The sequence below is a fragment of the Triticum urartu genome, chromosome 2A (genome assembly GCF_056163025.1).
Source record: "Triticum urartu cultivar PI428250 chromosome 2A, HENAU_Tu73, whole genome shotgun sequence".
Lineage (NCBI taxonomy): Eukaryota > Viridiplantae > Streptophyta > Magnoliopsida > Poales > Poaceae > Triticum > Triticum urartu.
In genome coordinates, this window is record NC_141874.1 from 706,461,395 (window position 1) to 706,533,483 (window position 72,089).

At 44.9% G+C, this 72,089-nt stretch overlaps 2 protein-coding genes across 3 annotated transcripts; both read left to right on the plus strand.

Annotated features, from left to right (window-relative positions):
- Window positions 1-11,144: 11,144 nt before the first annotated feature.
- On the plus strand, window positions 11,145-17,709 carry MP (Transcriptional factor B3 family protein / auxin-responsive factor AUX/IAA-like protein). Its single transcript, XM_048695024.2, has 14 exons — window positions 11,145-11,615; window positions 12,382-12,769; window positions 12,874-12,972; window positions 13,078-13,134; window positions 13,263-13,418; window positions 13,513-13,597; window positions 13,713-13,803; window positions 14,305-14,469; window positions 14,563-14,682; window positions 15,022-15,097; window positions 15,179-15,314; window positions 15,430-16,790; window positions 16,910-17,100; window positions 17,243-17,709. The coding sequence occupies exons 2-14, from the start codon at window positions 12,551-12,553 to the stop codon at window positions 17,352-17,354; spliced, it is 2,868 nt and encodes a 955-aa protein (XP_048550981.2). The 5' UTR covers window positions 11,145-11,615; window positions 12,382-12,550; the 3' UTR covers window positions 17,355-17,709.
- A 284-nt stretch (window positions 17,710-17,993) lies between these two features.
- On the plus strand, window positions 17,994-20,811 carry LOC147986997 (peptidyl-prolyl cis-trans isomerase Pin1-like). 2 transcript variants are annotated; one of them, XM_087545044.1, is made up of 2 exons: window positions 17,994-18,565; window positions 19,512-20,460. In XM_087545044.1, exons 1-2 carry the CDS (start codon window positions 18,115-18,117, stop codon window positions 19,550-19,552), a joined length of 492 nt encoding a protein of 163 aa, XP_087401170.1. In that variant the 5' UTR covers window positions 17,994-18,114; the 3' UTR covers window positions 19,553-20,460. The 2 variants fall into 2 exon arrangements, with proteins under 2 accessions (XP_087401170.1, XP_087401169.1); XM_087545043.1 differs by lacking the exon at window positions 19,512-20,460 and adding an exon at window positions 20,467-20,811 and having other exon boundaries at window positions 18,003-18,565.
- Window positions 20,812-72,089: the final 51,278 nt, after the last annotated feature.

A 72,089-nucleotide genomic window follows, 5' to 3' on the forward strand; every position in this document is an offset into this window, starting at 1 on the left:
CGACCCAGGAGGTGAGTCACGTGGGAGCGCCGGAGTTGAATTCAGCAGCGGTAGGCCAGGTGACGTCACGGGGTTCTGTGATGTATAACCATTGTTTCTGCCATTCCTTGACAGTCTCCACGAAAATGCCTTTCGGCCAGGAGACATTAGTCAGCTTGCTCACCATGGCACCTCCGCACTCCGCGTGCTGGCCATCCACCACCTTCGGCTTCACTTTGAAGACCTTGAACCACAGCCCGAAGTGGGGTTGGATGCGGAGGAAGGCCTCGCACACGTTGATGAACGCCGAGATGTTGAGTAAAGAATTCGGGGATAGATCATGGAAGTCTATCCCGTAATAGTACATCAGCCCGCGGACGAAGGGGTGGAGTGGAAACCCTAGCCCGCGGAGGAAATGAGGGATGAATACCACCCTCTCGTTGGGCTTCGACGTGGGGACGACTTGCCCCTGGGCTGGAAGACGGTGGGCGGTTTCCTTCGCCAAGTACCCGACCGCTCGAAGCTCAGTAATGTCCTTCTCCTTGACGGAGGAGACCATCCACTTGCTTTGGCCTCCGGATCCGGACATGGTTGAGTGCTAGTTTGAGTGGGAAGAAGATGAGAACTTGGGTGCTGGAGCTCAAGAGTGGAAGGGCAGAGGAAGAGAGAAGGCGTGGGAGAAGAAGGGGGAATGCTTATCCCCTTATAAAGGCAGTGAATATCGAATGCCTCCCCACTCGCCCTAAAACTCGCCTATTCCCAAGGGCTGTGTAAACGACATGGTTGGGTTACCCACGCCCGCATTGATGAAAATCCCGCAATAAGGGGACACTCTGCTTTGACAAGACGTGCCGATGGAAACCGCATCTCGAAACGCGCAACGGCGGACAAAAACGGTTCGATATAGTGGTCGAACAAATGTGATGTCATCTTACAAAGAATTGTCAGCAGATGGGACTCGGAAAATACTATATTCCTTGCGGTTGTGTGTGGTACTTATGTTGCAGATCTGGACACCTTCGTTTCATCCGAAGACTATCCTAGAGTATTTAGAAAGTAGAACCCGCCTTGCAATGTCGAAAACAATCTCCGGACACATCATCATTGAAGCCTGATTCAGGGGCTACCGAGGGAGTCCTGGACTAAGGGGTCCTCGGGTGTCTGGTCTATTGATATGGGCCGGACTGATCGGCCGTAAGGATACGAAGACCGAAGACTCCACCCATGTCCGGATAGGACTCTCCTTGGCGTGGAAGGCAAGCTTGGCGACCAATTATGAAGATTCCTTTCTTTGTAACCGACCTTGTGTAACCCTAGATCCCTCCTATGTCTATATAAACCGGAGGGCTAGGTCCGTAGATAGGCCGAATCCTCATAATCATAGCCAGACTAGACTTTTAGGGTTTGGTCATTACGATCTCGTGGTAGATCAACTCTTGTAATACTCATATTCATCAAGATCAATCAAGCAGGACGTAGGTATTACCTCCATAGAGAGGGCCCGAACCTGGGTAAAACATTGTGCCCCCTATCTCCTATTACCATCGATCCTAGACGCACAGTTCGGGACCCCCTACCCGAGATCCGCCGGTTTTGACATCGACAAGGGACGTCACCGAGCTGAACGTGTGCAGACCGCGGAGGTGCCGTGCGTTCGGTACTTGATCGGTTGGATCGCGAAGACATTCGACTACATCAACCGCGTTGCTAAACGCTTTCGCTTTCAGTCTACGAGGGTACATAGACACACTCTCCCCTCTCATTGCTATGCATCTCCTAGATAGATCTTGAGTGATCGTAGGAATTTTTTTGAAATACTGTGTTGTCCAACATATAAATCCTACCTTTAGCTCCTCCTTGGGTTCGACACTCTTATTTATCAAAAAATCTACAATTGATCCACTATACTTGTGGGTTATGAGGTAACTTGCCCTGATCCGATCCATGGTGAAAGATCGTGGATGTCGCCTAGAGGGGGGGGGGGTGAATAGGCGTTTTAAAATAATTACGGTTTAGGCTTGAACAAATGCAGAAAAAACCTAGCGGTTAATTTGCCAAGCACAAAGCCTAAAACAACTAGGCTCACCTATGTGCACCAACAACTTATGCTAAGAAAGATAAGCAACTATGTGATAGCAAGATATATGACAAGAAACAATATGGCTATCACAAAGTAAAGTGCATAAGTAAAGGGCTCGGGTAAGAGATAACCGAGGCACGAGGAGACGATGATGTATCCCGAAGTTCACACCCTTGCGGATGCTAATCTCCGTTTGGAGCGGTGTGGAGGCACAATGCTCCCCAAGAAGCCACTAGGGCCACCGTAATCTCCTCACGCTCTCGCACAATGCAAGATGCCGTGATTCCACTAAGGGACCCTTGAGGGCGGTCACCGAACCCGTACAAATGGCGACCCTTGGGGGCGGTCACCGAACCCGTACACTTTGGCAACCCTTGGGGGCGGTCACCGGTACCCGTCAAATTGCTCGGGGCGATCTCCACAACCTAATTGGAGACCCCGACGCTTGCCTGGAGCTTTGCACCACAATGATTGAGCTCCGAACACCAACAACCGTCTAGGGCGCCCAAGCACCCAAGAGGAATAAGCTCAAGGGTACCAAGCACCCAAGAGTAGTAAGCTTCTCAACTTGTAACTTCCACGTATCACGTGGAGAACTCAAACCGATGCACCGAATGCAATGGCAAGGGAACACGGAGTGCCCAAGTCCTTCTCTCTCAAATCCCACCGAAGCAACTAATGCTAGGGAGGAAGGTGAGAGGAAGAACAAGAAAGAGAACACCAAGAACTCCAAGATCTAGATCCAAGGGGTTCCCCTCACATAGAGGAGAAAGTGATTGGTGGAAATGTGGATCTACATCTCCTCTCTCTTTTCCCTCAAAAACTAGCAAGAATCCATGGAGGGATTGAGAGTTAGCAAGCTCGAAGAAGGTCAACAATGGGGGAAGAGCACGAGCTTAAAAGGATAAGGTTCAAAGGGGAAGAAGACCCCCTTTTATACGAGGGGGAAAATCCAACCGTTATCCCCCACTCAGCCCCGCAGAGAGCGGTACTACCGCGGAGGCAGGGCGGTACTACCGCTCATAAGCGGTACTACCGCTCCCCTTCAGCGGTACTGCCGCGCCAGAAGAAAAGGGGCTGGGGCTGGGACCCAGAGCGATACTACCGTGGAGGCAGGGCGGTACTACCGCTAATAAGCGCTACTACCGCCACTACTACCACAGCAAGTGCCGCAAAACCCGACACGAGAAAAAGCACACTCGAGTCGAGGCGGTAGGAGCACGGAGCCGCAACGGTACTACTGCTGAGACCATCAAGCGGTACTACCGCTCCGAGGAGCGGTACTACCGCTGTGGCCTGCGGTACTACCGCTGCGGAGCGGTACTGCCGCTTGTGACTCCTCAGCGGTACTACCGCTGGGTACCACGGTACTACCGTTGGGACCCTGACAAAAACCACACTCAAGAAAATCAGAACTGCCATAACTTCTGCATATGAGCTCCGAATTGAGCAAACTCAAGCTTGTTGAAACAAGACGACGAGTAGCATCAAAACATCGACTGGTTATAGTAAGAAGAGGCAGGGGAGGAATGCCAACAAATAGAGGAGTGAAACCTCCAACCGAGAAGAACCGGCAAAACCTCCAACATCGAAAACATCATAGAAGAAGCATGCGAACTCCATTTTCGATGAACTCAAGCTTGTCATCAAGATGACCATAAGCTCTAAGACTCACAAAGAGAACCAAACAAGAACCAAGAAAGATGATGCAAGGATGCAATGGTTTGAGCTCTCTACGAACGATACGATCAAGCTACTCATCGAGAGCCCCCCTTGATAGTACGGCAATCGATCCTATAACCCGGTCTCCCAACTACCATCATGAGACCGGTAAAATAGAAAACCTATCAAGGGCAAACCTTTGCCTTGCACATGGTCCACTTGAGCTAGATGATGACGATCTTGACTTCCTCAAGTTGGACCACCTTTCTTGATTGTGTTGGCACGATGAAGACTAGATGATTGCTCCCCCATAGACCACTATGGGTGAGCCACTCTTCGGCACATCTTCACAAGTCCATTGTCACCACAATGGCCGGCAAGCTTCAAGAACTTGATCTCTTCGCGATGATCCACTTGAACTTGCACACGGCAATCTTGATGACGATCACCACTTGATGTCATCCTCTCCATGGGTTGAGAGATATCTTCCTCTTGACACAAGCCCATGAACATGTACCTAACCCCACGTAGAACTCTCACATAGACCATGGGTTAGTACACAAAGCACAATGGACAATGCTTACCAAACCATGGGATCACTTGATCCCTCTCGGTACATCTTCTATGCTTTGTGAGTTGATCAACTTGATTCACTCTTGACTTAGTCTTGATCAACCTTGAATCTTTCCAACTCTCTTCGTTTGGATGATGTCTTGAAGGTAAAACATGAATGATCACACAATCTTCTTCTTCAAGACATGCTTGCAATAAGCTCAACTCTCAAATGACCAATCTTTGGGTAATTCCTTGAATAGCACCTTGGTCGACACAAACTTTTCTTGAAACCAACACATGTACTCCAAGAAAAGCCTATGGACAAAACCTTCAAATATAACTCAAGGCAACCATTAGTCCATAGAGATTGTCATCAATTTCCAAAACCAAACATGGGGGCACCGCATGTTCTTTCACATGGCACGGAGCAAATGGGCACAACATGTTGGAACAACATTCACATTTGGTTCCAGGAACACAAGATTTCACCTCCTACTCCAACACGGTCATCCGTAAGCGTGAATCAAAGTCCCTCCACCATCGATGGTACACCATCCAAGACGTGTTCAAGTATTGCGTGCACTGGAAGCATCTGATGGCACGGTGGCCTAGCAGTTCACATATTGCCGAGCAATTAAGTTGTCCACTAGATGGACATACTTAGTTTGTTGCTCACTAGCCAGGCATGCTTAGTTTTGTTGCTCACTAGCCGGATATGCATTGTTGACATTGTTTCACTTTGTAACCCTCTCGTGCTTGTTTGGTGTACATGAAGTTGGAGAAGAAAAACTTTACTATCGTGCATTGTTGGCTGAAGTTGAATGGGCACCCAAAGTAGAACCTTTTCATAGCCAAGACTGCCGCCCAAGCCACTGAGGAAGAAACCGTTGCCCCTACCGACCCAACCCAAGAACCGCCGAAGAAGGTGCAAATTTTTTTACGGGGGAAGAAATGGGAGGAGAAGAGGGCGAAGCGAGAAGGTGGGAATTTTTTTACGGGGGAAGAAGTGGGAGGAGGAGAGGGCGAAGCAAGATGTGACAGCCAAGCTGGCGGAGAGGTTCAAGGACATATTGTCGAAGAAGGAGGAGGCATGCGTGAAGCGCTCAGACCTCAAGGAGGAGAAAAAGTTTGCACACGTCGGTAGTAGGTACTAGTGTTTTGTACACCCTTTAGGCCCTGTTCGTTTAATCCCCTCGCCACAGGGATTGAAGGGGATTGGGGAGTCTTGAGGGGTTTTTTGACTTGCAAGAGATTTAATCCCCTTCAATCCCTTTTAAACCTCTCCAAACCTTGCCAAAACGAACAAGGCCCTAGGGCTTTATTCACGTGATTATGTTTGAGTAGTATATATCCGGGGTCTGTCTATGTTGCATCTAGATGTGAGATAATATCTCACATCTAACTATGACATGATCCCACGTCAGCAGGTAAACAAGCCCACACCCTGTCCATTGTTTGTTTGTATCAAGTTTGTTTGTTTGTACCAATTTCATGTATTTCTCGTCAGCGGTACCGCCCCGCCCAGTTAGCGCCACGAGTCTGGGCTGTCGTGCGTCTTCGTTTTTTTGCGGGTGATCGTGCGTCTCCGTTGGCCCTTTTTCTTCTAGCGCGTGTACGTGTGTAAAGAAGTTAGCACTTGCAGGCCCAACGTGTAAGCCGGTGTTGTGATGGAGCCTGTCACATCACGTAGAAAAGAACCCTGCTGATGTGAAACCCCTCTCTCTCTCTATCCCCTGTCACTTTCACCTTTATGCTTTCTTCCCTTTTTTAGCACGTGAAAAAGCAGCATGCATGCATCAATCAAGTTTGGTTTGGCAAAAAAATAAAATTTGAAAAAAATGACATACTCGAATTTCTTTTATGGACGAGATGATTTTTTAAAATACACGTTGAACATCTTACAAACACATGACGAGATGAATTTATTTTTTAAACATGAAGAATATTTTAAAAGTCACACGTGGAGAAAAAACCAAAAATAATCAAATTTACATATATATAGGATGAACGCGCAACTGGCTCGATTGAGTTTTGTTTCATAGGTGAAAATGCACATGCGCCCAGTTGCAAGTGAATGTGTGCTTGCAACTGTGATGAAAAATAAAAATAAAATGCATGCTCCAGTTGCGAGTCGAGGGTGGGTTTGCAACTAGTATGAAACAAAACACATGTTTAGTTGGCAGTCGAGTGTTAAGTTGCAACTGGGACAACTACGAGCCCATTTACTAGTTGAGGGTGGACTTGCAACTATGAAAAATACCAAACTATGAGCCTAGTTGCGAGTCAAGGGTTCGATTGCAACTATGATGAAACAAACTATGTGTCCAGTTGCGAGTCAAGGGTGAGCTAGCAACTGTGATGAAAAATAAAAACACATACTCTAGTTGCGAGTCAAAGGTGGGCATGCAACTGGGACAACTACGAGCCCGGTTGCGAGTCGAGAGCGGACTTGCAACTAGGACAAATACAAAACTATGAGCCCATTTACAAGTCAAGGGTCGACTTGCAACTGGGATAAAACAAACTACAGACCGAGTTGCCAGTTAAGGGTGGACCTGCAACTGGGATGAAAAACAATACACGGGCCAAGTTGCGAGTGAAGGTTAGACTTGCAACTAGGATGAAATAAACTACGAGCCTAGTTGCGAATCAAGCATGGACTTGCAACCCTGACAACTACACAAAACTACAAATACCATTTGCGAGTCGAGAGTGAATTTGCAACTAGGACAACGACAAACTATGACTGCAGTTGCAAGTCGAGGGTGGGCTTGCAACTGGGATGGAAAAAAACACATGCCCAGTTGCCAGTCGAGTGTGGTGTTGCAACTAGGACAACTACGAGCCAATTAGCCAGTCGAGGGTGGACTTGCAACTGTGAAAACTATGAAACTATAAGCCTAGTTGCGAGTCCATGATCCGACTTGCAACTGGGATGAAATGATTATGTGCCCAATTGCGAGTCAAGGGGTGAGCTTGCAACCGTGATGAAAAAACTAAAACAAATACTCTAGTTACGAGTCGAAGGTGGGCTTGCAACTAGGAAAGTTATGAGCCGAGTTGCAAGTTGAGGGCGGACTTGCAACTGGGACAAATACAAAACTACAAACTCACTTTTTTTGACAGAAAGACTGTAAGGAAACCCCCTACAGTATAATTGGTGCAACAAACCCAAATTGCAAGTACCATGCCTTGAACCTGGGTGGGTGGGAAGGCATCAGCCCCTTCCCACCACTAGGCTATGCCTTAGTCTGCAAACTACAAGCCCAATTACTAGTTAAGGGTGGACCTACAGGTAGGATGGAAAACAAAACATGGGCCGAGTTGCGAGTGAAGGTTGGACTTGCAACTGGGGCAACTACACAAAACTATGATACGAGTTGCGAGTCGACGGTGGACTTGCAACTGAGACAACAACAAAACTATGGGCCTAGTTGCGAGTTGAGGGTGACTTGCAATTGGGACAACTATGAACCTACAAGCCCAATTTGCGAGTCAAGGGCGGACTGGCAATTGGGATGAAACAAACTACTGACCTAGTTGCGAATCAAGGACAGACTTGCAACCCTGACAACTACACAAAACTATGATATCATTCGCGATTCAAGAGTGAATTTTCAACTAGGACAATGACAAACTGCGAGTTGCGAGTCGAGGATGGGCTTGCAACTGGGGAGAAAACGAAAACACATGCCAGTTGCTAGTCGAGTGTGGTGTTGCAACTAGGACAACTACAAGCCAATTAGACAAACGAGAGTGGACTGACAACTTTGAAAACTAGGAAACCATAAGCCTAGTTGCGAGTTAAGGGTCTGGCTTGAAACTGGGATGAAACAAATTATGTGCCAAGTTGTGAGTCGAAGGTGGGCTTGCAACCGGGATAGCAACGAGCCTGGTTACGAGTCGATGGCAGACTTACAACTGATACAAATACAAAACTACGAGCCCAGTCGCGAGTCAAGAGTCAACCTGCAACTGGGATACAACAAACTACAAGCCCAATTGCGAGTTAAGGATGGACCTGCAACTAGGATGGAAAACAAAACACGGGTCGAGTTGCGAGTGAAGGTTGGACTTGCAATTGAGAAGAAACAAACTACGGCCTAGGTGTGAGTCAACAGTGAATTTGCAACTGTGACAACTACACAAAACTATGAGACGAGTTACAAGTCGAAGGTGGACCCGCAACTGAGACGACAACAGCAAAACTATGGGTCTAGTTGCCAGTCGAGGGTGGACTTGCAACTGGGACAACTATGGAACTACAAGCCCAGTTGCGAGTCAATGGTGTACTTGCAACTAGGATGAAACAAACTACGAGCCTTGTTGCAAATGAAGGATGGACTTGCAACCATGACAACTACACAAAACTACGATACCATTTGTGAGTCGGGAGTGAACTTGCAACTGGGACAATGACAAACGAGAAGCCTAGTTGTGAGTCGAGCATGCGCTTACAACTGGGATGGAAAACAAAACACATGCCCAGTTGCAACTAGGAAAAACGTGGACCCGGTTGCATGTTGAGGATGGAGTTGCAACTGGGACAAAAATGATTACCCTCCGCCCCCACAAATGAAGATTGCGATTCAAGGGCGGACTTGCAAGATAGTTGTTTGTCAAGTGAAACACAAAAGGCGGACCAGTTGCATGTCAGGATGGAGTTGCACCTAGGAAAAGAAGTCTATGAATGAAAATCACAAAAATCACAAAATCCCTAGATGAAAACACAATGCAAAAAGGCAAAAAAAAAGTATCCAAGGTCACATCACAGTCATCATTGATTGCCATCTTCTTTCATCGTGTGGACAAAGATTGAACCCCTTAGTCGTCTTCCTCCTTCCTACTCGCATCGGCTCTACTCCAAGGCAAATGGGGATGGGAGGGAGACAATGATGATGGAACTGAGGAAGCAGTGACCAACTCATGTCTTCAACTTATAAAATGCATGCCAAAAAGAAAAACGGGTCTCGAGATTGCATTACGAAGTTGGCCCAACAAAAGACACACACGTGAACGGGATGACAAGTGGACACTGGACGTACACGAGACATGGAAGTATAAGACGCGCATGAAAAAATAATCCATGATCAAGATTTGCACAAACATTTTAAAAGCGAACAGGTCGAGCGATCAGAAACCTAGATGAGACATTGCTAAATGTGTTGAAAAAAAGTTCATGAACTTGAAACAAATAAATAAACAAAGACAAAAAAATGCTAATCATGGATATAAATATGTTTCTGGTGCATTCAAAAATATTGAGTGTATATTGAAATAAGTTGACATGTGCTAAAAAAACCGAGTAAGATCGACAAAGAAACAAAGAAAAATGCAGAAACCACCAAAATAGAAAAAAGAAATAGAAAACCCAAAGCCTATGAAAAAAATGAAGACAATGATAACTAAGAAAAAAACATAAAAGTCAAGAATGAAACAATTCAAACCAAAAAACAAAAGGTAACCAATGCAAAAATTAAAGAAGGAAAACCCAAGAAAGAAACAAAAAATGAAGAAAACCAAGAAAGAACATAATAAAGAAAAACAAAGGAAACAAAGAAAAAGCAAAAGAAATTAAAACAATGAATACCGAGAAAAGCAACAAAAAAATAAGATTAGAAACAAAATTATCATAATTCTTTTTAAAAATCATGAATTTACAAGCATTTAAATTTTAAAAAGTTCATAACTTTAACACAAATAAACAAAAAATAAAACGTAAAAGTGAAAAAAAACAGCAGAACCGACTCGTGCATTTCTACCCTACACCCCACCATGGAAAACAACACATCTTAGGCAGGAAAAACAACACATTTAATCATGAAAGAATGAAATCGTTGTGCCTTCCTATTAATGCCTGGCAAAAGGACATGCGTATAACAGCCCAAAGCTGTGTGTGCATAACAGGCCAACAAAAACAAAAAATGCCCGGCCGTGCGCACACAATCAACCGAGGAAAAACAAACAACAACGAGCACATCGATACGAATCAGGCTCGTACGAAGAAACGGGCGAACGCAGGAGGCGGGGGCAGAAAAAAAATGTGTGCACGAATCCTAAAGACAGGACAGAATCCAATGACTCTAGACTTAGATGTGAGATAGCTAGATGTGAAATAGCAAATCTGATATATCCGGCCACATTTCTTGGTTTCCGACCCTAGTTCATCCCAGTACCCTATGTCTGGGCCGCTGGGTGTCGCCGCGCACCGCACCGCACCGCCAAAAAGCCCATGGACGCAGACATCCGCACATCAATCCCAATCCTTGTCCCATCGACGCGCAATGCCACTGGCAAACTCAGCGGTCAAGCAGAGCAGAGCACACGGACAACACACACACACACACATGGTGGCCTGTGTGTTGGCCGATACGGCGGACAAGTGACGGTGTCGCTACGTAGGAGCACTGTACGTGCATTCGCCGGACGTGGTGTGACGGACGACGGGACGGGACGGGACGGGGCCGCCGTGCAATGCCGCCGTTTGTTCCCGTGTGCCGCTCCGCCCGGTGGCCCTGCCTCTTTCCCGGAGCTCATTGCTGGCACCTCCCATCAGCGAGAGCAGGCAGCGCCAGTACGTACGTACGTACGTACGTAGGCACGCACGCTGGCGCGTGCGTAATCGAGCCACTGCGCCACGCCTCCCACGTCGCACGCAGCGACGGACGACGTACTTGCCCGCGCCGCAGGCCGGCCACCGGCCAGCCACAGGCGCGCACCACCACCACGCCTCCCTCGGCCCAGCTGACGAGCCCCAGCCCCAGTGGGGATCATGGCCGGGGTTGGGTTGGGAGGGCATGGAGATGGAGCGCCTGCGCGAAGGGGGAATCATGGCTCCGCCCCTCGAAAGGCCGGCATCTTTTATCCCGTTCCCATTGTTGGCAAGGGAAGGGGAAGGGAGGGAGGTGAGGACTGAGAAGAAGCGCGCAGCAAAAGGCACTCGCACACCGGGCGTATCATTGCCCTCTACTCTACTCTACTCTACTGCCCCGGCCAGGCCCATCCTACCGCCCTCTACTCTGCGTACGCCGTACCACCACCTCACCGCGCACCACTGCTTGTACCGCGGCGCGGGGGAGGCGCCTCCTCCGCGCGTGCTCCCGGGCCTAGCACAGCTCCACCGCTTTGCTTTGCCTCGCCTTTATCAGAGGCAGAGCGCCCCCTCCCCCTCCCCTCCCCCTGCCGCCGCGCATTTGCCACTCGCCTGCTCGCTCGCCCCCTCCCCCTCCTCCTTGCTCTTCGTACTCGCTCCGGCACTTGCGCTCGGGGGTCTTCTTCTCCTTCATCCCCGGAGTCATTGCTGAGTCGCCGCTCCCCGCCTGCCGCACAAGGTTGCTAGGTACGTACGTACGTTCTTGGCTTCCTCTTGCCCACTTTTCGATCAACTCCTCGTTGCTTACCCGATCACCATTTTTAATCACCACTGCTTGCTAGTACTACTTGGCAGTAGCACCAGCTTAGCTTACAGTGCCGCCGGCGGTTTCTGGCTCTGCTCGCTTTGGTGGCGCCAGGCGCGCGGCATTGCCCTTCTCGACACGGCCCGGGGTGAACTGACTCCATGGGGTTCCGTTTCGTCGTCTTCAGGCTCCCTTCTTGTGAGACGCCTCGCCTGGGCACCGGACTAGCTCCAGCGATCCTAGAGAGAGAGAGAGAGAGAGAGAGAGAGAGAGAGAGAGAGAGTGGGGCGTTCTTGCTACCCCACCCCACGCCCCAGGCCCCTTGGCGAGCTCACGGGACGGGGGACGGCGGCCGAGCATTCCGCCGAGCACCATCTACAAGCATAGCAAGATTCCCGGCGCCATTTTGCTCTGCGCCTAGCTCCAGCCCCTGTCGGCTCTCGGCTCTCGCGTCGCGTGAATGAAGACACAAAAGCCGCCTTCTTTCTCGGGAAAGTGAGGGAGGCGGGTTTTTAGCCAGCCATGCGGACCCAGCCCGAGCTCTCTCTCTCTAGCTTGCTGCTAGCTCGCCATTCCAAACGCATTTTTTGGGGGCCTTCTTGTTCCCCTTTTGCCTACTTAATCCTGCCTGCTTCCTTGCTTGCTCACACACACTGCGCTGTTACTGATATGCATCCTCTGCTTCTCTTGCCAATGGCGCCATCGCAGTTGCAGGCACTCTGCTTTCCGAGAAGCTCTCGCTGACTGACCATCGATCAATGGCGAAGCACGGTTAAGCCGCTCCCTCAGCATTCGTGCATCCGCCTGCAGCTCGACCTCGACTCAGCGGCGGTTCTTCAGCCTCGTCGGCCCTCTGTTGGATTTCGTTGGGGGGCAGATGGCGGCGGCCTCGCAGGAGAAGCAGCAGCAGCTGCCGACGTTTGGCGTGCTGAGGAACGCGGCGGCGCTGCTCGACGAAATGCAGCTCATGGGGGAGGCGCAGGGCGCCAAGAAGGTGATCAACTCGGAGCTCTGGCACGCCTGCGCCGGCCCGCTCGTCTGCCTGCCGCAGCGCGGGAGCCTCGTCTACTACTTCCCCCAAGGCCACAGCGAGCAGGTGCGTCTCAATCCTTCTTCTCCACGAACAGTCCTGCTCTGTTCATCTGGTTTAGATCACTTGACTCAATCCATGGAATGCTCAAGTTTTTCTTGATCTGGCAGGTTGCGGCGACCACCAAGAAGACGCCCAACTCCCGCATCCCCAACTACCCGAGCCTGCCGTCGCAGCTGCTGTGCCAAGTCCACAACATCACCATGCATGTAGGTGCACATGGTTCATCTTCAGGTTCAGGTGTAATAGGGGTTAGTGGCCTCATGCATTAACCACTTAGCCCTGATGAATGCTTGGGTTCTTGTCTTCCACAGGCCGACAAGGACACCGATGAGGTCTACGCACAGATGACTCTGCAACCAGTGAACTCTGTAAGTACTGTCGGAAATGGAGCTTGGTGAAAAATTCAGAACATGCTGAACATGCTGTATTTTATCCACAGTGTTCACTGAAAGTGTAATAAAACTGTCACCTGATTCGAAGATTCTGTCAATTTCAGGAAACCGACGTGTTCCCGATCCCGTCTCTCGGCAGCTATGCCAAGAGCAAGCATCCAGCTGAGTACTTCTGCAAGAATTTGACCGCGAGCGACACGAGCACGCATGGCGGTTTCTCGGTGCCGCGAAGAGCTGCAGAGAAGCTGTTCCCACAGCTGGTATGTCAGCCTTCTGTCCACATTTTCATTATATACTTGGTTACTCTTTGTGAATGCCTCAGTTCATGCATAGGTTATGTCTTTGGGCTTGCAGGATTACTCGATGCAACCTCCGAATCAGGAGCTTATCGTCCGGGATTTGCATGATAACATGTGGACGTTTCGTCACATTTATCGTGGTAGGGTCGAATACTGTTTGACTTGTTTTAACTTGTTCATTCATTCAAGGGTACATAATTTGGGTGTCCTGGGTCCCTGTCTTCTAAAAGTTTCTTCATTTGGTGCTACTTACAGGACAGCCGAAGCGACATCTTCTAACGACTGGATGGAGTCTGTTTGTCGGCGCGAAACGGCTTAAAGCAGGGGATTCTGTCTTATTTATCAGGTATATATATGGACCCAACTTGCATGATATATACTACTACTGTGTATGTTTGGGATCTTAACGGAATGCATCTTGCAATACGGCATCTGAAAAGGTTCAGACTATGGTATTTGTCTGAACTCTTGATTATTGGATGGAATGAACCATATGGATTATGGAGACAATTCCTGCATTCAATTGCCGTCATATTTAGGGGATACAAAGTTGGTTACAGTGTAGAGTCAATCTCAAATTATGTCCATGTTATTAAGATGTAACAAATGCACTACAGTATAATCCATTGCTTGGTCTTTCTACTATCTGTTTACAGACATATCCAACAACTCAATTTTTTCATGCAGCCGTAGCTGTACTTAACATACACATTTAAGCTACCCTGATTAGTGCTATAATGCTATGTGACACAGACACGTGGAAACAACTTGTATTACCTAAAAGATTTCCACTCGGTGAATTTGTGAGAATCAAACGTCCCTTCCTGACAAAAGTTACTGGTTTCAGGGATGAGAAGTCACAACTACTTGTGGGTGTTAGGCGTGCCACCAATCAGCAAACGGCATTGTCATCATCGGTTCTGTCCACTGATAGTATGCACATAGGTGTTCTGGCTGCTGCAGCTCATGCTGCATCAAGTGGTAGTTCATTTACCATTTACTACAATCCTAGGTACAAATCTTTCTCCATCTCCATTTTGCCTGCCAGTTCATATGGTTTACTGGTGGCATATTTAACATATATTCACTCTTGAAATCTCTTCAGGACGAGCCCATCGCCGTTTGTGGTTCCTGTAGCAAGGTACAATAAGGCCAACTATATCCAGCAATCTGTTGGCATGAGAATGGCTATGATGTTTGAGACAGAGGAGTCAAGCAAGCGCAGGTCCGCCCACTAACTAGAACTAAATACTCTGTCATAGGCAGATAGCATTTTTTTTTCTTCTTTTGATTTGATGCTCTGTATTCTTCTCCAGTAAACTGCAACTGATGTTAGAAGGCAATATAAACTGTTATGCTTTCAAGTTTAAATTACTTATTCTGCAAATCTTTTTCACCTTCATCTTTGAGAAAAATGACCATATCAAAGCCACATCTACAATAGTGAGTGGTAGTATAATGCAATATACTATTCAAGTATGAAGGTTTAGCACCATCTTTCAATGTGTATGCCCGGTGAAGTTGTTCTGCATCATATCTGAATAAAATTTGATCTGTTTGACAGATACACTGGTACAATTGTGGGAGTTAGCGACTCTGATCCGATGAGATGGCCCAACTCCAAATGGCGCAACTTGCAGGTGCCTTGCTTTCCTTCCATAAAACTTGAACGAACCTGCCTATCATCATTTGGCCCTCCTAATATTACTTTGCATCAACAGATTGAATGGGATGAACATGGATACGGAGAAAGACCCGAGCGTGTGAGCATATGGGACATTGAAACTCCGGAGAACACTATAGTGTTCCCTTCTGCATCATTGAATTCGAAGCGACAATGCCTGCCTGGTTATGGAGGTACTTCTCAACCATGCTTTATTACTTGCAGTACCTGGGGTAGTGACCGAGTCTGCAAATATTTGTTCTATCATTTCATAAGTTGGAAACTAACTCTTTTTGTTTTTACTTGCAGTGCCTGGGCTAGATATTGCATCTGTAAATATGTCACCATTTCAGAGGGCACCTGGAAATCCTTATGGTAACTTGCAGCACATGCCCGCCGTTGGATCAGAATTGGCTATGATGATGTTTCTGAATCAATCTGGCCAAAACATAGGGACTCCACTCAGTTGTCACCAGTCCTCTTATTCTAGTATTATTCAAAATGTCAAGCAAAACTACATGCCTCCTTCAACATTTGGTCATCCCATTGGTTCAATAAAGCCAGAAAGCATGCCTTCCAATGAAGTCCAGCAGCAGCAGCAGTTGCATGCTCCTAAGATGCAGAGAGGCGACTCAGAAAGCTGTGAAGTTCATCCTGCCACTGATTCAGTTTCTGCGTCGGAGCTACATGTTGCAGGAAGAGAGCCAAGAAACACAGATAAATATCCAAGTCAAAGCATTTCAGAGCAAAATGGCAAGGGTGAGCCTAGAGTCAAGCCTCGGAGGAGCAAGAAAGGTTCATCTCGCAAAACCATTTCAGAGAATTCTGAACTTTCTTCGGCACCTTCACGGATTTGCGATGACCAACTGCATGTTTCAGAAGCAGAACTAATCAGTTGTGACACCAAAAATGTTAACTGTGGTAACAATGAAGGTTCATCTGGTGCACTTACTCATGGTGATTTTGCTGGACAGCTGCAGTGTCAGCAGGTCGAACAAAATGAGCTGGTGTCACCACCAAAGTTGGAATCATCAATATCACCTGATGGAGGGAAGTCAGTCAACTCATTTCCCAACCAGGCGTCTTTTTCGCAGTTCTTCGATGGTCTGGATTGGATGGTTCAGCCTCCCTATTACCAAGACTCCAATGGCATTCAGTCAGTTAGTGCATCAGAGAACATCTTCAGTCCATCTGCTAATATGGCTTCCACAATAAATACTGATACTCTAGAAACTTTTCAGAACTCTTGCCTCTCAGACTGCTTCCCAAATTCCATACAAGACTTCGTCGGCAGCCCGGATCTGCATTCGCTAACATTTCTGTCACCTGAGATGCAAAATCTGGATGTGCGCCACGACGGAAGCAACGTACCGAGCACATCCAACTCATATGTACAAATGAGCTTCTCTGAAGATGATAGTGGAAATCACATGGAATCCATGCAAAGAGGAATGAATAACATCTCCTCATGCTCTCAACCGCAGACTACCGAGGGCTTCAATCTGGGGATGTACTCAAAGTTGCCAAGTTTGAAGGAGTCTCAAGTTCTGTCTCTGCCAGAGATCCATAACAGTTCCAGGGGGACATCGTCTTGCAGCATGGATGCGGCAGAGTACAGCATCGACCGAAATGTGAAGCCGATGAAACCACCGGTGCGGACATATACAAAGGTATGGTACTACAACACTGCCAAGTAGGCAGCATTTGCTGAAAGCTCTCTGATAATGAGATAGTAACTTCAAACTTTTGCTTATGCTAATAATGTTATCTTGTAATCCATGACAAACAGGTTCAAAAGCTAGGATCTGTTGGAAGATCTATTGACGTGACACGGTATAGAGATTACCGTGAGCTGAGATCAGCCATCGCCTCCATGTTTGGACTCCAGGGGAAGCTTGAGCACCCTGCTAGTTCAGACTGGAAGCTTGTGTACGTCGACTACGAAAACGATGTGCTTCTTGTCGGGGATGATCCATGGGAGTAAGTATCTGCAGCTCTGTTTCTTGACAAAATGCAGCATAACACATCCATTGGTTAACCCATGTCCTAATGTAGTACAGTTATTAGAAATTCTTCACTCACTCACTCACTGACCATATTGTGCTTCTCTGAATCTTGGCAGGGAATTCATCAACTGCGTCCGATGCATCCGGATCCTCTCACCTTCGGAAGTACAACAGATGAGCGAGAACGGCATGCAAGTCTTGAACGACTGCATCCAAGCAGACCAGTAGGCCATTTCACAGATCAGGATGCGACTGCAAAATCAAAATAAAGCAGAGAGCAGGATTTAAGCTAGATTGCTGTTCTGAACACAGTAGCACCTTCCTTAGTTGACTGTAGGCTGATTTTTCTGACGGTGTATTTTGGTAGGGGATTTAGATTTACCAGCGTTTTGTGTGGTGTTATCATCTTTCCCAAATGCTGAAGAACCCCCAGGCAGTTTGCTGTGTGATTGCTACTTGCGGTGCTTGTTTGCCATGATGAGCTTTGTCGAGAGAGCCTGATGTCTCAACACTAGTGTAAATGTTAGAGCAGTTGGATTCGGTTTTGTTACAATTTTAGATTTATTTACTTACTCTGGTTTCACTGATGTGGATCTTGGTTGGCAATGGTGGATCTTGGTTGACAAATGCTATGCAAATAGGGCTTTTTTCTCGTACCTGGATCTGGATCTGGCGCTACATTCTTTCTCGTCGCCTCATGTGTCGTTTTCGTCGGTACTTCCTCCGTTCGAAAATATTTGTCGGACAAATGGATGTATCTAGACGTAGAGAGTATAAAAATCCAGAATGTTTTTGTTCCCAAAATTGGTCAGGCAGACAGTTTAAGGTTGGGGCTGGGGTCAAGCCTCCTCCTGCTATGCTATAATAATGGGCACGGCAACCCTGACGACAGATCAAGAAGAGCTTCAGAAACGGAAACCGAAATCCAAACCCCCGACCCACCCAAGCGTCTCAGCTCCTCTGCCGCAGCGGCCCGCCGCGACGCAAGATGGGGACCGACGCCCCCGCCCCCGCCCCGGCCGCGGCCGCCGGAGACGGCGACGCGGCCCGGAAGCGGCCGGGCGGGCAGGACGCGGCCGCGGGCGCCGACAGCAAGCGCCGCCGCGCGGAGCACCCCTCCTCCGGCTCCCGCGAGCGCCACGGCCAGCAGCCGCAGCCGCAGCCGCAGCGGCAGCAGAGGCCGGGGCGCCCCGGGGACGGGGGCAAGGGGAAGAGGGAGACGATGCGGGCGTCGCACATCCTGATCAAGCACGAGGGGTCCCGGCGCAAGGCCTCGTGGCGGGACCCCGACGGCGTCGCCATCTCCGCCACCACCCGCGACGACGCCGCCGACCTCGCCCGCGCCCTCCGCGACCAGATCGCCGCCGGGGAGCTCCAGTTCGACGCCGCCGCCCGCGACAACTCCGACTGCAACTCCGCCAAGCGCGGCGGCGACCTCGGTCAGTGCCTCCCCCCCTCCCTCCCCGCCCGCCCGATTTGCTGGTCTGTGTGTATGTGCTGCTGCTATGGATGTGTGGATTTGCTTCCGGGCGTGGCCAATTTTGGGGGTGTCGGTGGCGCTTGGCGTGTGGAATGCTGATCAGAATTGGCAAAACCAGCTTGGGTGGCGTGTTACATAACCTGGATATGTTGGCTAGTCCCATACAGCCTCACTAGAGTGTTGCATCTGAATGAGAAATGAACTATAATTCAGGTTCAGGAAATAATCTGAGTTGTTAGGCAGGAGTAGCTTCAATTGTGTGCAACAGTGCATGAATGCAAGATGTTTCCTCTTCAAGTCTTTAACCAGGTTACTTACCAGAGGTTATGCAGGAGTAGTTCCACTGTAAGGTGGTTTGTTGTCGCCCCCATGCCTGTTGTATTTGAACTGACCAATTAATATCTCTCTGTTATCTAACCTTAGTCTGCTATAAGGGGGCTGGTTGTTGGTACCCATGTCTGTTGTATTTGAACTGACCAATTAATATCTCTCTGTTATCTAATCTTATAGTCCACTAAGGCGGTTCTTAGTTGGTACCCAAGTGTGTCGTTTGAACTGACTAATTAACATCTCTCTGTTTCTGTCAGAATTTTTGTTGTCCTTTGAACTTTCAGTAATTAGGTAACTACTTATATCCACCAGAACAGATAACGGCCGTGTTAACCAACACAGGATGATTTACTCCAGTTAGTTCCCAATTTGCCCTTTCTATGAGTTTTGTTATTAATAATGGCTAAGGTTTCCTTGTTTTCTCTGATTTTTTGTTGCCTGCAACTATATGTAGAACCTGGTACACACTTTATGTATGCTTAATCCCAATGTTCAGCCTGCCTTTTGAGCCTGCCTTAGCCAGTTCAATTTTTCGCTAAGATTCCTAAGTGTATGAATATTGTGGAATGTTGCAGGGACAACTCACGCCTGTGGGACACACCACAATACACTATAAAGACGTGGTGACGTATTATTTTTTCCAAAAACAAGAAGCTGACCTACTGAACATGATGACATGTTTAAATTGTACATGATCTCATAGTTGCTCTGTCCAAAGTTACAGAATGCTTCTCTGCAGTACCTTTGTATAATTGATAATTTCCTAGGGTTATCGAATCATCGATTTTGGAACATCAAATGGGACAATTGAGCACCATTATGAGCAGAACGTCGGAAAAAAATTAAGTCGAGCAACCAGGCACTAGCACCCAGTGGCATTGTTCTAAAGAAGTATGACGGGCACCAGCCAGTCAGTCCGCGGCGCGGAAACAAATTCCACCTCATCCAGGTGTCGAACCCTGGTGGGCGTGTTGGCACTGGAGCACCCCCACCAACTGAGTGACGTTCGGTTTCTCAGTTATGTTCTTATTGTGTTGACATATTTGCACTGCATGCACAGCATCCACAAGGGACTAAAATCATGAAAATAGGCACACATCACTAGATTGTTTTCTTGCTGGCGCAGTATTTTTTCTAGTGTTCTTAACCAAGTGCACCTTACATTGCTAAGAAATGTGAATTGCTCTAGTCCTGTTCAGGTAAACTCTATTTTGCATGGGAGTATGGGATGAAACATCTGTACAACGTAGACAATCCCTGCATTAAAATGCTATCATATTTAGGGGATGAGTCTAGAATCTGCTGTGCCTTTATTTACGTTATTTGGATGCTGTAATGAAGGAAGGCCATGTGCATCAGACTGTTATGTCTTGTCTTTTTCTGCGACAAACTCATGGTCTTTCCAGTTTCCACTAGTTCATCACTGTCTTCTATTGTACCCCTGATGCTTCAATTCAGTCATTCTCTTTCTGATTCAAAAATTCGTTCATAATCAGGCCTAACTTAACGTTTCATGATCTATGGCCGTAGGTCCATTCGAGAAGGGCAAGATGCAGAAGCCTTTCGAGAAGGCAGTGATTGCTCTGAAGGTGGGGGACATGAGCGACGTGGTTGATACTGAGAGCGGGGTGCACATCATCCTGAGGACCGGGTGACGGCGTCCGTGGAAGCTCTGTCGATCCATATGAGATTGGCTTGAAACATCGCGCGTTCTCTTAAGCAGAGACCTTTTGCTTTTAACTTGCATTGTAACAGTGCTGACTGCAAAGCTACTATGGGATTTGGCTGTATGCCAGGATTAGACGTTGGTGGTGCTTGTGTTGTCTCGATAATGTTACAACTTTTGAGTGAAATTCAGTTGTTATTCTCTTTCAAGTGTTGAACAGTCATTTCGAGTCCAGCCACTTTCACATTCACATATCCCTCTAGCTTTGAGTTTACCTTGACCACTGCACTTGTCTGCGGAAGATCACTAGCGAACAGCAGCAACAGCTAAAACAGAGGAAATGACAACCACAACAGTAAGTTCCTTCCAGCTTTGCAGTTCACACCATAACATAGTACTCCCTCCATTTTTATATACATGGCCACAAACTCAGATTACATGTGTCTTGTTTTATAAACCAGCTTTTCTTTTCGTTTACTGGATTTACGCTGCAAGCATGCAAGTAAGAAATACTGTAGGAAATTGAGTGAAGTGTCATTATGACTACATGCATGTAAGTATTAAACGGGTTGCTAGAACGAGAAAATATCATTAACTTTTGTCTCGATTACTGTTGTTCGCCTTGTATAGATGTAAAATGTATTTTCTATAGTGGCCTTGTACAAGTAAATGGAGGGAGCATAATGAATCAACAAACAGAAAACCCCACATAGTCCCTCACGAAGAGTGTACATTTGGCTTTAAAATTTATCTACAAAAAGGTGTACTTTTATCTTCCTAATACACTTTAAAGTAGAAAAAAGTTTATCTCTAATCGCACGGTAATCAAGACCAATAACATTCAACACTTGGTCTCTTTAATTTCTACATGCACTTAGCTCATTGCGTGTTGGGTAATTAAAAAGGAATGAGATGGTGGCTTGCACCTTTCCGATGCATTTTTACCCGACTCCATAATTTGTCCTAAAATTTCTATATGTACACTTTTCACCGGACGGGGGGAGTATGCCGTCAAAAACAATTCAAATCATGCATGCGAAAAAAGGAGGAGGACACCCACTAATAAAGAAAACTTATGGGCAGTAAATCATAGCAGCAAGATGGTAAAAGATGGAGATTCATCAAACTATTCTGTGATCATGTTTTGGCAGGGCACCCATACATCACATGTTCAACATTTACCATTTTTGGTTAGACATATGCGTGGAATATTCGAAAAACGAGTGTGTCAGCCGGTGAGTTCTCGGGCCGAAAGGAAGAGTTCCATATCAACATGGTTCTGTGCAAAAATGTTAAGGGCCGGTCCTTTTGAATGTAGCGCAATATGTGGTTTTTTTAGGAGAGTGTAGGGCTTGTTGGTGCTCCACAAAATGTATCATTGACGAGAAGCAATTTTAGAAGAAACCATCTTGCTTGTTGCACAAATATAAATAGGTATTTGCATGTTAGCGAGAATAAAAACTTGTAGTTACCACCTTTTCTTTCAGATTCAAGACATAGTACCTTCAGCACTACGCATCTGCAACATCTAGATTAGGATCTGTTTTGAAAAGCTTATGAATCATCAAAGAATCAACTACTTCAATAACAAAACCCATGACGTGAGCAAATCGAGTCTAGATGGTTGTTTCCGATTTGACGTGTGATCGATACTCCTAGATAGTGTAAATGCTATCACGTGTAGCCCCAAGTGAAGACCCTCTTTGATGTTGGTGTGAGCAAGCCCATATGTCTTGTCAATTATCATAATCTTGACGCTCATAAGCACCGTGAATAGGAACAGCCAACAAAATACTCCTGTCAATAAAGCTAACACATCATTTTTCGTATACTTGAGTAACAGTCTCTTAATTGTGAGCATAATAACACAAACTGCCCAATGTAACATTGCATTTCTAGTGATGGGGGTACTTAATCTTCCACATACAAGGATAACTATCAGGCGATGGCTGCAGAAGAACTATCATTTGTTTATACTAATGTTTTGTACTTCTTTAATTCACTTTTTCGACACACATTATTAACAACTGTAATTTCGAGTATATTTCATAAATTAACCACATAACATTGTAGTTAAATATTAAAACACAATATTTTTACTATGTAAGTAGAATCTCATTTATCAACAATATGCTTGGAGAATATTTTTAGAATATTTTTACTATGCCAAGCTTGGAGGTGTTGCGGTATTTTACATCATTATTATTCTATTTTGTTATAATCTTTAGTAATATCTTGGTTGAGAGAAGTTTATAGTTCAAAATATTATATTACAAAGTGTTCTATTTTCTCCTTTGAAGCAATATATCGATGTATTTCTTGGTGCGAGACTATATAATAAAGAGATGGCGTGAGACTTCCCTTTGCTTTTCGTTATTACATATTCTAATACTATAATTCAATCTTATAGAATTATCTAGAGGGAGGTCATGACTTTACATTGGAGGTTTGATAATGGAAAATATTGAAATTTAACAAATGAGCATTGATAAGTTACATAATTCTGATTTTTTGTTGGCTGCAACTATATGTAAAACATGGTGCATGTTTGTATGTTTAATCCCAATGTTTAGGCTGTCTTGTGAGCCAGCCTTCATTTATGTTATTTGGATGCTATAATGAAGGAATGCCCATGTTGCATTAGACCATTAAGTCTTGTCTTTTTCTGTGACAAACTCGTGGTCTTTCGAGTTGCCACTTGTTCATTACTATCTTCTCTTGTACCCATGGTGCTTGCATTCTTATATTCTGTTCTATGATTCAAAATTTCATCCTTGCTCAGGCCTAGCTTTGGGTTTCACAATTTATGGCTGTAGGTCCATTCGAGAGGGGGAAAATGTAGAAGCCTTCCGAGAAGGCGGTGATTGCTCTGAAAGTAGGGGAGATGAGCGACATGGTTGGTACTGAGAGCGGGTTGCACATCATCTTGAGGACTGGGTGACAAAATCCGTGTGAGTTGTGGCGATCCATATGATATTGGTTTGAAACATGTGTGTTCTTAAGTAGAGACCTTTTGTTTTTCACTGACCTCATGCAGGTTTTGAACCCTGGTGGGCGGGTTGGCGCTGGCGCACCCACACCAACCGGGTGAAGTTTGATTTATCAAATATGTTCTTATTGTGTTACATATTTGCACCGCATGCGCCCAACATCCAGAAGGGACTAAATCATGAAAATAGCACACATCACTAGCTTGTTTTCTTGCCGGTGCAGTATTTTTCTTCTTCTGGTTTTCTCAACCAACCACATCTCACATTGCTAAGAAATGTGAATTGCTCTAGGCTTGTTTAGCTAAACTCTATCGAAAACCCTAAAGTTATTCTTGGTCCACCGAGACACCTACATCCGGACCCACCGAGATACACCAGACAGAGCCACTGCCTAAACCCTAGAAATTTGGTCTCACCGAGATGGCATTCGGTCCCATCGAAGTGCACTAGCAACCTTTTTGTAGTTCATCGACTTCATTTCAGAATTACTGAGTGAAACCGATCGAAACTACCAAAACACTCATAGTGCTTAGGCCATCTCATCGGTCCCATCGAGTGAATTCATCCGGCCTCACCGAATCGTCTAAAGTTCAAACCTTTTACACTAATCAGTCCCTCTGAGTTTTTCACCCGGTTCCACCGACTTGTGCATAAAAGTCTGTAACGGCTAGATCTTTGGTGATGGCTATATATACCCCACCCACACCACCTACTCTCAGAGAGAGCAACCAGGATGAAGCCGCCACTTCCCATATCCATTATCTGAGAGAGAACCACCTACACTTGTGTTGAGATCAAGGGATTCCACTCCAACCATTTGATCCTTGACTTCTAGCCCCCTCAAGTTGCTTCCACCCCAATCCTTCTCCCACCACCATGTGAAATTTGTAACAGAGTGATTGAGTGTTGATGATACTATCGTTTAAAGCACAAGAGGAAGTAGTTCATCATCAACGACAACATCTATTACCTTTTGGAGAGTGGTATATCCTAGATTGGTTAGGTGTCACACGGGAGCCACCAAATCATGTGGAGTTGAACCAAGAGTTTGTAAGGGAAGGAGATTGCCTACTTCATAAAGATCTACCCCGAGTGAGGCTAGTTCTTCGTGGACGTAAACCATGATGACATAGACAAAGTTTCTTCTTCATGAACCCTTCGTGGGTGAAGCCCTCCATGGACTCGTGCAACCGTTACCCTCAGCGGGTTGAAGTCTCCATCAACGTGGACGTACGATAGCACCACCTATCGGAACCATGCCAAAAATCACCGCATCTTCATTGTGTTTGATTTCTCCGATCCCCTCCTTTACATTCATATGCAAAGTCTTTACTTTCCGCTGCCTACTATCTAGACTTGCATGCGTAGGTTGTTGCTTGGCTTATGTGAATAGATAAAACTTGCCAAGAACTAAAATTGGGAAAATGTTAAGTTTTTATTTGGTCAAGTAGTTTAATCACCAACTCTAGACCTACTTACGATCCTACACCGGCCCATCAGGCCGGGAACTGATGTGGTGAGATACCCCTGGGCCGGGACACAGTCACTAACCTCCTTGGAACAAGAAAGGTGGGATCTAGGCATCTAGCTGGTGGACATTTCATCTTAAGGGCTTGTTCTGATGTCCTCTAGCTTCCAACTTCACGAACTCCATAGTTGGAGTCGGGCTGAACGTTTTATCTCCAAGAAGCTGAATCTGAGAAGCTAAGGCAGTCCGTAGTGCAAAAATGCGAAATGGAGAAAGCCCAACTCAACCAAACAAAGAAGCTGAGAGTTCACCATATTTACAGAGAGTTGCCCCTGCCAAAGAAAACGGCTCATTCTCCTCCCCCTCAAAACAGAAAAACTTACACTCCCTCTCTCATACACAGGGTTGGCTCGAGTCGGCCCGTTATGGCGCTAAGGCAGGCCAGTGATACGTCTCCAACGTATCTATAATTTATGAAGTATTCATGTTGTTTTATTATCATTCTTGGATGTTTTACAATCATTTTGTAGCAACTTTATATCATTTTTTGGGGCTAACCTATTGACCCAGTGCCCAGTGTCAGTTGTTGTTTTTTGCTTGTTTTTTACATCGCGTGAAATCAATATCAAATGGAGTCCAAACACCGCGAAACTTTTTGTGGATTTTTTATGGACCAGAAGACCACCGGTGGGCCAGAGAAGCACCTAGGGGGTGCCCCGAGGGGGGCACAACCCACCTGGACGTGCCTGCAGGTGGGTTGTGCCCACCTCGGTGGCCTCCCGTACCCCCTCTTTTACCCTATAAATTCCTAAAAATTCCAGAAACCCTCGGGGTTAACCTAGATCAGAAGTTCCACCGCCGCAAGGCTCTGTAGCCACCGAAAACCAATCTAGACCCTTTCCGGCACCCTGCCGGAGGGGGGAATCTTCTCCGGTGGCCATCTTCATCATCCCGGCGGCCACCACGATCAGGAGGGAGTAGTCCACCCTCGGGGCTGAGGGTTTGTACCAGTAGCTATGTGTTTAATCTCTCTCTCTCTCTCTCTCGTGTTCTTGAGATGTCACGATCTTGATGTATCGCGGGCTTTGTTAATATAGTCGGATCATATGGTGTTTTCCCATCTCTAGCTTGTTGTGATGAATTGAGTTTTCCCTTTGAGATTTCGTTTTATCGGATTGCATACTTTTATGGATTTGAGAGCACTTGATGTATGTCTTGCTATGAATACCCATGGTGACAATGGGGTATCATATTGATTCACTTGATATGTGTTTTGGCACTCAACTCGCGGATTCCCGAGGTGACATTGGGGTAATCTATGCATAGGGGTTGATGCAAGATCTCGTATTTTGTTTTCTCCGATAGAAATTTTGGGGCACTCTTTGAGGTTCTTTGTGTTGGATTGAGTATTAAGAATCTGAATTTGCTTTGGTGTTATTTTAGTACGAACTCTGTTGGGGAACACAGTAATTTCAAAAAAATTCCTACGCACATGCAAGATCATGGTGATGCATAGCAACGAGAGGGGAAGAGTGTTGTCCACGTACCCTCGTAGACCGCAAGCGGAAGCGTTATGACAACACGGTTGATGTAGTCGTACGTCTTCACGATTGACCGATCCTAGTACCGAAAGTACGGCACCTCCGCGATCTGCACACGTTCGGCTCGGTGACGTCCCGCGAACTCACGATCCAGCAGAGTGTCGAGGGAGAGCTTCGTCAGCACGACGACGTGATGACGGTGATGATGATGCTACCGGAACAGGGCTTCGCCTAAGCACCGCTACGATATGACCGAGGTGGATTATGGTGGAGGGGGCACCGCACACGGCTAAGAGATCAGTGATCAACTGGTGTGTCTATGGGGTGCCCCTCCCCCGTATATAAAGGAGTGGAGGAGGGGGAGGGCCGGCCCTCTACTATGGCGCGCCCTAGGGAGTCCTACTCCCATCGGGAGTAGGATTCCCCCCTTTCCAAGTAGGAGTAGGAGAGAAGGAAGGGAAAGAGAGAAGAGAAGGAAGGAGGGGGCGCCACCCCTTCCCCCGAGTCCAATTTAGACTAGGCCTTGGGGGGCGCGCGGCCTGCCCTAGGCAGCCCCTCTCTCTTTTCCCTAAAGCCCAATAAGGCCCATATATTCCCAGGGGGTTTCGGTAACCTCCTGGTACTCCGAAAAATGCCCGAACTCATCCGGAACCATTCCCATGTCCAAACATAGGCTTCCAATATATCGATCTTTACGTCTCGACCATTTCTAGACTCCTCGTCGTGTCCGTGATCAAATCCGGGACTCCGAACTACCTTCGGTACATCAAAACACATAAACTCATAATACCGATCGTCACCGAACGTTAAGCGTGCGGACCCTATGGATTCGAGAACTATGTAGACATGACCGAGACACTTCTCCGGTCAATAAACAATAGCGAACCTGGATGTTCATATTGGCTCCCACATATTCTACGAAGATCTTTATCGGTCAAACCGCATAACGATATATGTTATTCCCTTTGTCATCGGTATGTTACTTGCCCGAGATTCGATCATCAGTATCTCAATACCTAGTTCAATCTCATTACCGGCAAGTCTCTTTACTCGTTCCGTAATGCTACATCCCGTAACTAACTCATTAGCTACATTGCTTGCAAGGCTTATAGTTGTGACGCCCGGATAATTAGGCTACAGTGAACCTCTGCTAATGATGCCACGCCACCTCGATTACTGTTGCTAATCTCGCGTTAGTTCGAAACCGGTTCAGTTTAAAAATTCAAAATCTAGCAAACAATAAAAGTTTTCAAATATTAAAACTAAAATGTTCGGAGTGGGCCAACTTTTCCATATTAAATATTGGTGAAGAAGCCACAATTTTGTAAAGTATTTTAGTTGCACTATAGTATGTAAAACAACAGCAAAACAATTATTTAAATGCTTTTAAATACTAAACAAATGTTAATCTAGTTTATATAATCACCAAACTTTTTGGAGTAGGTGGCCTATGTTATTATGCTAATTTAGGAGTAGGGGTTATATTTTTTTAAAGCTGTTTTGTTAACTAAAATAAATAAAAACAGTAAACTAACAAAAAAAAGGAAACACCCCCACTAGGCTTTGGCCCAGCAGGCCTTTGGGCCACCCACCCGGCCGGCCCATCTCCTCTCCTTAACTCCCTCCCCACTCCACCGGACCCCCACCGACAGACCCCCACTTCCCCCGCAAAAATATCTCCCCCCTCTCCCGCGACTGGATCGGGATCGAGGGAGGAGACCTCCGTCGCTGCCGCCCGACGCCACCATCACCGCCTCCGGCGACCCGCCGCCGCCACGGCCCGCCACCTCGACATGCCGGACCACGTCACCGGACCGCTGCCGCGCAAAGCCTCCCTCGCCGGACCGCCTCCTCGACCCCGCCCCGCCTCTCCATCAACAGCTCCCTCGAGCCTCGCCGCCACCCCTCCTCTTCAACGCCGGTGAGGGCCTTGCCCTCCCCTTTCCCTTCCTCTGCTCCGTGCCGGCCGCGCCGCTCGCTCCCTGCGCTGGCACTGCACGTCTCGGCCCGCGCCCGCGAGCTCGCTTGCGCTCGTTGCGCTTGCCGCGGCCCTACACCGTGGTCGCCGTGCCCGACTGCGCCCTCCGCGCGCCCCTCACGCGTCCGGGCCACGCCCGGCCACCGCGCGCACGCGCACACGCACCCCCATCGCCCCATTGCTCCCCCACGCACCCCGTCCGGCCGGTCCGTCGCCGCACCACCGCGGGCGACCGCACCTGCCCGCGCCCTCCTTCCCGCGCATCGCGTTCGTCACCGCAGCCATAGCCGGCCAGGCTCGTCCATGAGCACGGCTTCGTGCTCCTCCCCCGCCCCCGCTTGCTTCGCCTACTGCTGCTACTAACCACCGCCGGCCGCCCTCCCTTCCTCCCGCGGTCGCCCCACCGCGTCCGCCCGCGTCGCCGCGCCTCCCTGTTCGCCCTGCAGCTGCGTGCTGCTGGTGGCACCGTAGCCACCCCGCGCCGCCCACTTGCCACCGTGCCGGCCCCCGCTGCCTCCCCGTCGGCCAGCCGCTGCCCCGCGACGCCACTCCGTCCGAAGCCCACGCCCCCGCCGGTGCTTCCCGCTGCGACGGCCGCCCCCGCTCCGTCCCCCTGGCCTCGCCTGCCTAGCACCGCGCCGCCGTCGCCCCGCGGCTGCCGCTGCTCACCAGCGCACTCCGACGCCCGTGCCCCTCGTCGCGGCTGTGGCTAGCCGCGCCGGCGCCGTCCCTTGCCGCGGTCTCGCTCGCCATTTGACCCGCTCGGGTCCGCCTCCTCGGGCACACGCCCGTAACCGCTACGCCCGTTTAGCCTCATGGGCCACTGACCACAGGGGCCCACAACCCCTGTTTTGTAAAAAAAGATATTAAAAAAACAAATAAATATAAAAACATTAATTAATTAATTAATTAGGTAATTAATTATCTTAATTAACCTTGCTTAATTAGCCTAATGAACTAGTTTAGTTATTTTAAATCTGTTAATTAGTTAGGTCAATGACAGACGGGCCCCACTGCCCTGTTTGACCAGTCAACGGTTTGTGTTGACCGCTGATGTCATGCTGGTGCAATAACTCCGTTTTAGCTTTAATAATAAATTCAGAAATTGTTTAAATCTTTGATAAATCACAGAAAATAAACCGTAACTCGGATGAAAAAGTTTTATACATGAAAGTTGCTCAGAACGACGAGACGAATCCGAATACGCTGCCCGTTTGTCAGCCACACGTCCCTAGCATAGCGAACATGCAACTTTCCCTCTTCGGTCCGTCTGTCCGAAAACGTGGAACACTGGGAATACTTTCCCGGATGTTTTCCCCTTCGCCGGTATCACTTATCCATGCGTTAGGTCACCTCTAGCACCGCGTATTGCCATGTTATGCTTTGTGATGCTTTGATTGCTCTGTTATTTATTGTGTTCCCCTCCGTTACTTCTTTCCGGTAGACCCCAAGACCGATGTCGGTACCCCCCTGTGATCGACTACACCGACGTCGAACCCTTCTTGCCAGAGCAACCAGGCAAGCAAACCCTCCTTGAGCATTCCGATATCACCCATTTCTTTCCCTCTCATGCTTGCATTAGAACTGCTACTGCTTTATGTATGATCCTATTCTGATGCATAGCCTATTTTTGTTACCTGCTTTCATACCTTACCTGCTTATCCTAAACTGCTTAGTATAGGTTGGTTAGAGATCCATCAGTGACCCTACCTTGTCCTAGTTGCCTCGCTTATGTTCGATGACTCGATCAACGTGATCGACGTCCAGGCCCCGACACCGCACATCACCCCCCCTAGTTGTACGACTCTGCAGAGTTACCATCGAGTGCCGAGGGTGGAACCTCTTACATCACTCCTGATGAGATCTCTGTAGTGTAGCTATACGGTTGAGGTCATCGAGGGTGATTTCCTCCTTAACCACTTCCGTTACGGCTCTGTTGTGCAACCCCTCAAGTGTGAACCTCGAGGGTGGATCCTCTTACGTTCACCTTGATGATAACATCGAGTGGAATTCTCCGGGGGTGATTCCTCGGGTTTTCCCCTTGCTGTTAGACACACAGTTACTATGTCCTTACACTGAGCCATGTTACTAAAGACGGGTCGACCCTGAGGGGTACCCGCGCGAGCTTAATAGCGAGTGATGTGGAGTCGGGTTGACCTGGAAGGTGCCCGCGAGATACTTACGAGGTGTGGCCGGGCATTCTTAGCCCTTGCCGCAAGTACTCGAGACGGGGCGAAGGGGTCACATCGATCGTGAGTCTCTGCTTGTTACCGCGCGTTCCTAATCCACTACGATTTGGATATTTGATCCGAGGGGCCTCTGGCCTGATAGCACTAACCATCACGTGGGCATAGTATGGGCGTTCTGCGTCGTATACATCAGCCGAAGCTTAATAGATGTCAGTGACTGAGCGGCACGCGCCGGGTTGGACTGGAAAGCACCTACCTTGTTGAAGGAGGTAGCTAGGTCTGCTCACCGGCCGCGTACGCAACGTGCAGGAGTTCCCGGGGAGATGGCCCATGACCCCTGGGGGCATAGGTTTAGTTCGGCGTGCTGGCCTCTCTATTAAGCCTAGGTCGAGTTACGGCATACTGTTTGACCGAGGCCGGGCATGACCCAGGAAAGTGTGTCCGGCCGGAGTTAATCAAGCGTGGTGGGTAAGTTGGTGCAACCCTGCAGGGAAGAAAACATCTATCGATAGCCTGTCCTACGGTAACGGACACTTGGAGCTGTATCCCGATCGATACAACTAGAACTAGATACGTGTGATGAGAAATGGATGGTGATGAGAAATGGATAGTATGGCTCTGGGATTGCTTTCTCGCAGGGAGTCGAGAAAGGATCTTCGGCCGAGGTTGATAACACTACTGCTACTTTACTTTATGCTACTCTACTCCCTCCTGTTGCTGCAAGATGGTGGTTTCCAGAAGATGCTAGTCTGCGATAGGCTAGGCTTTCCCCTTCCCTTCTGGCATTCTGTAGTTTAGTCCACAGATACAACCCATTCCTTTGATACAGATGCATACTTAGTTTAGATCTGATGTAAGTCTTGCGAGTACTTTGGATGAGTACTCACGGTTGCTTTGCTACTTCTTTTCCCCCATACCCAATTGTTGCGACCAGATGACGGAGCCCAGGAGCTAGACGACGCCACTGATGACTACTACTACCCGGAGGATGCGTACTACTACGTGAAGACCGCCGATGACTAGGAGTAGTTAGGAGGCTCCCAGGCAGGAGACCTTGCCTTTTCGATCATTGTTGTTGTTGTGCTAGTCTTCTTAAGGCAATCCTGTTTAACTCATGTCTGTACTCAGATATTGTTGCTTCCGCTGACTCTTGTGTTTGCGAGCCCTTGAGGCCCCTGGCTTGTAATATAAAGCTTGTATTATTTTAATTTGTGTCTAGAGTTGTGTTGTGATATCTTCCCGTGATTCCTTGATCTTGATCGTACACATTTGCGTGTATGATTAGTGTACGGTCAAATCGGGGGCGTCACAATAGTGATGTACATTACCGAGAGGGCCCAGAGATACCTCTTCGACAATCGGAGTGACAAATCCTAATCTGGATCTATGCCAACTCAACAAACATCATCGGAGACACCTGTAGAGCACCTTTATAATCACCCAGTTACATTGTGACGTTTGGTAGCACACAAAGTGTTCCTCCGGTATTCGGGAGTTGCATGATCTCATAGTCATAGGAACGTGTATAAGTTATGGAGAAAGCAATAGGAACAAACTAAACTACCATCGTGCTAAGCTAACGAATGGGTCAAGTCAATCACATCATTCTCTAATTATGTGATCCCGTTAATCAAATGACAATTCATGTCTATGGTTAGGAAACATAACCATTATTGATTCAACGAGCTAGTTAAGTAGAGGCATACTAGTGACATTCTATTTGTCTAGGTATTCACACATGTACTAAGTTTCCGGTTAATACAATTCTAGCATGAATAATAAACATTTATCATGATATAAGGAAATATAAATAACAAATTTATTATTGCCTCTAGGGCATATTTCCTTCAGTCTCCCACTTGCACTAGAGTCAATAATCTAGATTACATTGTAATGATTCTAACACCCATGGAGTCTTGGTGCTCATCATGTTTTGCTCGTGAGAGAGGCTTAGTCAATGGGTCTGCAACATTCAGATCTGTATGTATCTTGCAAATCTCTATGTCTCCCTCCTTGACTTGATCGCAGATGGAATTGAAGCGTCTCTTGATGTGCTTGGTTTTCTTGTGAAATCTGGATTCCTTTGCCAAGGCAATTGCACCAATATTGTCACAAAAGATTTTCATTGGACCCGATGCACTAGGTATGACACCTAGATCGGATATGAACTCCTTCAACCAGACTCCTTCATTCGCTGCTTCCGAAGCAGCTATGTACTCCGCTTCACATGTAGATCCCGCCACGACGCTCTGCTTGGAACTGCACCAACTGACAGCTCCACCATTTAATAAAAACACGTATCCGGTTTGTGACTTAGAGTCATCCGGATCAGTGTCAAAGCTTGCATCAATGTAACCGTTTACGACGAGCTCTTTGTCACCTCCATATACGAGAAACATATCCTTAGTCCTTCTCAGGTATTTTAGGATGTTCTTGACCACTGTCGAGTGATCCACTCCTGGATTACTTTGGTACCTCCCTGCTAAACTGATAGCAAGGCACACATCAGGTATGGTACACAATATTGCATACATGATAGAGCCTATGGCTGAAGCATAGGGAACACCTTTCATTTTCTCTCTATCTTCTGCAATGGTCGGGCATTGAGTCTGACTCAACTTCACACCTTGTATTACAGGCAAGAACCCTTTCTTTGCCCGATCCATTTTGAGTATCTTCAAAACTTTATCAAGGTATGTGCTTTGTGAAAGTCCAATTAAGCGTCTTGATCTATCTCTATAGATCTTGATGCCCAATATATAAGTAGCTTCACTGAGGTCTTTCATTGAAAAATTCTTATTCAAGTATCCTTTTATGCTATTCAGAAATTCAGTATCATTTCCGATCAACAATATGTCATCTACATATAATATCAGAAATGCTACGGAGCTCCCACTCACTTTCTTGTAAATACAGGCTTCTCCAAAAGTCTGTATAAAACCATATGCTTTGATCACACTATCAAAGTGTATATTCCAACTACGAGAGGCTTGCAGTAGTCCATAAATGGATCGCTGGAGCTTGCACACTTTGTTAGCACCTTTTGGATCGACAAAACCTTCTGGTTGCATCATATACAACTCTTCTTTAAGATATCCATTAAGGAATGCAGTTTTGACATCCATTTGCCAAATTTCATAATCATAAAATGCGGCAATTGCTAACATTATTCGGACGGACTTAAGCATCGCTACGGGTGAGAAGGTCTCATCGTAGTCAACTCCTTGAACTTGTCGAAAACCTTTCGCAACAAGTCGAGCTTTGTAGACAGTAATATTACCGTCAGCGTCAGTCTTCTTCTTGAAGATCCATTTATTCTCTATGGCCTGCCGATCAACGGGCAAGTCAACCAAAGTCCACACTTTGTTCTCATACATGGATTCCATCTTAGATTTCTTGGCCTCGAGCCATTTTGCGGAATCTGGGCTCATCATCGCTTCCTCATAGTTCGTAGGTTCGTCATGGTCAAGTAACATGACTTCCAAAACAGGATTACCGTACTGGTGCGGATATTACTCTTGTTGACCTATGAGGTTCAGTAGTAACTTGATCGGAAGTTTCATGATCATCATCATTAGCTTCCTCACTTACTGGTGTAGGGATCACTGGAACCGATTCCAGTGATGAACTACTTTCCAATAAGGGAGAAGGTACAATTACCTCGTCAAGTTCTACTTTCCTCCCACTCACTTATTTTGAGAGAAACTCCTTCTCTAGAAATGATCCATTCTTAGCAACGAATATCTTGCCTTCAGATCTGTGATAGAAGGTGTACCCAACAGTCTCCTTTGGGTATCCTATGAAGACACATTTCTCCGATTTGGGTTCGAGCTTATCAGGTTGAAGCTTTTTCACATAAGCATCGCAACCCCAAACTTTAAGAAATGACAACTTGGGTTTCTTGCCAAACCACACTTCATAAGGTGTCGTCTCAACGGATTTAGATGGTGCCCTATTTAACGTGAATGTGGCCGTCTCTAAAGCATAACCCCAAAACGATAGCGGTAAATCAGTGAGAGACATCATATATCACACCATATCTAATAAAGTGCGGTTACGACGTTCGGACACACCATTACGTTGTGGTGTTCCAGGTGGCATGAGTTGCAAAACTATTCCGCATTGTTTCAAATGAAGTCCAAACTCATAACTCAAATATTCTCCTCCACGGTCAGATCGCAGAAACTTGATTATCTTGTTACGATGATTTTCCACTTCACTCTGAAATTCTTTGAACTTTTCAAATGTTTCAGACTTATGTTTCATTAAGTAGATATACCCATATCTTCTCAAATCATCTATGAAGGTGAGAAACTAACGATATCCGCCGCGAGCTTCAATGTTCATTGGACCACATACATGAGTATGTATGATTTCCAATAACTCTGTTGCTCGCTCCATTGTTCCGGAGAACGGAGTTATAGTCATCTTACCCATGAGGCATGGTTTGCAAGTACCAAGTGATTCATAATCAAGTGATTCCAAAAGTCCATCAGAATGGAGTTTCTCCATGTGCTTCACACCAATATGACCCAAATGGCAGTGCCACAAATAAGTTGCACTATCATTATCAACTCTACATCTTTTGGCTTCAATACTATGAACATGTGTATCACTACTATCAAGATTTAGTAAAAATAGACCATTCATCAAGGGTGCATGACCATAAATATATTACTCATATAAATAGAACAACCATTATTCTATGATTTAAATGAATAACCGTCTCGCATCAAACAAGATCCAGATATAATGATCATGCTCAACGCTGGCACCAAATAACAATTATTTAGGTCTAAACTAATCCCGAAGGTAGAGGTAGAGGTAGCGTGCCGACGGCGATCACATCGACTTTGGAACCATTTCCCACGCGCATCGTCACCTCGTTCTTAGGCAATCTTCGCTTAATCTGTAGCCCCTGTTTTGAGTTGCAAATGTTAGCAACTGAGCCAGTATCAAATACCCAGGCACTACTGTGAGCATAGTAAGGTACACATCAATAACATGTATATCAAATATACCTTTCACTTTGCCATCCTTCTTCTTCGCCAAATACTTGGGGCAGTTCCGCTTCCCGTGACCAGTCCCTTTGCAGTAGAAGCACTCAGTCTTAGGCTTAGGTCCAGACTTGGGTTTCTTCACTTGAGCAGCAACTGGCTTGCTGTTCTTCTTGAAGTTCCCCTTCTTCCCTTTACCCTTTTTCTTGAAACTGGTGGTCTTGTTGACCATCAACACTTGATGCTCCTTCTTGATTTCTACCTCCGCGGCTTTTAGCATTGCGAAGAGCTCAGGAATCGTCTTATCGATCCCTTGCATATTATAGTTCATAACGAAGCTCTTGTAGCTTGGTGGCAGTGATTGAAGAACCCTGTCAATGACACTATCATTACGAAGATTAACTCCCAGTTGAGCCAAGTGGTTGTGGTACCCAGACATTCTGAGTATATGTTCACTGACAGAACTATTCTCCTCCATCTTGCAGCTGTAGAACTTATTGGAGACTTCATATCTTTCAATCCGGGCATTTGCTTGAAATATTAACTTCAACTCCTGGAACATCTCATATGCTCCATGACGTTCAAAACATCGTTGAAGTCCCGGTTCTAAGGCGTAAAGCATGGCACACTGAACTATCGAGTAGTCATCAGCTTTGCTCTGCCAGGTGTTCACAACATCTGGCGTTGCTCCTGCAGCGGGTTTGTCACCTAGCGGTGCTTCCAGGACGTAATTCTTCTGTGTAGCAATGAGGATAATCCTCAAGTTACGGACCCAGTCCGTGTAGTTGCTACCATCATCTTTCAACTTAGCTTTCTCTAGGAATGCATTAAAATTCAATGGAACAACAACACGGGCCATCTATCTACAACAACATAGACATGCAAAATACTATCAGGTACTAAGTTCATGATAAATTAAAGTTCAATTAATCAAATTACTTAAGAACTCCCACTTAGATATACATCTCTCTAATCATCTAAGTGATCACGTGATATATATATATCAATATACCTTAAAAACATCAGGGAGCAGAATAGTTCGAGAGTTCCGCCACCAGAAACCTCCGTAGCCACCGAAAACTGAACTAGACCCATTCTGGCACCCTGTCAGAGGGGGGAATCCCTCTTCGGTGGCCATCTTCATCATCTCGGTGCTCTCCATGATGAGGAGGGAGTAGTTCTCCCTCGGGGCTGAGGGTATGTACCAGTAGCTATGTGTTTGATCTCTCTCTCTCTCTCTCTCGTGTTCTTGAGTTGGCACGATCTTGATGTATCGCTGATACGTCTCCAACGTATCTATATTTTTTGATTGCTCCATGCTATATTATCTACTGTTTTGGACATTATTGGGCTTTATTATCCACTTTTATATTATTTTTGGGACTAACCTATTAACCGGAGGCCCTACCCAGAATTGCTGTTTTTTGCCAGTTTTAGGGTTTCGAAGAAAAGGAATATCAAACGGAGTCCAAACGGAATGAAACCTTCGGGAACGTGATTTTCTCAACGAACAAGACTCGGGAGACTTGGACCCTACGTCAAGACAGAAAAGAGGAGGCCACGAGGTAGGGGGGCGTGCCTACCCCCACTAGGCGCGCCCTCCACCCTCGTGGGCCCCCTGTTGCTCCACCGACGTACTCCTTCCTCCTATATATACCTACGTACCCCCAAACGATCAGATATGGAGCCAAAACCCTAATTCCACCGCCGCAACTTTCTATATCCATGAGATCCCATCTTGGGGCCTGTTCCGGAGCTCCGCCGGAGGGGGCATCGATCACGGAGGGCTTCTACATCAACACCATAGCCTCTCCGATGAAGTGCGAGTAGTTCACCTCAGACCTACGGGTCCATAGTTATTAGCTAGATGGCTTCTTCTCTCTTTTTGGATCTCAATACAATGTTCTCCCCCTCTCTTGTGGAGAACTATTCGATGTAATCTTCTTTTTGCGGTGTGTTTGTTGAGACCGATGAATTGTGGGTTTATGATCAAGTCTATCTATGAATAATATTGAATCTTCTCTGAATTCTTTTATGTATGATTGGTTATCTTTGCAAGTCTCTTCGAATTATCAGTTTGGTTTCGCCTACTAGATTGATCTTTCTTGCAATGGGAGAAGTGCTTAGCTTTGGGTTCAATCTTGCGGTGTCCTTTCCCAGTGACAGTAGGGGCAATAAGGCACGTATTGTATTGTTGCCATCAAGGATAACAAGATGGGGTTTTCATCATATTGCATGAGTTTATCCCTCTACATCATGTCATCTTGCTTAAGGCGTTACTCTGTTTTTAACTTAATACTCTAGATGCATGCTGGATAGCGGTCGATGAGTGGAGTAATAGTAGTAGATGCAGGCAGGAGTCGGTCTACTTGTCTCGGACGTGATGCCTATATACATGATCATACCTAGATATTCTCATAACTATGCTCAATTCTGTCAATTGCTCAACAGTAATTTGTTCACCCACCATAGAATACTTATGCTCTCGAGAGAAGCCACTAGTGAAACCTATGGCCCCCGGGTCTATCTTCATCATATTAATCTCCTACTACTTAGTTATTTCCTTTGCTTTTTTACTTTGCCTTTATTTTACTTTGCATCTTTATCATAAAAATACCAAAAATATTATCTTATCATATCCATCAGATCTCACTCTCGTAAGTGGCCTTGTAGGGATTGACAACCCCTATTCACGTTGCTTGCGAGGATTTATTTGTTTTGTGCAGGTATGAGGGACTCGCACGTAGCCTCCTACTGGATTGATACCTTGGTTCTCAAAAACTGAGGGAAATACTTACGCTACTTTGCTGCATCATCCCTTCCTCTTCGAGGAAAACCAACGCAGTGCTCAAGAGGTAGCAAGAAGGATTTCTGGCGCCGTTGCCGGGGAGGTCTACGCAAAAGTCAACATACCAAGTACCCATCACATACCCTTATCTCCCGCATTACATTATTTTCCATTTGCCTCTCGTTTTCCTCTCCCCCACTTCACCCTTGCCGTTTTATTCACCCTCTCTCTCTGTCGTCCCTCTCTTTCTCTATTTGCCTCTTTTTTGCCTGCTTGCTTTTTGTTTGCTTGTGTGTTAGTTCGCTTGCTTGTCACGATGGCTCAAGATAATACTAAATTATGTGACTTCACCAATACCAACAATAATGATTTTATTAGCACTCCGATTGCTCCTCTTACCGATGCTGAATCTTGTGAAATGAATACTGCTTTGCTGAATCTTGTCATGAAAGATCCGTTTTCCGGCCTTCCTAGTGAAGATGCCTCTACCCATCTAAATAGCTTCGTTGATCTGTGTGACATGCAAAAGAAGAAAGATGTGGATAATGATATTGTTAAATTGAAGCTATTTCCTTTTTCGCTTAGAGATCGTGCTAAAGCTTGGTTTTCGTCTTTGCCTAAAAATAGTATTGATTCATGGAATAAGTGCAAAGATGCTTTTATCTCTAAGTATTTTTCTCCCGCTAAGATCATCTCTCTTAGAAACGATATTATGAATTTTAAGCAACTTGATCATGAACATGTTGCACAAGCTTGGGAGAGAATGGAACTAATGATACGTAATTGCCCTACTCATGGTTTAAATTTGTGGATGATTATACAAATTTTTTATGCCAGATTGAATTTTGCTTCTAGAAATCTTTTAGATTTGGCCGCGGGAGGCACTTTTATGGAAATCACTTTAGGAGAAGCTACTAAACTCCTAGATAATATTATGGTTAATTATTCTCAATGGCATACTGAAAGATCTACTAATAAAAAGGTGCATGCGATAGAAGAAATTAATGCTTTGAGTGGAAAGATGGATGAACTTATGAAATCATTTGCTAATAAGAGTGTTTCTTCTGATCCTAATGATATGCCCTTGTCTACTTTGATTGAGAATAATAATGAATCTATGGATGTGAATTTTGTTGGTAGGAACAATTTTGGTAACAACGCGTATAAGGAAATTTCAACCCTAGGCCTTATCCTAGTAATCCCTCTAATAATTATGGTAATTCCTACAACAATTCATATGGAAATTATAATAAGATGCACTCTGATTTTGAATCCAATATTAAAGAATTTATTACTTCACAAAAGAATTTCAATGCTTTGATTGAAGAAAAATTGCTTAAGATTGATTATTTGGCTAGGAACGTTGATAGAATTGCTCTTAATGTTGATTCTTTGAAACTTAGATCTATTCCACCTAAGCATGATGTCAATGAGTCTCTCAAAACCATGATAATTTCCATTGATGAGTGCAAAGAAAGAACCGCTAGGATGCGTGCTAAGAAAGATGCCTTTATAAGAGCGTGTTCTTCTAGTTCCTATGAAAATAAAGATGAAGATCTAAAAGTTATTGATGTGTCCCCTATTAAATCTTTGTTTTGCAATACGAATCTTGATAATGATGGGACTGAATATGATCCACCTTTACCTAGAAGGCGTTGCAAGAATTCAGAATTTGTTGATCTTGATGCTAAAATTGATAAAAGAGGGATTGAAGAAATTGAAACCCTAGATGTTGCTAAACCCACTATTATGGATTTCAAGTAATTTAACTATGAAAATTGCTCTTTTATTGATTGTATTTCCTTGTTGCAATCCGTGCTAAATTCTCCTCATGCTTATAGTCAAAATAAAGCGTTTACTAAACATATCGTTGATGCCTTGATGCAATCTTATGAAGAAAAACTTGAATTGGAAGTTTCTATCCCTAGAAAACTTTATGATGAGTGGGAACCAACTATTAAAATTAAAATTAAATATCATGAATGCTATGCTTTATGTGATTTGGGTGCTAGTGTTTCCACGATTCCAAAGACTTTGTGTTATTTGTTAGGTTTCCGTGATTTTGATGATTGCTCTCTAAACTTGCACCTTGCGGATTCCACTATTAAGAAACCTATGGGAAGAATTAATGATATTCTTATTTTTGCAAATAGGAATTATGTACCCATAGATTTTATTGTTCTTGACATAGATTGCAATCCTTAATGTCCTATTATTCTTGGTAGACCTTTCCTTAGAACGATTGGTGCAATTATTGATATGAAGAAAGGAAATATTAGATTCCAATTTCCATTAAGGAAAGGCATGGAACACTTTCCTAGAAAGAAAATTAAATTACCTTATGAATCTATTATGAGAGCCACTTATGGATTGCCTACCAAAGATGGCAATACCTAGATCTATCCTTGCTTGTTATGCCTAGCTAGGGGCATTAAACGATAGCTTGTTGGGAGGCAACCCAATTTTATTTTTATTCCTTTATTTTTGCTCCTGTTTAGTAATAAATAATTTATCTAGACTCTGTTTTGATTGTGTTTTTTGTGTTTAATTAGTGTTTGTGCCAAGTAGAACCGTTGGGAAGACTTGGGGAAAGTCTTGTTACACTTGCTGTAAAAAACAGAAACTTTAGCGCTCACGAGAACTGCTGCCATTTTTATTTTGAAAGATCTATTTAGTTAATTCTTTTTGAAGATGATTAATAGACAAATTCCTCACGTCCAGAAATTTATTTTAGAATTTTTGGGGTTCCAGATCTTGCGCTAGCTACAGATTACTACAGACTGTTCTGTTTTTGACAGATTCTGTTTTTTTTGTGTTGTTTGCTTATTTTGATGAATCTATGGCTAGTAAAATAGTTTATAAACCATAGAGAAGTTGGAACACAGTAGGTATAACACCAATATAAATAAAGACTGAGTTCATTACAGTACCTTGAAGTGGTCTTTTATTTTCTTTCGCTAACGGAGCCCACGAGGTTTTCTACTTTAAGTTTTGTGTTGTGAAGTTTTCAAGTTTTGGGTAAAGATTTGATGGATTATGGAATAAGGAGTGGCAAGAGCCTAAGCTTGGGGATGCCCATGTCACCCCCAAGATAATTTAAGGACACCTCAAAGCCAAAGCTTGGGGATGCCCCGGAAGGCATCCCCTCTTTCGTCTACTTCTATCGGTAACTTTACTTGGAGCTATATTTTTATTCGCCACATGATATGTGTTTTGCTGGGAGCGTCTTTTATGATTTGAGTCTTTATTTGTTACTTTACCACAATCATACTTGCTGTACACACCTTTTGAGAGAGCCATACATGATTTGAAATTTGTTAGAATACTGTATGTGCTTCGCTTATATCTTTTGAGTTATATAGTTTTGCTCTAGTGCTTCACTTATATATTTTAGAGCACGGTGGTGGATTTATTTTATAGAAACTATTGATTGAAGGAAATATGCCCTAGAGGCAACAATAAAGTTATAATTTATTTCCTTATATCATGATAAATGTTTATTATTCATGCTAGAATTGTATTAACCGGAAACATAATACATGTGTGAATACATAGACAAACAAAGTGTCACTAGTATGCCTCTACTTGACTAGCTCGTTAATCAAAGATGGTTATGTTTCCTAACCATGAACAAGGAGTTGTTATTTGATTAACGAGATCACATCATTAGGTGAATGATTTGATTTACATGACCCATTCCATTAGCTTAGCACCCGATCGTTTAGTATGTTGCTATTGCTTTCTTCATGACTTATACATGTTCCTATGACTATGAGATTATGCAACTCCCGTTTGCCGGAGGAACACTTTGTGTGCTACCAAACGTCACAACGTAAATGGGTGATTATAAAGGTGCTCTACAGGTGTCTCCAAAGGTACATGTTGGGTTGGCGTATTTCGAGATTAGGATTTGTCACTCCGATTGTCGGAGAGGTATCTCTGGGCCCTCTCGGTAATGCACATCACATAAGCCTTGCAAGCATTGCAACTAATGAGTTAGTTGCGAGATGATGTATTACGAAACGAGTAAAGAGACTTGCCTGTAACGAGATTGAACTAGGTATTGAGATACCGACGATCGAATCTCGGGTAAGTAACATACCGATGACAAACGGAACAATGTATGTTGTTTTGCGGTCTGACCGATAAAGATCTTCGTAGAATATGTAGGAGCCAATATGAGCATCCAAGTTCCGCTATTGGTTATTGACCGGAGACATGTCTCGTTCATGTCTACATTGTTCTCGAACCCGTAGGGTCCGCACGCTTAAGGTTTCGATGACAGTTATATTATGAGTTTATGAGTTTTGATGTACCGAAGTTAGTTTGGAGTTCCGGATGTGATCACGGACATGACAAGGAGTCTCGAAATGGTTGAGACATAAAGATTGATATATTGGACGGCTATATTCGGACACCGGAAGTGTTCCGGGTGATTTCGGAGAAAACCGGAGAGCCGGAGGGTTACCGGAACCCCCCGGGAGAAGTAATGGGCCATATGGGCCTTAGTGGAGAGAGAGAGGGGCAGCCAGAGGTGGGCTGCGCGCCTCCTCCCCCCTGGTCCAAATTGGACTAGGAGAGGGGGGCAGCGCCCCCCCTTTCCCTCTCCCTCCCCACTTCTTTCCCCCTCCTAGTAGGAGTCCTACTCCTACTAGGAGGAGGACTCCTCCTGGCGCGCCTATAGGGGCCGGCCGGCCTCCTCCCCTTGCTCCTTGATATATAGGGGCAGGGGGGCACCCCTAGACACACAAGTTGATCCGTGTGATCATATTCTTAGCCGTGTGCGGTGCCCCCCTCCATCATAGTCCTCGATAATATTGTAGCGGTGCTTAGGCGAAGCCCTGCGACGGTAGTGCATCAAAATCGTCACCACGCCATCGTGCTGACGGAACTCTTCCCCGACACTTTGCTGGATCGGAGTCCGGGGATCGTCATTGAGCTGAACGTGTGCTATAACTCGGAGGTGCCGTAGTTTCGGTACTTGATCGGTCGGGCCGTGGAGACGTACGACTACATCAACCAAACGCTTCCGTTGTCGATCTACAAGGGTACGTAGATCACACTCTCCCCTCTCGTTGGTATGCATCACCATGATCTTGTGTGTGCGTAGGAATTTTTTTGAAATTACTACGTTCCCCAACAGTGGCATCCGAGCCTAGGTTTTATATGTTGATGTTATATGCACGAGTAGAACACAAGTGAGTTGTGGGCGATATAAGTCATACTGCTTACCAGCATGTCATACTTTGGTTCAGCAGTATTGTTGGACGAAGCGGCCCGGACCGACATTACGCGTACGCTTACGCGAGACCGGTTCTCCCGACGTGCTTTGCACATAGGTGGCTTGCGGGTGACAGTTTCTCCAACTTTAGTTGAACCGAGTCTGGCTACGCCCGGTCCTTGCGAAGGTTAAAACAGCACCAACTTGACAAACTATCGTTGTGGTTTTGATGCGTAGGTAAGATTGGTTCTTGCTTAAGCCCGTAGCAGCCACGTAAAACTTGCAACAACAAAGTAGAGGACGTCTAACTTGTTTTTGCAGGGCATGTTGTGATGTGATATGGTCAAGACATGATGCTAAATTTTATTGTATGAGATGATCATGTTTTGTAACCGAGTTATCGGCAACTGGCAGGAGCCATATGGTTGTCGCTTTATTGTATGCAATGCAATCGCGCTGTAATGCTTTACTTTATCACTAAGCGGTAGCGATAGTCGTGGAAGCATAAGATTGGCGTGACGACAACGACGCTACGATGGAGATCAAGGTGTCGCGCCGGTGACGATGGTGATCACGACGGTGCTTCGATGGAGATCACAAGCACAAGATGATGATGGCCATATCATATCACTTATATTGATTGCATGTGATGCTTATCTTTTATGCATCTTATCTTGCTTTGATTGACAGTAGCATTATAAGATGATCTCTCACTAAATTATCAAGAAGTGTTCTCCCTGAGTATGCACCGTTGCGAAAGTTCTTCGTGCTGAGACACCACGTGATGATCGGGTGTGATAGGCTCTACGTTCAAATACAACGGGTGCAAAACAGTTGCACACGCGGAATACTCAGGTTATACTTGACGAGCCAAGCATATACAGATATGGCCTCGGAACACGGAGACTGAAAGGTCGAGCGTGAATCATATAGTAGATATGATCAACATAATGATGTTCACCAATGAAACTACTCCATCTCACGTGATGATCGGACATGGTTTAGTTGATTTGGATCACGTAATCACTTAGAGGATTAGAGGGATGTCTATCTAAGTGGGAGTTCTTTAACTAAATTAATTGAACCTAAATTTATCATGAAACTTAGTACCTAATAGTATCTTGCTTGTTTATGCTTGATTGTAGATAGATGGCTCGTGCTGTTGTTCCGATGAATTTTAATGCGTTCCTTGAGAAAGCAAAGTTGAAAGATGATGGTAGCAATTACACGGACTAGGTTCATAACTTGAGGATTATCCTCATTGCTGCATAGAAGAATTACGTCCTGGAAGCACCGCTGGGTGCCAGGCCTGCTGCTGGAGCAACGCCAGATGTTATGAACGTCTGGCAGAGCAAAGCTGATGACTACTCGATAGTTCAGTGTGCCATGCTTTACGGCTTAGAATCGGGACTTCAACGATGTTTTGAACGTCATGGAGCATATGAGATGTTCCAGGAGTTGAAGTTAATATTTCAAGCAAATGCCCGGATTGAGAGATATGAAGTCTCCAATAAGTTCTATAGCTGCAAGATGGAGGAGAACAGTTCTGTTAGTGAGCATATACTCAAAATGTCTGGGTATAATAATCACTTGATTCAATTGGGAGTTAATCTTCCAGATGATTGCGTCATTGACAGAATTCTCCAATCACTGCCACCAAGCTACAAGAGCTTCGTGATGAACTATAATATGCAATGGATGAATGAGACTATTCCCGAGCTCTTCGTGATGCTAAAAGCTGCGGAGGTAGAAATCAAGAAGGAGCATCAAGTGTTGATGGTCAACAAGACCACTAGTTTCAAGAAAAAAGGGCAAAGGGTAGAAGAAGGGGAACTTCAAAAAGAACGGCAAGCAAGTTGCTACTCAAGAGAAGAAACCCAAACCTGGACCAAAGCCTGAAACTGAGTGCTTCTACTGCAAGCAGACTGGTCACTGGAAGCGGAACTGCCCCAAGTATTTGGCGGATAAGAAGGATGCCAAGGTGAACAAAGGTATATGTGATATACATGTTATTGATGTGTACCTTACTAATGCTCGCAGTAGCACCTGGGTATTTGATACTGGTTCTGTTGCTAATATTTGCAACTCGAAACAGGGACTACGGATTAAGCGAAGATTAGCTAAGGACGAGGTGACGATGCGCGTGGGAAACGGTTCCAAAGTCGATGTGATCGCAGTCGGCACGCTACCTCTACATCTACCTTCGAGATTAATATTAGACCTAAATAATTGTTATTTGGTGCCAGCGTTAAGCATGAACATTATATCTGGATCTTGTTTGATGCGAGACAGTTATTCATTTAAATCTGAGAATAATGGTTGTTCTATTTATATGAGTAATATCTTTTATGGTCATGCACCCTTAAAGAGTGGTCTATTTTTATTGAATCTCGATAGTAGTGATACACATATTCATAATGTTGAAGCCAAAAGATGCAGAGTTGATAATGATAGTGCAACTTATTTGTGGCACTGCCGTTTATGTCATATCGGTATAAAGCGCATGAAGAAACTCCATACTGATGGACTTTTGGAACCACTTGATTATGAATCACTTGGTACTTGCAAACCGTGCCTCATGGGCAAGATGACTAAAACACCGTTCTCCGGTACTATGGAGAGAGCAACAGATTTATTGGAAATCATACATACAGATGTATGTGGTCCGATGAATATTGAGGCTCGTGGCGGATATCGTTATTTTCTCACCTTCACAGATGACTTAAGCAGATATGGGTATATCTACTTAATGAAACATAAGTCTGAAACATTTGAAAAGTTCAAAGAATTTCAGAGTGAAGTTGAAAATCATCGTAACAAGAAAATAAAGTTTCTACGATCTGATCGTGGAGGAGAATATTTGAGTTACGAGTTTGGTGTACATTTGAAAAATTGTGGAATAGTTTCGCAACTCACGCCACCCGGAACACCACAGCGTAATGGTGTGTCCGAACGTCGTAATCGTACTTTACTAGATATGGTGCGATCTATGATGTCTCTTACTGATTTACCGCTATTGTTTTGGGGACACGCTCTAGAGACGGCCGCATTCACGTTAAATAGGGCACCATCAAAATCCGTTGAGACGACGCCTTATGAACTATGGTTTGGCAAGAAACCAAAGTTGTCGTTTCTGAAAGTTTGGGGCTGCGATGCTTATGTGAAAAAACTTCAACCTGATAAGCTCGAACCCAAATCGGAGAAATGTGTCTTCATAGGATATCCAAAGGAGACTATTGGATACACCTTCTATCACAGATCCGAAGGCAAGACTTTTGTTGCTAAGTTCGGAAACTTTCTAGAGAAGGAGTTTCTCTCAAAAGAAGTGGGTGGGAGGAAAGTAGAACTTGACGAGGTAACTGTACCTGCTCCCTTATTGGAAAGTAGTGCATCACAGAAAACTATTTCAGTGACACCTACACCAGTTAGTGAGGAAGCTAATGATGATGATCATGAAACTTCAGAACAAGATACTACTGAACCTCGTAGATCAACCAGAGTGAGATCCGCGCCAGAGTGGTATGGTAATCCTGTTCTGGAAGTCATGCTACTAGATCATGATGAACCTACGAACTATGAAGAAGCGATGGTGAGTCCAGATTCCGCAAAATGGCTTGAAGCCATGAAATCTGAGATGGGATCCATGTATGAGAACAAAGTATGGACTTTGGTTGACTTGCCCAATGATCGGCAAGCAATTGAGAATAAATGGATCTTCAAGAAGAAGACTGACGCCGACGGTAATATTACTGTCTACAAAGCTCAACTTGTCGCAAAAGGTTTTCGGCAAGTTCAAGGGATTGACTACGATGAGACCTTCTCACCCGTAGCGATGCTTAAGTCTGTCCGAATCATGTTAGCAATTGCCGCATTTTATGATTATGAAATTTGGTAGATGGATGTCAAAACTGCATTCCTAAATGGATTTCTGGAAGAAGAGTTGTATATGATGCAACCAGAAGGTTTTGTCGATCCAAAGGGAGCTAACAAAGTATGCAAGCTCCAGCGATCCATTTATGGACTGGTGCAAGCCTCTCGGAGTTGGAATAAACGCTTTGATAGTGTGATCAAAGCATTTGGTTTTATACAGACTTTTGGAGAAGCCTGTATTTACAAGAAAGTGAGTGGGAGCTCTGTAGCATTTCTGATATTATATGTGGATGACATATTACTAATTGGAAATGATATAGAATTTCTGGATAGCATAAAGGGATACTTGAATAAGAGTTTTTCAATGAAAGACCTCGGTGAAGCTGCTTACATATTAGGCATTAAGATCTATAGAGATAGATCAAGACGCTTAATTGGACTTTCACAAACCACATACCTTGAAAAAGTTTTGAAGAAGTTCAAAATGGATCAAGCAAATAAAGGGTTCTTGCCTGTGTTACAAGGTGTGAAGTTGAGTAAGACTCAATGCCCGACCACTACAGAAGATAGAGAGAATATGAAAGATGTTCCCTATGCTTCAGCCATAGGCTCTATCATGTATGCCATGCTGTGTACCAGACCTGATGTGTGCCTTGCTATAAGTCTAGCAGGGAGGTACCAAAGTAATCCAGGAGTGGATCACTAGACAGCGGTCAAGAACATCCTGAAATACCTGAAAAGGACTAAGGATATGTTTCTCATATATGGAGGTGACAAAGAGCTCATCGTAAAAGGTTACATTGATGCAAGCTTTGACACTGATCCGGACGATTCTAAATCGCAAACCAGATACGTGTTTACATTAAACGGTGGAGCTGTCAGTTGGTGCAGTTCTAAACAAAGCGTTGTAGCGGGATCTACATGTGAAGCGGAGTACATAGCTGCTTCGGAAGCAGCAAATGAAGGAGTCCGGATGAAGGAGTTCATATCCGATCTAGGTGTCATACCTAGTGCATCGGGTCTAATGAAAATCTTTTGTGACAATACTGGTGCAATTGCCTTGGCAAAGGAATCCAGATTTCACAAGAGAACCAAGCACATCAAGAGACGCTTCAATTCCATCCGGGATCTAGTCCAGGTGGGAGACATAGAGATTTGCAAGATACATACGGATCTGAATGTTGCAGACCCGTTGACTAAGCCTCTTCCACGAGCAAAACATGATCAGCACCAAGGCTCCATGGGTGTTAGAATCATTACTATGTAATCTAGATTATTGACTCTAGTGCAAGTGGGAGACTGAAGGAAATATGCCCTAGAGGCAATAATAAAGTTATTATTTATTTCCTTATATCATGATAAATGTTTATTATTCATGCTAGAATTGTATTAACCGGAAACATAATACATGTGTGAATACATAGACAAACAGAGTGTCACTAGTATGCCTCTACTTGACTAGCTCGTTAATCAAAGATGGTTATGTTTCCTAACCATGAACAAGGAGTTGTTATTTGATTAACGAGATCACATCATTAGGTGAATGATCTGATTGACATGACCCATTCCATTAGCTTAGCACCTGATCGTTTAGTATGTTGCTATTGCTTTCTTCATGACTTATACATGTTCCTATGACTATGAGATTATGCAACTCCCGTTTGCCGGAGGAACACTTTGTGTGCTACCAAACGTCACAACGTAAATGGGTGATTATAAAGGTGCTCTACAGGTGTCTCCAAAGGTACATGTTGGGTTGGCGTATTTCGAGATTAGGATTTGTCACTCCGATTGTCGGAGAGGTATCTCTGGGCCCTCTCGGTAATGCACATCACATAAGCCTTGCAAGCATTGCAACTAATGAGTTAGTTGCGAGATGATGTATTACGAAATGAGTAAAGAGACTTGCCGGTAACGAGATTGAACTAGGTATTGAGATACCGACGATCGAATCTCGGGTAAGTAACATACCGATGACAAACGGAACAATGTATGTTGTTTTGCGGTCTGACCAATAAAGATCTTCGTAGAATATGTAGGAGCCAATATGAGCATCCAAGTTCCGCTATTGGTTATTGACCGGAGACGTGTCTCGTTCATGTCTACATTGTTCTCGAACCCGTAGGGTCCGCACGCTTAAGGTTTCGATGACAGTTATATTATGAGTTTATGAGTTTTGATGTACCGAAGTTAGTTTGGAGTCCCGGATGTGATCACGGACATGACGAGGAGTCTCGAAATGGTCGAGACATAAAGATTGATATATTGGACGGCTATATTCGGACACCGGAAGTGTTCCGGGTGATTTCGGAGAAAACCGGAGAGCCGAAGGGTTACCGGAACCCCCTCGGGAGAAGTAATGGGCCATATGGGCCTTAGTGGAGAGAGAGGGGCAGCCAGAGGTGGGCTGCGCGCCTCTTCCCCCTTGGTCCGAATTGGACTAGGAGAGGGGGGCAGCGCCCCCCTTTCCCTCTCCCTCCCCACTTCTTTCCCCTCCTAGTAGGAGTCCTACTCCTACTAGGAGGAGGACTCCTCCTGGCGCGCCTATAGGGGCCGGCCGGCCTCCTCCCCTTGCTCCTTGATATACGGCGGCAGGGGGGCACCCCTAGACACACAAGTTGATCCGCGTGATCATATTCTTAGCCGTGTGCGGTGCCCCCCTCCATCATAGTCCTCGATAATATTGTAGCGGTGCTTAGGCGATGCCCTGCGACGGTAGTGCATCAAGATCGTCACCACGCCGTCGTGCTGACGGAACTCTTCCCCGACACTTTGCTGGATCGGAGTCCGGGGATCGTCATCGAGCTGAACGTGTGCTAGAACTCGGAGGTGCCGTAGTTTCGGTACTTGATCGGTCGGGCCGTGGAGACGTATGACTACATCAACCAAACGCTTCCGTTGTCGATCTACAAGGGTACGTAGATCACACTCTCCCCTCTCGTTGCTATGCATCACCATGATCTTGCGTGTGCGTAGGGATTTTTTTGAAATTACTACGTTCCCCAACATTGATCTCTCATGCTCCACTTACATTATTTTGAGATTCTTAAATAGAATGGTAATTTGCCTAAAATCCTAATATGCTTGGTATACAAGATTAATAATAAAACTTTCCTATGAATGTGTTGAATACTATGAGAAGTTTGATACTTGATAATTGTTTTGAGATATAAAGATGGTGATATTAAAGTTGTGCTAGTTGAGTAGTTGTGAATTTGAGAAATACTTGTGTTAAAGCTTGTGATTCCCGTAGCATGCACGTATGGTGAACCGTTATGTGATGAAGTCGGAGCATGATTTATTTATTGATTGTCTTCCTTATGAGTGGCGGTCGGGGACGAGCGATGGTCTTTTCCTACCAATCTATCCCCCTAGGAGCATGCGCGTAATACTTTGCTTTGATAACTTGTAGATTTTTGCAATAAGTATATGAGTTCTTTATGACTAATGCTGAGTCCATGGATTATACGCACTACTCTCACCCTTCCACCTTTGCTAGCCTCTCTAATACCGTGCACCTTTCGCCGGTATCATACACCCACCATATACCTTCCTCAAAACAGCCACCATACCTACCTATTATGTCATTTACATAGCCATTCCGAGATATATTGCCATGCAAATTTCCACCATTCCATTTATTATGACACACTCCATCATTGTCATATTGCTTAGCATGATCATGTAGTTGACATCGTATTTGTGGCAAAGCCACCATTCATAATTCTTTCATACATGTCACTCATGAGTCATTGCATATCCCGATACACTGCCGGAGGCATTCATATAGGGTCATATTTTGTTCTAAGTATCGAGTTGTAATTCTTGAGTTGTAAGAAAAATAAAAGTGTGATGATCATCATTAGAGCATTGTCCCAGTGACGAAGGATGATGGAGACTATGATCCCCCCACAAGTCAGGATGAGACTCCGGACAAAAAATAAAAAGAAAAAAGAAAGAAAAGAGGCCATAAAAAAGAGAAAAGGCCCAAATAAAAAAATGAGAGAAAAAGAGAGAAGGGACAATGTTACTATCCTTTTACCACACTTGTGCTTCAAAGTAGCACCATGATATTCATAGTAGAGAGTCTCTCATGTTATCACTTTCATATACTAGTGGGAATTTTTTATAGAACTTGGCTTGTATATTCCAATGATGGGCTTCCTCAAAATGCCCTAGGTATTCATGATCAAGCAAGTTGGATGCACACCCACTTAGTTTCTTTTTGAGCTTTCATATACTTATAGCTCTAGTGCATCCATTGCATGGAAATCCCTACTCACTCACATTGATATCTATTGATGGGCATCTCCATAGCCCGTTGATACACCTAGTTGATGTGAGACTATCTTCCCCTTTTTGTCTTCTCCACAACCACCATTCTATTCCACCTATAGTGCTATGTCCATGGCTCACGCTCATGTATTGCGTGAAAAATGAAAAAGTTTTGAGAATGTCAAAAGTATGAAACAATTGCTTGACTTGTCATCGGGGTTGTGCATGATTTAAAAATTTTGTGTGGTGAAGATGGAGCATAGCCAGACTATATGATTTTGTAGGGATAACTTTCTTTGGCCATGTTATTTTGAGAAGACATAATTGCTTTGTTAGTATGCTTGAAGTATTATTATTTTTATGTCAATATGAACTTTTGTCTTGAATCTTTTGGATCTGAATATTCATACCACAATTAAGAAGAATTACATTAAAATTATGCCAAGTAGCACTCCACATCAAAAATTCTGTTTTTATCATTTACCTACTCGAGGACGAGCAGGAATTAAGCTTGGGGATGCTTGATACGTCTCCAACGTATCTATAATTTTTGATTGCTCCATGCTATATTATCTACTATTTTGGACATTATTGGGCTTTATTATCCACTTTTATATTATTGTTGGGACTAACCTATTAACCGAAGGCCCAGCCCAGAATTGCTGTTTTTTGCCTGTTTTAGGGTTTCGAAGAAAAGGAATATCAAACGGAGTCGAAACGGAATGAAACCTTCGGGAACGTGATTTTCTCAACGAACAAGACTCGGGAGACTTGGACCCTACGTCAAGACACAAAAGAGGAGGCCACGAGGTAGGGGGCGCGCCTACCCCCACTAGGCGCGCCCTCCACCCTCGTGGGCCCCTTGTTGCTCCACCAACGTACTCCTTCCTCCTATATATACCTACGTACCCCCAAACAATCAGATACGGAGCCAAAACCCTAATTCCACCGCCGCAACTTTCTGTATCCACGAGATCCCATCTTGGGGCCTATTCCGGAGCTCCGCCGGAGGGGGCATCGATCACGGAGGGCTTCTACATCAACACCATAGCCTCTCCGATGAAGTGTGAGTAGTTCACCTCAGACCTACGGGTCCATAGTTATTAGCTAGATGGCTTCTTCTCTCTTTTTGGATCTCAATACAATGTTCTCCCCCTCTCTTGTGGAGAACTATTCGATGTAATCTTCTTTTTGCGGTGTGTTTGTTGAGACCGATGAATTGTGGGTTTATGATAAAGTCTATCTATGAATAATATTTGAATCTTCTCTGAATTCTTTTATGTATGATTGGTTATCTTTGCAAGTCTCTTCGAATTATCAGTTTGGTTTGGCCTACTAGATTGATCTTTCTTGCAATGGGAGAAGTGCTTAGCTTTGGGTTCAATCTTGCGGTGTCCTTTCCCAGTGACAATAGGGGAAGCAAGGCACGTATTGTATTGTTGCCATCGAGGATAACAAGATGGGGTTTTCATCATATTCCATGAGTGTGTCCCTCTACATCATGTCATCTTGCTTAAGGCGTTACTCTGTTTTTAACTTAATACTTTAGATGCATGCTGGATAGCGGTCGATGAGTGGAGTAATAGTAGTAGATGCAGGTAGGAGTCGGTCTACTTGTCTCGGACGTGATGCCTATATACATGATCATACCTAGATATTCTCATAACTATGCTCAATTCTGTCAATTGCTCAACAGTAATTTGTTCACCCACCATAGAATACTTATGCTCTCGAGAGAAGCCACTAGTGAAACCTATGGCCCCCAGGTCTATCTTCATCATATTTATCTCCTACTAATTAGTTATTTCCTTTGCTTTTTTACAATGCCTTTATTTTACTTTGCATCTTTATCGCAAAAATACCAAAAATATGATCTTATCATATCTATCAAATCTCACTCTCATAAGTGGCCGTGTAGGGATTGACAACCCATATTCGCATTGGTTGCGAGGATTTATTTGTTTTGTGCAGGTACGAGTGACTCGCGCGTAGCCTCCTACTGGATTGATACCTTGGTTCTCAAAAATTGAGGGAAATACTTACGCTACTTTGCTGCATCATCCCTTCCTCTTCGGGGAAAACCAACGCAGTGCTCAAGAGGTAGTAATCGCGAGCTTTGCTATTATAGTTGGATCTTATGATGTTTCTCCCCCTCTACTCTCTTGTGATGAATTGAGTTTTTCCTTTGAAGTTATCTTATCGGATTGAGTCTTTAAGGATTTGAGAACACTTGATGTATGTCTTGCATGTGCTTATCTGTGGTGACAATGGGATATCACGTGATCCACTTGATGTATGTTTTGGTGATCAACTTGCGAGTTCCGTGACCTCGTGAACTTATGCATAGGGGTTGGCACACATTTTCGTCTTGACTCTCTGGTAGAAACTTTGGGGCACTCTTTGAAGTACTTTGTGTTGGTTTGAATAGATGAATCTGAGATTGTGTGATGCATATCATATAATCATACCCACGGATACTTGAGGTGACATTGGAGTATCTAGGTGACATTAGGGTTTTGGTTGATTTGTGTCTTAAGGTGTTATTCTAGTACGAACTCTATGATAGATTGAATGGAAAGAATAGCTTCATGTTATTTTACTACGAACTCTTGAATAGATCGATCAGAAAGGATAACTTTGAGGTGGTTTTGTACCCTACAATAATCTCTTCGTTTGTTCTCCGCTATTAGTGACTTTGGAGTGACTCCTTGTTGCATGTTGAGGGATAGTTATATGATCCAATTATGTCATTACTGTTGAGGGAACTTGCACTAGTGAAAGTATGAACCCTAGGCCTTGTTTCAACGCATTGCAATACCGTTTTCGCTCATTTTTATCATTAGTTACCTTGCTGTTTTTATATTTTCAGATTACAAAAACCTATATCTACCATCCAAATTGCACTTGTATCACCATCTCTTCGCCAAACTAGTGCACCTATACAATTTATCATTGTATTGGGTGTGTTGGGGACACAAGAGACTCTTTGTTATTTGGTTGCAGGGTTGCTTGAGAGAGACCATCTTCATCCTATGCCTCCCACGGATTGATAAACCTTAGGTCATCCACTTGAGGGAAATTTGCTACCGTCCTACAAACCTCTGCACTTGGAGGCCCAACAACATCTACAAGAAGAAGGTTGTGTAGTAGACATCAAGCTCTTTTCTGGCGCCGTTGCCAGGGAGGTGAGTGCTTGAAGGTATATCTTTAGATCTTGCAATCGAATCTTTTAGTTTCTTGTTTTATCACTAGTTTAGTCTATAAAAGAAAATTCAAAAAGTGGAATTGAGGGTACCTCATATGCTTCATCTTTTTAATTTCTTTCGTGAGAATAAGGATTCCGATAATTGTGCTCAAGTGCTAGAAGAAGAATGCATTAGAATGTTTGGTACTAAATATTTGAATTATGAGCATGATTGCAATGTTGTCAGTATGAATTCTTTAAATATCCATGATTCTAATGATATGCAATGCCACAAGCTTGGGGATGCTACGTTTCATGAACATGATATATTTAGTCTCCCAAGTTTTGATGAGCAAATTTATTATGATGATAGCATGCCTCCTATTTTTGATGATTATATTGATGAAAGTGGGTTTGTAAGAGTGTCAACTTTAGTAAATAATGATCCCACTATTTTGTAGGATGTTGAATCTTATTGTGATAATTATAAAAGTGGATTTGGAGAGTTCATGACTTTATTTAGTGATGAATCCACTATTTCGGAAGAGGTTCCAATTGATTATGAGAACAAAGTTGCTACCTATGATGATTATTGTGATGACTTGTATGCTATTAAGAATAATGATAACCATGAAACTTGTCATCATGATTTTAGTTTTCAATTGGATTATGCCTCACATGGTAATTATTTTGTTGAGTTTGCTCCCACTACTATTCATGAGAAGAATTTTGCTTATGTAGAGAGTAGTAAATTTTCTATGCTTGTAGATCATGCAAAGAATGCTTTAGGTGCTGGTTATATTGTTGAATTCATTCATGATGCTACTGAAAGTTATTATGAGGGAGGAATATATGCTTGTAGGAATTGCAATAATATCAAGTTTCCTCTCTATGTGCTTAAAATTTTGAAGTTATGCTTGTTTTACCTTCCTATGCAAGTTGATTCTTGTTCCCATAAATTGTTTGCTCACAAAATCTCTATGCATAGGAAGTGGGTTAGACTTAAATGTGCTACTCATATTCTTCATGATGCTCTCTTATGTTTCAATTCTTATCTTTTATGTGAGCATCATTGAAATCATCATGCCTAGCTAGGGGCATTAAACGATAGCGCTTGTTGGGAGGCAACCCAATTTTATTTTTGCTCCTTGCTTTTTGTTCCTGTTTAGTAATAAATTAATCATCTATCCTCTGTTATTATTGTGTTTTTATGTTTTAATTAGTGTTTGTGCCAAGTAAAGCCTTTAGGATCTTCTTGGGTGATTATTATTTGATCTTGCTGTAAAAAACAGAAAGTATGCGCTCACGAGAATAATTTTCATTTTTTTACCGTCGAGCGATAAAATACCAATTCCAACTGCAGTAGATCATTAAACAAATTTCCTAGTACTTACTAATTTCTCAGAATTGTTTGGGTTAAAGAAGTATTCAAAACCTACAGATTACTACAGACTGTTCTGTTTTTGACAGATTCTGCTTTCATTGTGTTGTTTGCTTATTTTGATGAATCTATGAGTAGTATCGGAGGGTATGAACCATAGAGAAGTTGGAATACAGTATATATTACACCAATATGAATTTAGAATGAGTTCACAACAGTACCTAAGTGGTGATTTATTTTCTTATACTAACGGAGCTTACGAGTTTTCTGTTAAGTTTTGTGTTGTGAAGTTTTCAAGTTTTGGGTAAAGATTCGATGGACTATGGAATAAGGAGTGGCAAGAGCCTAATCTTGGGGATGCCCAAGGCACCCCAAGGTAATATTCAAGGACAACCAAGAGCCTAAGCTTGGGGATGCCCGGGAAGGCATCCCCTCTTTCTTCTTTGTTCACCGGTAACTTTACATGGAGCTATATTTTTATTCGCCACATGATATGTGTTTTGCTTGGAGCGTCATTTTATTTTATTTTGTTTTTCTTGCTGTTTGAATAAAATACCAAGATCTGAAATTCTTAAATGTTAGAGAGTCTTCATATAGTTGCATAATTATTCGACTACTCATTGATCTTCACTTATATCTTTCAGAGTAGTTTGTCATTTGCTCTAGTGCTTCACTTATATCCTTTTAGAGCATGACAGTGGTTTTATTTTGAAGAAATAGATGAACTCTCATGCTTCACTTATATTATTTTGAGAGTCTTTAGAACATCATGGTAATTTGCTTTGGTTATTAATTTAGTCCTAATATGATGGGCATCCAGGATGGGTATAATGAAACTTTTATATAGAGTGCATTGAATACTATGAGAAGTTTGATACTTGATGATTGTTTTGAGATATGAAGATGGTGATATTAGAGTCATGCTAATTGAGTAGTTGTGAATTTGATAAATACTTGTTCTGAAGTTTGTGATTCCCGTAGCATGCACGTATGGTGAACCGTTATGTGATGAAGTCGGAGCATGATTTATTTATTGATTGTCTTCCTTATGAGTGGCGGTCGAGGACGAGCGATGGTCTTTTTCTACCAATCTATCCCCCTAGGAGCATGCACGTAGTACTTTGTTTCGATAACTAATAGATTTTTGCAATAAGTATGTGAGTTCTTTATGACTAATGTTTAGTCCATGGATTATACTCACTCTCGCCCTTCCACCATTGCTAGCCTCTCTAGTACCGCGCAACTTTCGCCGGTACCATAAACCCACCATATATCTTCCTCAAGACAGCCACCATACCTACCTATTATGGCATTTCCATAGCCATTCTGTATTGCCATGCAACTTTCACCGTTCCGCTTATTATGACACGCTCCATCATTGTCATGTTGCTTTGCATGATCATGTAGTTGACATTGTATTTGTGGCAAACCCACCGTTCATAATTCTTTCATACATGCCACTCATGAGTCATTGCACATGCCGTTACACCGCCGGAGGCATTCATATAGAGTCATATTTTGTTCTAAGTATCGAGTTGTAATTCTTGAGTTGTAAGTAAATGAAAGTGTGATGAACATCATTATTAGAGCATTGTCCCAAGTGAGGAAAGGATGATGGAGACTATGATTCCCCCACAAGTCGGGATGAGATTCCGGACGAAAAAAAGAAAAGAAAGGCCATAAAAAAGGAGAAGGCCCAAAAAAAGAATAAAAATGAGAGATAAAGAGAGAAGGGGCAATGCTACTATCCTTTTACCACACTTGTGCTACAAAGTAGCACCATGATCTTCATGATAGAGAGTCTCCTATGTTGTCACTTTCATATACTAGTGGGAATTTTTCGTTATAGAACTTGGCTTGTATATTCCAATGATGGGCTTCCTCAAAATGCCCTAGGTCTTCGTGAGCAAGCGAGTTGGATGCACACCCACTAGTTTCTTTTGTTGAGCTTTCATACACTTATACCTCTAGTGCATCCGTTGCATGGCAATCCCTACTCACTCACATTGATATCTATTGATGGGCATCTCCATAGCCCGTTGATACGCCTAGTTGATGTGATACTATCTTCTCCTTTTTGTCTTCTCCACAACCACCATTCTATTCCACCTATAGTGCTATGTCCATGGCTCACGCTCATGTATTGCGTGAAGATTGAAAAAGTTTGAGAACACCAAAAGTATGAAACAATTGCTTGGCTTGTCATCGGGGTTTTGGATGATTTAAATACCTTGTGTGGTGAGGATGGAGCATAGCCAGACTATATGATTTTGTAGGGATAGCTTGCTTTGGCCATGTTATTTTGAGGAGACATGATTACTTTGTTAGTATGCTTGAAGTATTATTATTTTTATGTCAATATTAAACTTTTGTCTTGAATCGTATGGATCTGAAGATTCATGCCACAAGATAATTACTTAGAGAAATATGTTTGGTAGCATTCCACATCAAAAATTCTGTTTTTATCATTTACCTACTCGAGGACGAGCAGGAAATAAGCTTGGGGATGCTGATACGTCTCCAACGTATCTATAATTTTTGATTGTTCCATGCTATTATATTATCTGTTTTGGATGTTTATGGGCTTTATTATGCACTTTTATATTATTTATGGGACTAACCTATTAACCCAGAGCCCAGTGACAGTTTCTGTTTTTCCCTTGTTTCAGTGTTTCACAGAAAAGGAATATCAAACGGAGTCCAAATGGAATGAAACCTTCGGGAGCATGATTTTTGGAACGAACGTGATCCAGGAGACTTGGAGTTGAAGTCAAGGAAGCTTCGAGGTGGCCACGAGGCAGGGAGGCGCGCCTGCCCCCTGGGCGCGCCCCCACCCTCGTGGGCCCCTCGTGGCTCCCCTGACCGACTTCTTTCGCCTATATATATATATCAATATACCCTAAAAACATCAGGGAGCAGAATAGATCGAGAGTTCCGCCGCCAGAAGCCTCCGTAGCCACTGAAAACCAAACTAGACCCGTTCTGGCACCCTGTCGGAGGGGGGAATCCCTCTCCGGTGGCCATCTTCATCATCCCGATGCTCTCCATGACGAGGAGGGAGTAGTTCTCCCTCGGGGCTGAGGGTATGTACCAGTAGCTATGTGTTTGATCTCTCTCTCTCTCTCTCGTGTTCTTGAGTTGGCACGATCTTGATGTATCGCGAGCTTTGCTATTATAGTTGGATCTTATGATGTTTCTCCCCCTCTACTCTCTTGTGATGAATCGAGTTTTCCCTTTGAAGTTATCTTATCGGATTGACTCTTTAAGGATTTGAGAACACTTGATGTATGTCTTGCATGTGCTTATCTGTGGTGACAATGGGATATCACGTGATCCACTTGATGTATGTTTTGGTGATTAACTTGCGAGTTCCGTGACCTCGTGAACTTATGCAGAGGGGTTGGTACACGTTTTCGTCTTGACTCCCCGGTAGAAACTTTGGGGCAGTCTTTGAAGTACTTTGTGTTGGTTTGAATAGATGAATCTGAGATTGTGTGATGCATATCGTATAATCATACCCACGGATACTTGAGGTGACATTGGAGTATCTAGGTGACGTTAGGGTTTTGGTTGATTTGTGTCTTAAGGTGTTATTCTAGTACGAAATCTATGATAGATTGAACGGAAAGAATAGCTTCGTGTTATTTTACTACGGACTCTTGAATAGATCGATCAGAAAGGATAACTTTGAGGTGGTTTCGTACCCTACAATAATCTCTGCGTTTGTTCTCCGCTATTAGTGACTTTGGAGTGACTCTTTGTTGCATTTTACCTTGCTATTTTTATATTTTCATATTACAAAAACCTATATCTACTATTCATATTGCACTTTTATCACCATCTCTTCGCCGAACTAGTGCACCTATACAATTTATTATTGTATTGGGTGTGTTGGGGACACAAGAGACTCTTTGTTATTTGGTTGCAGGGTTGCTTGAGAGAGACCATCTTCATCCTACGCCTCCCACGGATTGATAAACCTTAGGTCATCCACTTGAGGGAAATTTGCTACTGTCCTACAAACCTCTGCACTTGGAGGCCCAACAACATCTACAAGAAGAAGGTTGTGTAGTAGACATCAGCGGCCGGCCCTAGGCAGCCCCTCTCTCTTTTTCCTAAATCCCAATAAGGCCCATATGCTTCCCGGGGGGTTCCGGTAACCTCTCGGTACTCCGGAAAATGCCCGAACTCACCCGGAACCATTCCGATGTCCAAACATAGGCTTCCAATATATCGATCTTTACGTCTCGACCATTTCGAGACTCCTCGTCATGTCCGTGATCAAGTCCGGGACTCCGAACTACCTTCGGTACATCAAAACACATAAACTCATAATACCGATCGTCACCAAACGTTAAGCGTGCGGATCCTACGGGTTCGAGAACTATGTAGACATGACCGAGACACGTCTCCGGTCAATAAACAATAGTGGAACCAGGATGTTCATATTAGCTCCCACATATTCTACGAAGATCTTTATCGGTCAAACTGCATAACGATATACGTTATTCCTTTTGTCATTGGTATGTTACTTGCCCGAGATTCGATCGTCGGTATCTCAATACCTAGTTCAATCTCGTTACCGGCAAGTCTCTTTACTCGTTCTGTAATGCTACATCCCGTAACTAACTCATTAGCTACATTGCTTGCAAGGCTTTTAGTGATACCTCTCTGACAATCGGAGTGACAAATCCTAATCTCGATCTATGCTAACTCAACAAACACCATCGGAGACACCTGTAGAGCACCTTTATAATCACCCAGTTACGTTGTGATGTTTGGTAGCACACAACATGTTCCTCCGGTATTCGGGAGTTGTATGATCTCATAGTCATAGGAACATGTATAATTCATGGAGAAAGCAATAGCAACAAACTAAACGATCGGCTAACGGATGGGTAAAGTCAATCACATCATTCTCTAATGATGTGATACCGTTAATCAAATGAAAACCCATGTCTATGCTTAGGAAACATAACCATCATTGATTCAACGAGCTAATTAAGTAGAGGCATACTAGTGACATTCTGTTTATCTATGTATTCACACATGTACTAAGTTTCCAATTAATACAATTTAGCATGAATAATAAACATTTATCATGATATAAGGAAATATAAATAACAACTTTATTATTGCCCCTAGGGCATATTTCCTTCAAACTCTTGATAGATCGATCGGAAAGAATAACTTAGTGTTATTTTAGTACGAACTCTTGATAGATCGATCGGAAAGACCAACTTGGTGTTATTTTAGTACGAACTCATGGATAGATCGATCGGAAAGAATAACTTACTGTTATTTTAGTACGAACTCTTGATAAATCGACCGGAAAGACTAACTTGGTGTTATTTTAGTACGAATTCTTGGATAGATCGATCGGAAAGAATAGCTACAAACAATTTCTTCTTATGTTCTCCGCTAGATAAGAACTTTGGAGTGATTCTTCGTTGTGTTGAGGGATAGTTATGTGATCCACTTATATTAGCATTGCTGAGAGATTGCACTAGCGAAAGTACGGACCCTAGGACTCATTTTCAAGCATTGCAATACCATTTGTGCTCCAATTTATCAATTGCTACCTTGCTGTTTTTTATTGTTCCTATTACAAAAATCAATATCTACTATCATTACTACACTTTTATCACCATCTCTTCGCCAAACTAATGCACCTATATAATTTACCATTGTATTTGGTGTGTTGGGGACACAAGAGACTTTTTATTATTTGGTTGCAGAGTTATTCGACGCACGTGCTTGTCAAACATCACGTGCTACTCCGGGTTGGTCGTTCGCGTGACAGCATAAATGCGATTCTAAGAGCAACTCCAATGGGGTGACCCATTTCGTCCGCCCGCATCCGTTTGGGTCGGCGCGGACAAAAGTGGAGGCCCAACGCGCTGACCCAAACTCAAATCGTGTCCGCCTGGCATCCGCGCCAACCCATTTCCGGCCCAAAACTGCGCCTGGAATGCGTCGGCGCGGACGCGAAGCGGACGCGCCGCGCGTCTCCTCGCCATCCGCCGCGTCCCCACCTGTAGGCCACCCAACCGCCACCGGACGTCTTATTTATGACGACCACCGACAGCGGGCCCACGCGTCAGCCAATGGAAGCGTTCTTTTTTAACCACGTGTGCGGCGGGGGCCAGCCTCATCCGCTTCTCCCGTCCACATCTGGCCCCCACCACTCCCTTTGTTTCCTCGCCGGCGACCGCAAACCCTGGCGCGCCCACATGCCTCTTCGTTAGTAGCAATGGCAAGGGCAAGGGCACCCCCGACGCCTCGTCCTCCCGTGCTTTCGCTCCCCCTCCTCCTCCAGCGGCGCCGTGTTTCCGCCCTGGTCCCCGGTGCCTGCACTGTTGGGGAATGTAGAAGAATTTTAAAATTTTCTACGCATCACCAAGATCAATCTATGGAGTCATCTAGCAACAGGGAGAGGAGTGCATCTACATACCCTTGTAGATCGCGAGCGGAAGCGTTCAAGAGAACGGGGTTGATGGAGTCGTACTCGTCGTGATCCAAATCACCGATGACCGAGCGCCGAACGGATGGCACCTCTGCGTTCAATACACGTACGGTTGGGGAAGATGTCTCCTCCTTCTTGATCCAGCAAGGGGAAGGAGAGGTTGATGGAGATCCAGCAGCACTACGGCGTGGTGGTGGAAGCAGCGGTGATCTCGGCAGGGCTTCGCCAAGCTCCAACGAGAGGGAGAGGTGTTACGAGGGGAGAGGGAGGCGCCAGGGACTTCAGTTTGGCTGCCCTCCCTCCCCCTCTATATATAGGGCCCCTAAGGGGGGCACCGGCCCTAGGAGATCCCATCTCCAAGGGGGGTGGCGGCCAAGGGGGAACTTGCCCCCCAAGTCAGGTGGGGCGCCCCCCACCCCTAGGGTTTCCAACCCTAGGCGCAAGGGGAGGCCCATGGGGGGCGCACCAGCCCACCAGGGGCTGGTTCCCCTCCCACTTCAGCCCACGGGCCCCTCCGGGATAGGTGGCCCCACCCGGTGGACCCTCGAGACCCTTCCGGTGGTCCCGGTACAATACCGATTACCCCCGAAACTTTCCCGATGGCCGAAACTGGACTTCCTATATATAAATCTTCACCTCCGGACCATTCCGGAACTCCTCATGACGTCCGGGATCTCATCCGGGACTCCAAACAACTTTCGGGTTACCGCATACTAATATCTCTACAACCCTAGCGTCACCGAACCTTAAGTGTGTAGACCCTACGGGTTCGGGAGACACGCAGACATGACCGAGACGACTCTCCGGTCAATAACCAACAGCGGGATCTGGATACCCATGTTGTCTCCCACATGTTCCACGATGATCTCATCGGATGAACCACGATGTCGAGGATTCAATCAATCCCGTATTCAATTCCCTTTGTCAATCGGTACGTTACTTGCCCGAGATTCGATCGTCGGTATCCCAATACCTCGTTCAATCTCGTTACCGGCAATTCACTTTACTCGTACCATAATGCATGATCCCATGACCAAACACTTGGTCACATTGAGCTCATTTTGATGATGCATTACCGAGTGGGCCCAGAGATACCTCTCCGTCATACGGAGTGACAAATCCCAGTCTCGATCCGTGTCAGCCCAACAGATACTTTCGGCGATACCTGTAGTATACCTTTATAGTCACCCAGTTATGTTGTGACGTTTGGTACACCGAAAGCACTCCTATGGCATCCGGGAGTTACACGATCTCATGGTCTAAGGAAATGATACTTGACATTGGAAAAGCTCTAGCAAACGAACTACACGATCTTGTGCTATGCTTAGGATTGGGTCTTGTCCATCACATCATTCTCCTAATGATGTGATCCCGTTATCAATGACATCCAATGTCCATAGTCAGGAAACCATGACTATCTATTGATCAACGAGCTAGTTAACTAGAGGCTCACTAGGGACATGTTATGGTCTATGTATTCACACATGTATTATGATTTCCGGATAACACAATTATAGCATGAATAATAGACAATTATCATGAGCAAGGAAATATAATAATAATCATTTTATTATTGCCTCTAGGGCATATTTCCAACAGTCTCCCACTTGCACTAGAGTCAATAATCTAGTTACATTGTGATGAGTCGAACACCCATAGAGTTCTGGTGTTATCATGTTTTGCTCGCGGAAGAGGTTTAGTCAACGGATCTTTGCAAATATCTATGTCTCCATCTTGAACATTTTCACGAATGGAGTTGAAGCGACGCTTGATGTGCCTGGTCTTCTTGTGAAACCCGGGCTACTTGGCAAGGGCAATAGCTCCAGTGTTGTCACAGAAGAGAATGATCGGCCCCGACGCATTGGGTATGACTCCTAGGTCGGTGATGAACTCCTTCATCCAGATTGCTTCATGCGCTGCCTCCGAGGCTGCCATGTACTCCGCTTCATATGTAGATCCCGCCATGACGCTTTGCTTGCAACTGCACCAGCTTACTGCCCCACCATTCAAAATATACACGTATCCGGTTTGTGACTTAGAGTCATCTAGATCTGTGTCGAAGCTAGCGTCGACATAACCCTTTACGACGAGCTCCTCGTCACCTCCATATACGAGAAACATATCCTTAGTCCTTTTTAGGTACTTCAGGATGTTCTTGACCGCAGTCCAGTGTTCCATGCCGGGATTACTTTGGTACCTTCCTACCAAACTCACGGCAAGGTTTACATCAGGTCTGGTACATAGCATGACATACATGATAGACCCTATGGCTGAGGCATAGGGGACGACACTCATCTTTTCTCTATCTTCTGCCGTGGTCGGACATTGAGCTGAGCTCAATTTCACATCTTGCAACACAGGCAAGAACCCCTTCTTGGACTGATCCATATTGAACTTCTTCAATATCTTATCAAGGTATGTGCTTTGTGAAAGACCTATGAGGCGTCTCGATCTATCTCTATAGATCTTGATGCCTAATATGTAAATAGCTTCTCCAAGGTCCTTCATTCAAAAACACTTATTCAAGTAGGCCTTAATACTGTCCAAAAGTTCTATATCATTTCCCATCAAAAGTATGTCATCCACATATAATATGAGAAATTCTACAGAGCTCCCACTCACTTTCTTGTAAACGCAGGCTTCTCCATAAGTCTGCATAAACCCAAACGCTTTGATCATTTCATTAAAGCGAATGTTCCAACTCCGAGATGCTTGCACCAGCCCATAGATGGAGCGCTGGAGCTTGCATACCTTGTTAGCATTCTTAGGATCGACAAAACCTTCCGGCTGCATCATATACAATTCTTCCTTAAGAAAGCCGTTAAGGAATGGCGTTTTGACGTCCATTTGCCATACCTCATAATCATAGTATGCGGCAATTGCTAACATGATTCGGACGGACTTCAGCTTCGCTACGGGTGAGAAGGTCTCATCGTAGTCAACCCCTTGAACTTGTCGATAACCCTTAGCGACAAGTCGAGCCTTATAGATGGTAACATTACCATCCGCGTCCGTCTTCTTCTTAAAGATCCATTTATTCTGTATCGCTCGCCGATCATCGGGCAAGTTTGTCAAAGTCCATACTTTGTTTTCATACATGGATCCTATCTCGGATTGCATGGCTTCAAGCCATTTGTTGGAATCTGGGCCCGCCATTGCTTCTTCATAGTTCGAAGGTTCACCGTTGTCTAACAACATGATTTCCAGGACAGGGTTTCCATACCATTCTGGTGTGGAATGTGTCCTTGTGGACCTTCGAAGTTCAGTAGCAACTTGATCCGAAGTACCTTGATCATTATCATTAACTTCCTTCTAGTCGGTGCAGGCACCACAGGAACATCTTCCTGAGCTGCGCTACTTTCCGGTTCAAGAGGCAGTACTTCATCGAGTTCTACTTTCCTCCCACTTACTTCTCTCGAGAGAAACTCTTTCTCCAGAAAGGACCCGTTCTTGGCAACAAAGATCTTGCCTTCGGATCTGAGGTAGAAGGTATACCCAATGGTTTCCTTAGGGTATCCTATGAAGACGCATTTTTCCGACTTGGGTTCGAGCTTTTCAGGTTGAAGTTTCTTGACATAAGCATCGCATCCCCAAACTTTTAGAAACAACAGCTTAGGTCTCTTCCCAAACCATAATTCATACGGTGTCGTCTCAACGGATTTAGACGGTGCCCTATTTAAAGTGAATGTAGCTGTCTCTAGAGCGTATCCCCAAAATGATAGCGGTAAACCAGTGAGTGACATCATAGATCGCACCATATCCAATAGAGTGCGATTACGACGTTCGGACACACTGTTACGCTGAGGTGTTCCAGACGGCGTGAGTTGTGAAACGATTCCACATTTCCTTAAGTGCGTACCAAATTCGTGACTTAAATATTCTCCCCCACGATCTGATCGTAAGAATTTTATCTTTCGGTCACGTTGGTTCTCCACCTCATTCTGAAATTCCTTGAACTTTTCAAAGGTCTCAGACTTGTGTGTCATCAAATAGACATACCCATATCTACTTAAGTCATCAGTGAGAGTGAGAACATAACGATAGCCACCACGAGCCTCAACGCTCATTGGACCGCACACATCAGTATGTATAATTTTCAATAAGTTGGTTGCTCGCTCCATTGTTCCAGAGAACGGAGTCTTGGTCATTTTACCCATGAGGCATGGTTCGCACGTGTCAAATGATTCGAAATCAAGAGACTCCAAAAGTCCATCTGTATGGAGCTTCTTCATGCATTTGACACCGATGTGACCAAGGCGGCAGTGCCACAGATATGTGGGACTATCATTATCAATCTTACATCTTTTGGTATTCACACTATGAATATGTGTAACATCACGTTCGAGATTCATTAAGAATAAACCATTGACCAGTGGGGCATGACCATAAAACATATCTCTCATATAAATAGAACAACCGTTATTCTCGGATTTAAATGAGTAGCCATCTCGTATTAAACGAGATCCAAATGCAATGTTCATGCTCAAAGCTGGTACAAAATAACAATTATTGAGGTTTAAAACTAATCCCGTAGGTAAATGTAGAGGTAGCGTGCCGACGGCTATCACATCGACCTTGGAACCATTCCCGACGCGCATCGTCACCTCGTCCTTCGCCAGTCTCCGCTTATTCCGCAGCTCCTGTTTTGAGTTACAAATATGAGCAACCGCACCGGTATCAAATACCCAGGAGCTACTACGAGTACTGGTAAGGTACACATCAATTACATGTATATCACATATACCTTTAGTGTTGCCGGCCTTCTTGTCCGCTAAGTATTTGGGGCAGTTCCGCTTCCAGTGTCCCTTTCCCTTGCAATAAAAGCACTCAGTCTCAGGTTTGGGTCCATTCTTTGGCTTCTTCCCGGCAACTGATTTACCGGCCGCGGCAACTCCCTTGCCGTCCTTCTTGAAGTTCTTCTTACCCTTGCCTTTCTTGAAACTAGTGGTTTTATTGACCATCAACACTTGATGTTCCTTTTTGATTCCCACCTCCACTGATTTCAGCATTGAAAATACTTCAGGAATAGTTTTCACCATCCCCTGCATATTGTAGTTCATCACAAAGCTCTTGTAGCTAGGTGGGAGCGACTGAAGGATTCTGTCAATGACCGCCTCGTCTGAGAGGTTAATGTCCAGCTGGGACAAGCGGTTGTGCAACCCAGACATTTTGAGTATGTGCTCACTGACAGAACTATTTTCCTCCATCTTACAACTGTAGAACTTGTCGGAGAATTCATATCTCTCGACCCGGGCATGAGCTTGGAAAACCATTTTCAGCTCTTCGAACATCTCATATGCTCCGTGTTGCTCAAAACGCTTTTGGAGCCCCGGTTCTAAGCTGTAAAGCATGCCGCACTAAACGAGGGAGTAATCATCAGCACGTGACTGCCAAGCGTTCATAACGTCTTGGTTCTCTGGGATGGGTGCTTCACCTAGCGGTGCTTCTAGGACATATGCTTTCCTGGCAGCTATGAGGATGATCCTCAAGTTCCGGACCCAGTCCGTATAGTTGTTTCCATCATCTTTCAGCTTGGTTTTCTCTAGGAACGCGTTGAAGTTGAGGTTGACATGAGCGTTGGCCATTTGATCTACAAGACATTTTGCAAAGTTTTTTAGACTAAGTTCATGATAATTAAGTTCATCTAATCAAAATTTTTAATGAACTCCCACTCAGATTAGACATCCCTCTAGTCATCTAAGTGATACATGATCCGACTCAACTAGACCGTGTCCGATCATCACGTGAGACGGACTAGTCATCATCGGTGAACATCTCCATGTTGATCGTATCTTCCATATGACTCATGTTCGACCTTTCGGTCTTCCGTGTTCCGGGGCCATGTTTGTACATGCTAGGCTCGTCAAGTCAACCTAAGTGTATTGTGTGTGTAAATCTGGCTTACACCCGTTGTATGCGAACTTTAGAACCTATCACACCCGATCATCACGTGGTGCTTCGGAACAACGGACCTTAGCAACGGTGCACAGTTAGGGGGAACACTTTCTTGAAATTATTGCGAGGGATCATCTTATTTATGCTACCGTCGTTCTAAGCAAATAAGATGTAAAACATGATAAACATCACATGCAATCAAATAGTGACATGATATGGCCAATATCATTTTGCTCCTTTTGATCTCCATCTTCGGGGCGCCATGATCATCGTCGTCACTGGCATGACACCATGATCTCCATCATCGTGTCTTCATGAAGTTGTCTCATCAGCTATTACTTCTACTACTATGGCTAACGGTTAGCTATAAAGTAAAGTAATTACATGACGTATAAGTTGACACGCAGGTCATAAATAAATTAAGACAACTCCTATGGCTCCTGCCGGTTGTCATACTCATCGACATGCAAGTCGTGATTCTTATTACAAGAACATGATCAATCTCATACATCACATATATCATTCATCACATCCTTTTGGCCATATCACATCACACGGCACATGCTGCAAAAACAAGTTAGACGTCCTCTAATTGTTGTTGCAAAATTTTTACGTGGCTGCTATAGGTTTCTAGCAAGAACGTTTCTTACCTACGCCAAACCACAACGTGATATGCCAATTTCTATTTACCCTTCATAAGGACCCTTTTCATCGAATCCGATCCGACTAAAATGGGAGAGACAGACACCCGCTAGCCACCTTATGCAACTAGTGCATGTCAGTCGGTGGAACCAGTCTCACGTAAGCATACGTGTAAGGTCGGTGCGGGCCGCTTCATCCCACGATGCCGCCGAATCAAGATAAGACTAGTAACGGCAAGTAAATTGACAAAATCGACGCCCACAACAACTTGTGTTCTACTCGTGCATAGAAACTACGCATAGACCTAGCTCATGATGCCACTGTTGGGGAACGTAGCAGAATTTTAAAATTTTCTACGCATCACCAAGATCAATCTATGGAGTCATCTAGCAACAGGGAGAGGAGTGCATCTACATACCCTTGTAGATCGCGAGCGGAAGCGTTCAAGGGAACGGGGTTGATGGAGTCGTACTCGTCGTGATCCAAATCACCGATGACCGAGCGCCGAACGGATGGCACCTCTGCGTTCAATACACGTACGGTTGGGGAAGATGTCTCCTCCTTCTTGATCCAGCAAGGGGAAGGAGAGGTTGATGGAGATCCAGCAGCACTACGGCGTGGTGGTGGAAGCAGCGGTGATCTCGGCAGGGCTTCGCCAAGCTCCAACGAGAGGGAGAGGTGTTACGAGGGGAGAGGGAGGCGCCAGGGACTTCAGTTTGGCTGCCCTCCCTCCCCCTCTATATATAGGGCCCCTAAGGGGGGCACCGGCCCTAGGAGATCCCATCTCCAAGGGGGGCGGCGGCCAAGGGGGAACTTGCCCCCCAAGTCAGGTGGGGCGCCCCCCACCCCTAGGGTTTCCAACCCTAGGCGCAAGGGGAGGCCCATGGGGGGCGCACCAGCCCACCAGGGGCTGGTTCCCCTCCCACTTCAGCCCATGGGGCCCTCCGGGATAGGTGGCCCCACCCGGTGGACCCCCGGGACCCTTCCGGTGGTCCCGGTACAATACCGATTACCACCGAAACTTTCCCGATGGCCGAAACTGGACTTCCTATATATAAATCTTCACCTCCGGACCATTCCGGAACTCCTCATGATGTCCGGGATCTCATCCGGGACTCCGAATAACTTTTGGGTTACCGCATACTAATATCTCTACAACCCTAGCGTCACCGAACCTTAAGTGTGTAGACCCTACGGGTTCGGGAGACACGCAGACATGACCGAGATGACTCTCCGGTCAATAACCAACAGCGGGATCTGGATACCCATGTTGGCTCCCACATGTTCCACGATGATCTCATTGGATGAACCACTATGTCGAGGATTCAATCAATCCCGTATTCAATTCCCTTTGTCAATCGGTACGTTACTTGCCCGAGATTCGATCGTCGGTATCTCAATACCTCGTTCAATCTCGTTACCGGCAAGTCACTTTACTCGTACGGTAATGCATGATCCCGTGACCAAACACTTGGTCACATTGAGCTCATTTTGATGATGCATTACCGAGTGGGCCCAGAGATACCTCTCCGTTATACGAAGTGACAAATCCCAGTCTCGATCCGTGTCAACCCAACAGATACTTTCGGGGATACCTGTAGTATACCTTTATAGTCACCCAGTTACGTTGTGACGTTTGGTACACCCAAAGCACTCCTACGGCATCCGGGAGTTACACGATCTCATGGTCTAAGGAAATGATACTTGACATTGGAAAAGCTCTAGCAAACGAACTACACGATCTTGTGCTATGCTTAGGATTGGGTCTTGTCCATCACATCATTCTACTAATGATGTGATCCCGTTATCAATGACATCCAATGCCCATAGTCAGGAAACCATGACTATCTATTGACCAACGAGCTAGTTAACTAGAGGCTCACTAGGGACATGTTATGGTATATGTATTCACACATGTATTATGATTTCCGGATAACACAATTATAGCATGAATAATAGAAGATTATCATGAACAAGGAAATATAATAATAATCATTTTATTATTGCCTCTCGGGCATATTTCCAGCATGCACATCCCGGTGCACCAAGCGCGGTGGCACTGGGAGTACAGACAACCACTGTCGTACCCCGATGTCACGCTTCTGCACCATTGGCATCTGGATCTGCAGTAGATCCCGGTGCCGGCAGTTTCGCGGAGCCAGCGGGCGCACGACAACAAGGTGCGCAGGCGCCGCGCACAGCTCACGCCGGAGCAGCGTCGGCTGCCAGAGTACGCCACCGACTCCCCCAACTGGGAGGCGTGGTTCGCCCTCGAACACGAGGAGCAACGACGCTCGGGTGTCACCGTCCTGCCGCCGCCCCCGCAGGTAGAGCCGGAGGACATGGAGGCAGAGGTGGAGTACCAAGCCGCCCTCGAGGAGTCCCTGCAGCACGCGTTGGAGGCTAGCCGCCTCGAAGAGGACGCACACTGGGATGGGTTGGAGCAAGTCCTTGCCCTGTCGGCGGTGGGGGACTCCGTACACACCCGCTCTTTGTGCCGCCACCGCCACCATCGCCGCCCAAGCCGAAGCCAGAGCCGGAGCCGACGCGGAAGCGCTCCCCGCCTCCACCCACTTGGCCGAAGGAGGCCTACTCGTGGACG

Coding starts and splice junctions, on each gene's coding strand:
- MP (XM_048695024.2), top strand. CDS start 12,551: ATGGCGGCGGCCTCGCAGGAGAAGCAGCAGCAGCTGCCGACGTTTGGC. Junction 12,770..12,873: donor CCCAAGGCCACAGCGAGCAG/GTGCGTCTCAAT, acceptor TTGATCTGGCAG/GTTGCGGCGACCACCAAGAA. Junction 15,098..15,178: donor CCAAATGGCGCAACTTGCAG/GTGCCTTGCTTT, acceptor TTGCATCAACAG/ATTGAATGGGATGAACATGG.
- LOC147986997 (XM_087545043.1), top strand. CDS start 18,115: ATGGGGACCGACGCCCCCGCCCCCGCCCCGGCCGCGGCCGCCGGAGAC. Junction 18,566..20,466: donor CAAGCGCGGCGGCGACCTCG/GTCAGTGCCTCC, acceptor CTATGGCCGTAG/GTCCATTCGAGAAGGGCAAG.